General features: G+C 47.3%; 6 protein-coding genes across 6 annotated transcripts; 3 read left to right on the forward strand and 3 right to left on the reverse strand.

The window, feature by feature from the left end:
* The first annotated feature begins 4,475 nt into the window (after positions 1-4,475).
* LOC109771607 (uncharacterized) lies at positions 4,476-5,643 on the forward strand. The gene has a single exon (XM_020330305.4). The coding sequence runs from the start codon at positions 5,108-5,110 to the stop codon at positions 5,393-5,395; it is 288 nt and encodes a 95-aa protein (XP_020185894.1). The 5' UTR covers positions 4,476-5,107; the 3' UTR covers positions 5,396-5,643.
* Positions 5,644-8,091: 2,448 nt separating this feature from the next.
* On the forward strand, positions 8,092-8,656 carry LOC109771608 (uncharacterized). The gene has a single exon (XM_020330306.4). The coding sequence runs from the start codon at positions 8,248-8,250 to the stop codon at positions 8,518-8,520; it is 273 nt and encodes a 90-aa protein (XP_020185895.1). The 5' UTR covers positions 8,092-8,247; the 3' UTR covers positions 8,521-8,656.
* A 2,606-nt stretch (positions 8,657-11,262) lies between these two features.
* On the forward strand, positions 11,263-11,835 carry LOC109771609 (uncharacterized). Its single transcript, XM_020330307.2, has one exon. It carries the CDS (start codon positions 11,331-11,333, stop codon positions 11,604-11,606), a length of 276 nt encoding a protein of 91 aa, XP_020185896.1. The 5' UTR covers positions 11,263-11,330; the 3' UTR covers positions 11,607-11,835.
* Positions 11,836-14,283: 2,448 nt separating this feature from the next.
* LOC109771589 (G-type lectin S-receptor-like serine/threonine-protein kinase At4g27290) lies at positions 14,284-18,972 on the reverse strand. Its single transcript, XM_020330285.4, has 7 exons — positions 17,584-18,972; positions 16,920-17,030; positions 16,689-16,813; positions 16,340-16,556; positions 15,150-15,387; positions 14,935-15,067; positions 14,284-14,787 (listed from the first exon to the last, which is right to left on the reverse strand). The coding sequence occupies exons 1-7, from the start codon at positions 18,926-18,928 to the stop codon at positions 14,428-14,430; spliced, it is 2,529 nt and encodes an 842-aa protein (XP_020185874.1). The 5' UTR covers positions 18,929-18,972; the 3' UTR covers positions 14,284-14,427.
* Positions 18,973-23,224: 4,252 nt separating this feature from the next.
* LOC109771612 (uncharacterized) lies at positions 23,225-23,813 on the reverse strand. The gene has a single exon (XM_020330309.4). The coding sequence runs from the start codon at positions 23,809-23,811 to the stop codon at positions 23,434-23,436; it is 378 nt and encodes a 125-aa protein (XP_020185898.2). The 5' UTR covers positions 23,812-23,813; the 3' UTR covers positions 23,225-23,433.
* A 1,148-nt stretch (positions 23,814-24,961) lies between these two features.
* On the reverse strand, positions 24,962-30,190 carry LOC109771590 (diacylglycerol kinase 1). The gene is made up of 13 exons (XM_020330286.3): positions 29,813-30,190; positions 28,337-28,571; positions 28,086-28,208; positions 27,868-27,996; positions 27,444-27,529; positions 27,123-27,246; positions 26,927-26,975; positions 26,628-26,710; positions 26,421-26,488; positions 26,126-26,203; positions 25,783-25,870; positions 25,569-25,685; positions 24,962-25,468 (listed from the first exon to the last, which is right to left on the reverse strand). The coding sequence occupies exons 2-13, from the start codon at positions 28,568-28,570 to the stop codon at positions 25,139-25,141; spliced, it is 1,509 nt and encodes a 502-aa protein (XP_020185875.1). The 5' UTR covers position 28,571; positions 29,813-30,190; the 3' UTR covers positions 24,962-25,138.
* Positions 30,191-71,271: the final 41,081 nt, after the last annotated feature.

Genomic DNA, 71,271 nt, shown 5'->3' on the forward strand with positions numbered 1-71,271 from the left:
CAAATACTGGAACAACCAGTTGGTTAGTGAAAAATCATAACAATTGATGAAAACCTTGTGTGCATATGCAAGTTGATCTTTTTTTTGCGGGAAATATGCAAGGTAGATCTACTGGATACAAAATATGCACTTGTTCATTTAGATAAAAAAGACAAGTTGATCTACTAGGTACCAAATATCCACTTGTTCATTTAGATGAAAAGACAAGTTGATCTACTGGATACAAAATATTCGGTTGTTCATTTCGATGAAAGACAAAGTGCATCTAGTCGGTAAAAAGTATCCCCATGTTCAATTAGATGAAAACATACTATGTAGTTATTTGAGTACTCCATAGCCTAAGAAACATTATCCCGGGGCTTGAAATATACTGGCCATGCTTGATCCAGAAGACATAAACTCAACAAACTGGAGCTAAAAGATGCTTATTTTGATTTCTCATGGGCATAATCATAATTACAATCATAGGAAAGTTCTTTTTCCTTTTGATAACGTTGGGATGTGTTTTTAACTCACTCAAGAACATGTATCCAAAAAGAACTATCCTTAAAAGACCAAAGATAGTACACACTGGGCACTCACAAAAAGCAGCTCAACAAAAGCACTACTAAAGGATGGCAAACCAAATGCAAACGTATAATAGCTCCATCAACCCAGAATTTTGATTCACAGAAATTCATTTCGCTACAGCAAGCAAACAAGTCAGGTGCATCTAGTGAGCTAAAACCTGAACTGGAATGCAAGATACTGTTTTTCTCTAAAAGGAAATGCATTATACATGTGGCTTCACCGAAATAAAATCGGCTTTGTGCCCTTCTCTTCACCAGAAGCATTAGTAAGCGCCAACCAAGGGACATTGCTTACCCAACAAATCTGGGTGAGGAAATAAACATCTTCAAGTTCACCACTAAAATTTTGCAAGCCACGATAGACATTAATTTATCGACCCAACATTGGCTGCAAGTACAAATTGCTATACCAATGTCAGACGGGTTAGTAAACCCCAACCATTGGATGAGACAGGCAAACAACAAAGACGCCAGGATGACCCAGGAAAAACTGCAGCAAAGATATATGCAAAAAACATGAAAATGCATTCTATGCCATCACACATGTTCTTATTTTGCCTTTGCTGGCATTTCCATGGGTTCTCCGAATCTTAATGAAATTGGACTAACGACGAAAGGACAATTGAGGCCCCTAATTCCCTATTCTATTATTTTAAGCATCACACAAGGAACATAATAGAGACCAACTAATAGAAAAGAGTACTCTCTAAACTCTACAAACAAGATAAATTTGTCCTCGTGACGGATGCAGTCAAACATAGATAATAACAAACATAGTTTAGTAAGTTTATCTTGGTAGCTTCATCAAATAATCATCATAAATATTAATTGTTATCTACTAAAATTTTGTCTTTGCACAAGTGAAACTGGAACTACAAGAGCAACACTATAGAGCTGCCATTGTAGGTGTTACAAAGCTTCGGTTTCAAAGTAGAGAAGATATGCCAAGGATAACAGAACTAGAAAGTAGCCACTTACAGTATTATCCCGAAAACACTCTAGTAGGAATATCATCATTTTCCTGTAAATGTATACATTATAACGGAGCACATATAAATCATGCAATTTCATATCAAACTGGAATCTCTCTTAAAACTACATTAGTCCAAAGAAGATACATTTAAAACTATAGCGAAAGGGCCCGTGCATTGCAACGGGAGAAGCAAAATCATAACCTTCAAAGGCCATAAAAGCATAATGTTGTATCACCGATAACATTTTGGTCAATTTCATTAACAGTTTTAATACACGAACTTTTTAGAAAAATGACGAACATTTTTTTATTTTTAAAAAATTTGTTTTCAAAATTGTGAAGATTTTTTGAATATGCGAACATTTTTAGAAAAATTAAGAACATTTTTTGAATACACATACATTTTATGATTTATTAATTTTTTATTTAAAGTTCTCTTTTTTTAGTTTTTGGAACTTTTTGAAGTACCTAATTATTTAAATCCAGTCACACGTTTTTTAGTTACTGCAACTACTAATGCATTCGTAAGATATGATAGGCATGAACATTAAACCATGGTCGTACAAACAAATAGCAGCCAAGTAATAGTACTCGGTCCATATAAAAAAGGTAATTGTACTCGATGCTAGCACGTAGAGGGCCACAACATGTAAGCTCGATAAAAAAGCAGCAGCCATCTAGCCCAACGAGCAGTGCGTGTGCCATCTTGTCCATGAGTGGCTAATTGTCTCTCCTTGGACATTTGAATTCTGAATGTGAATATTAAAATGCATGTTACAAAATTTAATCTTTTCAACTCACGCTGCACTGTACATACAAATTTATTATTGTTGGTTCTTTTGTTTCTTGCACATTTTACAAGTGTTTTTTTTTTTTTTTGCCTGGGATAGTTTCAGTGCCGAATTGTTGGTTCTGTTGTTTTTGGCACGTTCTGGTAATAGTCCATTTTTGCCTGTGAGACAGTGTCTCTACTGAACATTATGTAGTTTCTTTCTTGCACATTCTGTTGTTTCTTTCTTGCACACAGAGTTTGATATACTGAACTGTTCGTTCTGTTGTTCCTTGCAGGATTTGGCCTGACATGCTAATATTTTGGAGAAGAACAAGGCGTGTCATGGTGAAAAGTCCATTTTGACCTGCCGGTGAACATCTTGGGTCAGTGGTTATGTTCGCGAGAAGAAAAGAACCTATCGTGGTCAGTGGTTATCACTTGTCAAACTGAATCGTTATCGTCAAGTGGATGTTTTGGTTGGTGTTATCATCCTTGTCTTGTTGATTCTTTATGATTTGTGCTGCTTTGTTGAAGCTTGATGTGTTATGTTCATCTGGTTGCTCTTCTTCTCAAGATTGGAGCACTTGCAGATTTCTGTTGCTATATTAAGTTTACTATGTCGGTCATTGTTTGGTTATATATTTCTGTCAATTAGTTTTGTGCCTGAGAGCAAATCAGTTGTTTTGGACCTGGTCAAACCTCAGCTATTACTTGAGCAAGATCTGGGATGGTGACCCCTTGTACTGCAGCATCAACATTACTACTGTAACCATCTTGGCACTGACGATGATGGCTCGCACCTGTTGGATCATATCAATATGAGCCTCCTGATCTTATGCACAACCCTTCACGACACAGGACCGGCTTTGCTGTTCCGATCCTTGTTGCGTGCGTGCGCCCCATGGAAACCAACACCTGACAGCAATAGCAGTGGATTTTTCTTCTTCTTTGTGACTAGAGTTGTTTTGACAGTAACTTGGATTATGAGGTAATGAATGGTTTCACAGCATTATATATCTTGCGGATACTTTGATCGCCTCAAAGTATCGGTTTGTCGATATATTACTGTTAGGCATGCAAATGTACCAGATTAAGTAAGGGAAAGGAAGGCAACTTACCTCAAAATTATGTTGAAAAATCTGTGTTGGTCCCAAGCAAAACGTTGTACAAAAATGCAGTAGCAGTTGCGGGCATGTCAAACAAGTGATTTGATTTGGTTTGCAGCAAAAGGCTGAAAATCATTGTTCCTTGATAACTTGGAATAAGTGATGGTAACTGAGAATTATATCACGCTAAAAAAACTAAAAATTGTATCAGTAACTGTAACTGTCCTGGGATGATAAGCAGTTGCACTGTCGCCTCAGCTACTATTTCTGTTTCCGTGGAGCATCGACCATATTGTTATGCAGCAGAGACTGTCTTCTCAGTTTCTTGTTGGAGTCTGCTATTTTTCCATGTTCCTACTCCATGCTGGCAAGAATTGGATCGGTTGCCCCTTATTTTCTGGATTTTTCCCAATTACACGAGTTTCTTGTTGGTAATTCAATAAAACAATCTGTTATTATGTGACCTGATTTCATAGAGGGAATGAAGATCGCTTTATTTGTTAACAAATAGTAACAAGTACAGTGAGTTTTTGTGTGTTTTCCAGGCACAGGCATCATTGGGCCAGCAGTCTGAAGGTAAGAGGAAAACACAGGGAGAGTGACAGCAAAGCAAGCAGAGAGGCATACAGAGAAAACAGACCCTACTCTGCAGAAAGGATAGAACAGGGGGCAACAGAAAAGGAGTTGAATCTCAGCGATACACCCGGCTGCCCTCCAAGGTCTGATTCACATCTTCTCTGATAAATTCGAACACCTCCAATCTCTGCAAGCGGTGTCCGTTAGAGATTCCGGCGTTGCGTTCCTCCCAACCAAATTCTTCTTTTCTGATTATTTTTCGATGAAGTCTGACCTGCTGGATCTGGATGTGCTTTCTGTGACTCGAGTCGGCCGGCTGTGCATTCGATGAGATCGTTGGTGGCGAACCTGTTCTGAATTTCCTTGATCTGCACTCTGCTGAACGGACGGCACGACACCAAGTTGAACTAAAAGCTTGATCAGAGTGATGTCGTTTACTAAGACAACGTTAATAAGTTAAGTAAGCATGTTTTTTTTTCTGATCAGAGTGATGACACAGCGCAGGCCCGTTTGCAGCCGTGGGTGCTCCTCGTGGAACGCTGCTGACACGAAGAAGCAGATCGTCATGGCCGGCTGGTATCTTTATCTGTGGGACGCTGCGTGCCTGAGCTGAATGAACAACTCTATATTGGCACATCTGCATGATGCAGAGAGTATCTTTATCTCGCTGTGTGTTACCACCAAGCATATTATATTAGAGCAAGTGCTACACTGCTACTACTCCCACTCCCAGCAAGTGGATAACACACTGACTTGAGCACAGTGACATTCTGACAGCAACACACAACTTGTGGCACGCCGGAATTCCCAGCCTCGGCTGGCGTCCGACAGCAACCTGAGGCGCCAAGCTAGCTAGGCACCCGGTTTCCGCCCACGACTAGTCCACAAACCACGCGCGCGCCCGTACGTACTACGAGGCAGCTTGCTAGCGACGGCCGGCATGTACGGTTACCCATGCCAACATCAGCATCTCCACTCTATAAAACCCACCATGAGGAGCACCGCCAATTTGCAGGCAGCTGAAAACCGCCACTTGCACACAGCACCGAAGGAAGCACGCACTCGAGCACCGTGATACCTACGTAGTACTACAACCGAACAATTTACTCGGATGGCGAGTGGTGGCGGCAAGGCGACGGCCTCGTCGTGGGCGGCGGCGATGAGCGTGGGCGCGGGCACGGTTGAGGCGCTCAAGGACCGGCATGCCGGGCTGTGCCGCTGGAACCAACACGCACCCCCGTTCGTGTTCCAGCAGCGCGCCGGCACCTCGGCCGCCTGCGGCAAGGGCAAGGCGGCGACCACTGCCGGTGGGGCGGCGATGAGGAGGAAGGCGAGGCAGGAGCAGGAAGAGGAGCTTCGGACGGTGATGTACCTCAGCAACTGGGGACCCAACAACTAACTGTAGCGGATTAGTCATTACTTACATACTAGAGTCCTCTAGATCTTCTTGGATGGCTAGCTGCACCATTTCCTCTGGCTGGATGATGTGAGCTCAGCATGCACATTCAGTCTCGAGCTAGTGTAAGACACCTTATATACTTCCATGACCCGGAAGGTTTCAGAAACAGAGATTGACATCGCTTCCGGGCGGCCTCCTCAATGCTTAGCGGCAATCTGCAAACTGTCGCTCTGAATTTACAGCGTTGAGCATACAGATCTCCATGACCCCAGAAGGATTTCAGAAACAGAGACTGGGGGTAACTTCCCGCGCCTCTTCCCGGCTTGGCTGCAATTTGCAAGCGGTTGCTCAGAAATCAGAATTCGCAGCAGGAGAGGGCCTTCATACAATCCATCATCGTTACTCGTTAGGCAGGCAGTCATATGACGAAGGGAAGACAGTCCATTCAGTTGTCAAAAACGGCATATCCCGAAATGCTGCATGAATTACTTGCAGACAGAGCGGCCTGGTTCCTGAAGTCCTTGCTCGGTTGCTCCCATATAAACATTACCTGCAGCAGCAGCAGCAGCAGCGTGAGTATGTTCAGAAGTGGCAATCCATTTCCTTGATATTTTTCCAAGCGACGAGCCTCAGGCACGCGAGCAGGGTGTTAACATAACTTGCTCAAGACAGGAATCGAGCTCACCTTTGGTGCATCAGTTTCACATATCAAACCATAATGAAGATATTCTGAGCAACTGACTCTTTCGGCCCACTGCACATGGCATGATAAGATGCATCTATTATGACTCAATCATACACAAATTTACAGTGGTAACTGTTTCCCCCAACCAATGAAGATATTCTTCGGACAGTTGTGAATTTTTTCAGTGTGAAGTCAGACATGTGATAGATGTGATGATCCTGTAAATAGGCGCACAATATGTTACAATCAGATCAAGCCAACAAATCACCAAATACAGGAAACTTGAGTTCAAGCTTACAAACATAAGATACATTTGGCATGGTTTACTAGGAACAATATCATACACACAGTTTGCATTGGTAATCGTTTGGGCCAACCATTGAAGATCCTCTGCGGCCAGTTCTTAATATCTTCTGTGTGAAGTCGGACATATAACACATGTGATAGTTCTATAAAAACGCACACAATATAAGTACTATTACAATAAGGTCAAGTCACCCAATGACTAATACAGAGAACTTGTATTCAAACTTACAAATATAAGCGTTCTTGGGAAACAAAACTTACAAATATAGGATTTTCACAAACTAAACAAACATAGGGTTCGTCACACAACACAAAAGGTATGCTACTGGGCATTATATGCCACTTTTATTAGGAAAATAACAGAAGACTGTCACATAAGAACAAACGGTACACATACCCGCACCATGAAGAATAAAAGGGTGGTGCAGTGTTACACGCTTCCAACTTGATGATCCTCCTGCCTCTCAAGGATGACTGCATGACTGAGCAAAGCCCACAGGTGCGTGATGAACTCCCCACCATTCGCGAGCTCCTCAATGTGCTCCTTTACATTATCTGATGGCGCAAGGTAGAGCAACATCTCTGCCCAGAAATCAGCCAGCACCTTCCAACGCTGTGTCACATCTTGAATGTCCTCGAGCTGCTTCCCCAGCTTGGCGCCACCCTCGAAGATGGTCTCCTCTGATCCTGCTAAATTCCTCATCACTTCGTACTTGTCCCTCGAATTTTTCAGGAATACAGTTGCTTCCACTGCAACTGCATCAAGCACACACAGTGTATCGTATGGGCGGCCAGGAAGAAGCTTTCGTGCAGAGACCAGCAAGTATGCACAATATTTCGATAGTTTTGTGGCAACGTCAAGATGTGGCCTGAGTTTGTTTTCCTCATCTGAGGAAACATTTTTCATTGTTGTCATCTCACAGTAAAATGTTCATGGGTCTTCAAATATTGCTTTGTAGTTCACAAACAAATTTCGTATATTCAAGTTTTTTTTCGCTAGTGAAAAAAAGATATATCCCTTAAAGTTGATGTAGTGAATTGTCACGAGGATTGAACAAATGATGAACATTTATCGGACATCTTTTAAGAGAGAAAATTGTTCGAATATTGTCTACTAACTACTTGATTTATATCAAATAAAAGATCACTAGCACAAATAGGCACTCATAGTTTATAAGAACTTCACGGTACCTTGGAACCGGCATGAGGGCATTGCAGAGATTTAGACATGCACATAATACACCAAAAAGATTATATAAATATGCCAGCCTCTTGTTAGATATTCTACATAATTTGAAAGTAATAAGAGTATTATTAGAAATTTTGTTGGTCTTTTTTCCTTGAGTAAGTAATACTTACATAGAAATTACGGTCTTGCACACAATTTTGAACTGTCAACACATGTTATATTTGACAACAGAGGGTGTATTACTAGTTTTACTCGGTAAAGCTGGACACCTTCGTCGTCCACTGCTGGTATCTCAACTCTGTCCGGTCCGAGTGGACAAAACCAGCCGCTCGGCGGTAAGAAAACAAAGACGGCACGAGGTAGGCAGCCACCTGCAACGGGACATCGACAGCGAGAGGTACGGCGCAAGCAAGCAAAGGTGTGTCCAAAAGCACCCGGTATCCTGGAAAACCAGCACCGGCGGCCGGCTGTTTTGCTCCGGCTCTCCCGTATATAATCCCGGGCCACTCTCGCTCTTCCTCCCATCAACACAAACAGGCATCAGTTGAGGCAGTCGAGCAAGAAAAACAAGCATCAGCACACTTTCTTCACCACCGCAGCTCCGCAAGTTCAGTAGCTCTATAGACACGGAGATCACAATTCAGTATCTTCTCTCCAGCAACTTAGGAGGAGATGGCTGCTCCGGCGAAGGCTTCGTGGATGGTGGCGATGAGCGTCGGCGCCGTGGAGGCGCTCAAGGACCAGGCGGGGCTCTGCCGCTGGAACTATGCGCTCAGCTCCATCCATCGGGCCGCCAAGGCAAAGGCCAACGTCCGCGGCGGCGTCTCGCAAGGCAAGAAGCAGCTTCCGGCCTTTGCGGCGGCCGTGGCGGAGAGGCGGCGAGCAGAGAAGGCCGAGGAGGGGCTGAGGACGGTCATGTACCTCAGCTGCTGGGGCCCAAACTAGGAGTACTAGTAGCTAGAGGTGTTGTGTTCGTCGGAGCAAAGTAAGCAACCATGGCTGATTGCCCTTTCCCCACGATTGTAAGATACCATAATGATTATGATGATGATGAAAATTTTGGCCTCAGTTTATGACTCTACATCACCCTACCTTGCCCTTGTGCTTCTGTGACTACTTTCCGAAAGGCCGAAGGCCAATCTTTATCAAAAGAGGCAGAAAAATGTTGAGAGTTGCACAGGCAGAGCAACTCCGCAAAGCTGAGAAGCATGCCGAAAGGATGGAACAGGGGGAGACAGAAAGGGAGTTGAATTTCAGCGATACACCCGGCTGCCCTCCAACCAAGTTCTTCTTCTCTGATTATATATTTTGATGATGACTGACCTGCTAGATGTGCTTTGTGTGGCTCGAGCCGGCCGCCTGTGCATGCGAGGCGAACCTGTTCTGAATTTATTTGCTCTGCAATCTGCTCAACGGACAAAATAACAAGTTAAACTAAAAGCATGACCAGAGTGATGTTGTTGATACGACAACGTTAATAAGTTAAGTAAACGAGTTAACTGGTAATCAGAGTGATGACCGAGTGAGAACTACCAAATTCGTTGATCAGAAAGAGGTATTACAAAAACACCCTCAAAGGAGGAATGCACCGCATAAAGACGAGTGCTAAAAAAGAAAAAAAGAAAAATAGGACTGCTCGGTTTATTGAGGAAAACCGGGCAAAAACCAAGCAACACCTAGTTATACTAGGTCTAAAGCATCACAACACATACAAAAGCGCCGGAAAGCCAAAACCCCACAACACACCCGGGCGGGCACTCGAGCGCCTTCGCCGCTACCAAAGTGCACACCGACAACCGTCATCTTGTACCGGGCTGCCACGAGGATATCTGCAAACATCGAGGACACCAAAGAGGAACGATATGTATGCCGCTCCGATCCCACGAGGCAAGTAGACATAGCTCGCCTGGCGCAACTTGCATGTGAAGGTTGCTCTTAATGCTCTCACCGTCGACCGAACGACCAGCCGCAAACGGATGCACCACCAAAAGCTCCAAGCTCACCGAAACGCTGCCCGCTCCAGATCCACCACACCACCACTGACCAAGTGCTCCTCACACCAGAATTTGAATCCAAGGCAATGCTTCCAACAAAGTAATGACACCACTGGCGCCACCATTACACACGGTTTTCACCGGGAGACAAGAACATAGAGCAAGGAGAGGTGTCGGATCCCCTCGATGGCGCCTCCAACAAGGAAAATCACACCCAAAGGCATCATTCGCCATCAGCACAAACCGTAGTCGAGCATGACTTTCGTCAGGGAACCGGGCACCTATGCTGGGACGACGTCTCCAACACACCACCACCAGACCGGAGCAGCAGATGCTACTTGCTGCACCGCACAAAACTAGCCAGAGCACCGCCGGCAGCGCAAGCCCAGAGCATCCCGAAGGCACTGCCCAGACCACGCTACCCCAGACCACCATCCCGACAAGGAGCCACCACGCAATCCGCTTGCAAACAGTCGCCGGCCGAGCCACCTCCGGGCCTCCGGCCGCCATAGCGCCAGATCCGGCCGCTCCCAGCCAAAGGCCGCCAGCCGAGGGAGCCCGCGTCCCCCAGCGGCAACCCACAACGGCGACGTGCGTGCTCGCGCCGCTCCTGGGCCTCCACGTTGCGGTGACCGCGCCCAACGGCTCCCACACGCAACCAAGCGCGCGTGCTCACTAGCTGCTGGACGGGCGCGCGGCCAGGCACCTCCACTGCGTCGTCATGGATGTGCATCGCGCGGATCCGGCGCGCGGACCGCAGATCCAGAGCTCGTGGATCTCCTCTACACGTCCTCCAGCGGCTCCTCTCGACGCGCCACACCAACAAGGGGAAGTGCCCTGCCGCCGCCTTCCTCGAGGCCGGCCAGGCTTCGCCGGCGGGCACCCTCTGGCGGCAGCAAGACGGGTGGGGGAAGGGGAGAACACTGGCGGCGCTAGGGTTTGTGCCCCCCGTGTCGCCAGAGCGAGGCGACGCGGGGGCCGGGGAGGGTTCTACTTTTTGCGCCGCGTAGAATTAGAATACACCCGCGATGCTACTGCGTGAGCAGACGCTGACACGAAGCAGAGAGCAGCGGCAATGCTACATCAACGGACTCTTACGGGCGTTTTACAGGGAGAATTTGAGTTGGCGGGGTGTGATTGGACAAAGGGAGAGGGCGGGGCCGGCAGTGTCCGGCCGATATCGTGGAAACCATGGCCACCGGCCTCCGGTTTCCCCTGCGTGTCCGCGTCTCCCCAAGAGCATGTGGCAAAAATGGTACTTAACCGGCCTCCGGTAGTCTAATCACTTTCCGATCCCAAAAGGGGGAGAAGATTTGCCGGACGCTGCGTGCCTCGAATCAACACTACGTTGGCAGATTTGCATGATGGACAGATCTTTATCTCCCCGGCCATGTGCTAAAAGCAACAAAATTCATGGGCCATCATGAAGCCTCATCTGATGTGAGTAGCACAGTGTGAGCAGCACACAACTTGTGGCACAAGCGGGGCGCCGCATCGCCCGACCTCGGCGTCGGACAACAACCTGAAGCGACAAGGCCGCCGGCACTGCACCCGGTTTCCGCCCACGAGTCCACAAACCATGCGCGCGCCCTTACGTACTACGAGGCAGCGACGGCGGGCACGTACGGTTCACATGCCGACAGCGGCACCTCCTATAAAAAGCACCGCCATTTCGCAGGCAGCTGAGCACACTTGCACGCACAGCATCGAACGAAGCACTCAGTTGAGCACCTCGATATCTGCAATCCTAAAGTTGGTCAGATGGCGAGCGGCGGCGGGAAGGTGACGGCCTCGTCGTGGGCGGCGGCGATGAGCGTGGGCGCGGGCACGGTGGAGGCGCTCAAGGAGCGGCACGCCGGGCTGTGCCGCTGGAACTACCACGCGCTCCCGTGCGTCCTGCAGCACGCCGGGAACGGCAAGACCATGGCGGCGCCCGCTGCCGGCGGGGCGGCGGCGAGGAGGAGGAAGGCGAGGCAGGAGCAGGAGGAGGAGCTCCGGACTGTCATGTACCTCAGTAACTGGGGACCAAACAACTAGCTAGCTGATTTGTCATCAGTCCTCTCTTCTTCCTAGATAGCTAAAACGGTGCACTGGCTGCACCAGTTCGTTTGGCTGGATCTGGATGTGAATTGTGAACACAGCATTATGCTCCTTGTCGAGCTTGCGTAAAACACGGTGCGCTGCAGTACATGCCTCCATCCGGGAGAAATTCAGTACATATACGGTCGTCCGAATTTACAGGTGCCTTCGTATGGCCCATCCTTTTGTTGTTGTTGAAATGTTCGTCCGGTTCATCCTTGTTACTATTTCGTTCTGCGGTCCAAAGGGAAAACGAAAACTGTCCGTTCTGCTATCGATCGAAAACGACAGTCCGAATTTTGCAAACCATACGAATGTCCACATCTATGCCGCACACTAGATTCCCGTTACCTGTGTGCTCCACAAGCGAAACAAAAACCGATGATGCCCCATGGACGGCCAATACCGCACGCCGGAAGAGAAAAACACCGGCATGCCGACGATGCGACGAAGAACCAATCGGTTCATCAGGCTCAGTAATCTGATGGTTTTGGAGCCCAACCGTACTACACGGCACTAGTCACCACGGTCCACGGCATGTGCCGCCCTCTGCTCCCATATAAACCCCAACCTGCAGTAGCCGACCACCATCACCACCGTGGTTCAGAAGCGGCAATCCATTTCCTCTGACGTTTTCCTCAAACAACCGATGAGCCTGAGGCACGCGAGCAGGGTGCTGCTGAGGGCGGCGCAGGCCGTCGTGAGGGCGAGGCTGCAGCCGCCGGCGGCGGCCAAGCCGGCTGCTGCTGGCGCTCTGAAGCCGCCGGTGTCGGGAGCCGCTCACCCGCCGCAGCAGCAGGCCAGGCGGCTCTCCGGCGGCCTGGCCGACGCGTCGACGCAGAGGGCCAAGACGATCAGGAGGAGGGCCGAGAAGTCCGAGAACGTGATGCACCTCGTGTGCTGGGGACCCAGCTAGCCCCTGCTGGCTGTTCGTTCGTTCTCGAGTATCCAAGGCACGGTGATCGGAGCATACGAGTGGGTGGCTGGATGTGCTCTCCGTCTCCCCGTGTATGCATGTAAAACGTAGAGGAGATGTAAAATTAGGACGGTAATGCATCACTGATGCACACTTGTTCTCTTTCCCTTTCGGTAAATTAATCTTGCCCGTGATTCGCTTATGGTCAAACATGCTAATTGTAATGGTTGACTGTTCGGGTGAAGGAGAAGAAACAGAGGATTCTGAATACTTTGTGTCAGTGAAACGAGCCAAACTGAAATGATAGGAGAAAACATTCATGAGACCTGACAACTTTGTGAACATAAGAGGGGTAACGAAGCAACCAAAACGACAAGCTACATCTTCACATGCATTCAGCAAACGCTTTATGTGCACTTATACAGCACGAACCATATCATGAAATCCACAAACACCAATCTATTCGACATTCACAATAATAGTATACTTGCAAGAACAACTCACGACAATATTAATTCCACCACATAATCATCAATATACGAAATAACTCATGTGTCATGCTTTCAACAAAACCACACAAAACTTGAGCAAGATAGGCCAATAGAAGGCAATCACAGGAGCAACAACCAATATGATAAGAAAAACACCAAATCAAGGGGATACACAAGGATTTACATGAAACCCCCTTGCAGCGAAAAACCACGGGCAAGAGCAAACAGTCTTTAACTACATAGATGAATAAAGCGCAAGGTTTTCCTTTTTTGAAAATGAGGAATGCCCTCGGCCTCTGCATCAATAGATGAATAAAGTGCAAGGTGGAAGCCAACAATTAAGGGAGGCTCCAAATCCCAAATTTTAATACTCTGATTTGGGTGAATTTGTATATCAAATAGTCTCACTCTTCTGCTTACCCTAAAAATCTTAATAGAACAAAAGAGCTCAACTCTCTTTCCGTTCTTGAGCTTGGGAAGATGCCTATGTAAATAGCTTTGCAGGAAGACCCCTCAGCTTGCTAACTATGTCAAACAACCCTTATTTCAGTCTACAACATCCGTAAGCATTGTTTTGCATGTCAGGGTGCCCAAAATGACTTCCGAATGGTGAAATAAGATATGTATGCTATCACATCCGCCGTCCACAAGACTATTAATTGTGGTTTGCCACAATGTTATTTCTAATTAAATCTTTCCACACAACCTCCCCGTTAAGTAGCTTAAAAGCCAATTGATCAAGAGACAATGGTCTTTTATAGTTAAAATCTTGAACACTCAATCTCCCGTTCTCTCTTGGGTTGCAGAGAATGCCCAATTTGACTACTTGTACTTCGGTTTCAAACTATCATTTTGTAAGATATATTTTGATTCCGAATAAATACCCAGAGAAAGGGGAATGGTGGGCCTACAAAAAGGAGGAGGGAGTGATGGGCAACCTTAGTCTATATATTGCTCTGAGCTGCCAAGTACCAGTCTCGCAACAATACTATCGTTAAAGGATCGGTTTTCCTAAGAGCATGGATCGTTCACGAGCCGAATTCGCTCTCTTGCAATGCGTTTGAATCACGAACTAGAGTCGGACTCATTCACTGCTGATTTTTTTAGGATTGTTCTAACCTCTTACAAACTTCCACCGCCACTTCAAAGAATGACAACAAAAACATAGGCATTTTGGTGAGCACCATCCACCCAGACGAGGATAGATGTTTACCTTCCAACAACTCAGTTTCTTCTCAAGTCTTACCTCCATATATGTTGAATCGCTATTCCGCATCTTTCTACAATGAATCAAGGTACCAATATATGCAAAAGGAAAAGGTACCAACATCACAACCAAAAGGCTGTGTGTAAATGATTCCTATGTACGAACTTAATTAGATTGGTTGCTAGCTAGACAACAATAGCTGGATCGACTTGATGGCGATCTCATTTCAATTGTAGTGGGGTTCAAGTGATCAGTCTCAAGTTCAAGGGACGGATTCAAAGGCATGGCTATTCCGCTATCTAGTACCGATCTTCTGGGCCAATCAATTTGAGATGTTGCGCTCGTAAACATGGCCACAACTTCAGACATGGCTGGCCTATCATCTGGCATTTCCTGGACGCAGAGGAGCCCGATCTGGATACAACGTTTTAGCCCGGGCAGTATCTCAGGCTCGGACTTGGGGAGCGGCACAATTGTCGTGTCGAGAAGTTCAATGATCCTATTCTGCTCCCACAGTTCCCAGGCCTACCAAAAAGAATTGTCAAGTTCCATCAGAGTATGTACATCTCAATCAAGAAATAAAACAAATGTAGAGCTTTGCAACACCAATGTCAATATGAACTGTGCATGCACATGCAAAGAAACATGAATTTATAATTTATTTGGACTTACTTGGGAAAGAAGCCTTTGCAAGCTACCATTCCTTTGCCCGCTAAGAGTCTCTAGAAGAATAACTCCAAAGCTATAAACGTCGCATTTCAGCGTCATCTCCCCTCCCCGCACATACTCCGGAGCTGCGTATCCCCTTCATGGAACGCAGCAGTGTTAGGTATGTCGGATCCGGAACATTTTTGTGTGGTGAATATACATATGTCTTTAATACTTACGGCGAAATGACAATTGTTTGATCAGGCCCAGTCTGATTATCGGCAAACAGTTTGGCGGTGCCAAAGTCAGCGATTTTTGGCTTCCACTCGTCATCAAGAAGAATGTTCCCGGGTTTAAGGTCACGGTGGATCACACTCTCGCCTGATCCTGCGTGGAGGTATGCAACACCATGCGCGATCTCGCGTAGTAATTCTAACCTTCTTGCCCAGTCCAGTGAAGCACGAAGATTAGGTGTGCCTGTCCAGTCAAATATAGATCAATTAGATACCTAAATCTACTATATAGAAATTATGGTTCGAAAACAAAATGCCTATGTTACTTCAAAATTTAACATCCAAATTATTAGCGGACTCTCTAAAAGCTGCTTATAAACACTATCAAGTCTCAAACAAAATATGCTCTAAGAGGTTTCTAGAATGAAAACTTCACTCTTGATTCAAAAAAAAAGGAACTTGAAAGAAGGAAAAACATGCAGATTGTATGTGAGGTACACCCTTTGGTCCTTTTTATTTCGCGTATTAGACTTGTGCCAAGTCAAGCTTTACAAAGTTTGACCAAATACATACTGAAAATACCAATATATACAATACCAAATATATATTCCATGAAACTTCATTTGGTAATGAATCTAAAAATATTCATTTGGCATTGTGAATGTTGATACATTTTTTTATATAATTTGGTCAAAGTAGAGATGCTTTAACTTTGGTCAAAATTTATGCAGACTAAAAATGACGGGAGGGAGTATATACAGCGTTTTCTTACAAAACATATGATGATGTATGACTAATAATAACCTATTTATAATATAATATAATATATAATAAAAATATATAATATAATATATATAATATGTGCTCATACTGCTAATAATAATAATTCTTTTGTTACCAAAGTTGCACATATAAACCACGCAAATCTATATGTATGATTTTTTAGATTTGAAAAACCTTCTACACACGATTTTGTCCTGCACAGAAAATGTTAAGGTTGCCAAGCTAATGATTAGGGCGAAAAGCTGGAATTTTTTGGGGAACTTGGACTTAGGAGATCATGCATGTGCGTGAGAAATTAGCGAAACACGAGGACCTAGCACGCAATATATATATGTATGATCTTGTTTGGAACACAAGGATTCGACATTTAACTTTTCGCAAGAACTTCAGAAATTCCAATAAGAAGGGAGTACCAAATATGTAGATGTTCAAACTCTTGTTCTGCATGTATTCGTATACGAGTATCCGCTCCTTGCCTTCATCACAGTAAGCGAGAAGACGAACAAGACTGCCATGCCGGAGCCCAACCATCACTTCCACTTCTCTCGCGAAATCATTCTTGCCTTTTGTTGTCAGTGCCGTTTGTTTAAGCCTCTTGACAGCAATAGTTCTTCCTTCAGGAAGCTGCCCCTGGTGATTTTAGAATTTGATATGTCAGAAATTAGATTTGCCAATGGCTGCTTTTCTATATGCCAATGCCTTAAACAATGAGATGTTTTCCCATGAAGGATAACACGCACACACACACACACATTGACGAACCTTGTAAACAACGCTAAATCCACCCTGCCCGATGATGTTACTTTTAGAGAAATTCCCAGTGACATCCTTTATAATTGCTAGACTAACTGAAGGAACCGCCATGGTAGGATTTTGAGGAATAGCACCTGCAAAACGAGCTTGCGTACTTTACAACATTGCATTTACCATGCATTTCCATTTTTTTCATTCATGCAAATAACAACAAGATTGAGCTATAAGAGCATAATTTACCTATTATTCGGTTTTTCCTTCTCCACCAAATCATAAAGACGAGCAGAAGAATAGTAACAGCAGAAGGTAGAGTTGTGGCAACAAGTAGTGTAGGAAACCTTTTACGGCCACCTGTTTTTGGAGAAAAAAGATCAAAAATAAATTGAACATACATACTTAGAATCATTTAAATTTTATTTTTGCAGGTATCATTTTTTTAGTGTATTATCACAATTTATGTCATCTAATCATTGTTCCCCATCCAGAAACCTTGAAGTCTTGTACCCACACATGTCTTCACTTGCAAAATGTTGTAAAACAATATGAACTCTCTTAAATTTTGGAGAGAACAAAAAATCACATCTCATCGATTTTAACTCCAAATAAATGTGACCGGCTGGTTTCAAAATTTTGTAGAACTAAGATCAAATTTATACTAAGTTTTATGCTTTAAATTGCTTGAATTCATACTTTCTATTTTAATTTCAATTTATGATAATTTTGAAATCCTTAACAAATTCAGCTTTTCCACTGAATAATTTACTCTCCATAAAGCGGACCATAAGAATTAGTGTAACTTATAATTTGAAATTCTGAAATTGTATCTACAATACAAGGATTAGGACTGAAGTTAAACATTTGGGGCGAAAATGTAGTGTCCACCCATAATCTGTACTGTACATACCCATTTCTGATTTTGACAGCCTCAGGTAGAGATTCTGCCCTCTGTCGACGAGACGTAGATCAACAATGGCATCGGCCCACCTGACGCACCCGGTGCCATCGCCGCCTCCTCGAATATCGGCGGCGGCGTAGGCCAAGCACGAGCAGTCGGCGAGGCACCTCGCCCTGCACTCCTCCAGCGTGACGCCCATGTCCACCGACGCATTCTGCGTGTCGGGAAGCTTCATCCCTGGCACCACCTTGAACCCGTCCGTCGTCGTCCCGCCGGCACAGTCCAGCGCCACGTCTCGTCGGCACCCATCGGAGTTATCCTTCACCACCAGAGCCGACGTGTTCGCGGCGCTGAACCCGTCGACACAGCCGCAGAACCCCGACGACGCCGCCTCGGGGTCGCAGAGGCCGAACGGGCCGCACTTCCCGTACTCGTCGCACGGGTCCCTCGGCCCCTGGAATATGCGGTTCCACTCCCGGCTGCTCGCGTCCCACTCCAGCCGCTCCGCCTTGCCGGTGTAGTTCACCACGACGCGGGTCAGCGGCGCGCCGGGCGCGGCGGTGTACCCGTAGGTGATCTCCCACGGGCTCGTCGTCACCAGGAGCGGGTACTTGCCCGCGTACGCACGCGCCTCCGGGACGCCGTTGAAGTAGATCCCGTTCCATGGGCCAGTGCGGTACGTCTTGACGTCGCGGTACCACAGGATGATCTCCGGTAACCCGGTGGTTTGCAGCGTGCGGCGGTAGTCTCCTGGCGACGGGTCGTCGGCGGAGCGCCACGACGTGAGCTGCCACTCGCCTCCGGTCCAGAGGTTCTTGCCCAGCTTCATGCCGGGCAGCAAGGTGTCCGACGGCTGATCGAACGACTGCCACAGGGAGGTGCTGCTGCTGCCGTTGCGCACGACCAGGTTGCCGGAGTCGAGAAGCTGAACCGCCGCGGCGGAGGCGGGCAGGAAGTTCGAAGACCACGCCGTCCGTGTCTGGCGTGAGCCGTCAAGCAGGACGAGGCTGCCGACGTCGTTGAGCAGCAGCGTGCCGGACTTGTCAAGGAGCGGCTGGTCGCGGTTGGCGACCCAGCAGACGGTGGCGTTGGACACGGAGAACCATATGCCGAGGTACCTCTTGGTGGACGCCCCGGGAGAGAAGAACCCGAGGGTGAAGGAGCCGCCGGATGAGACGAGCGTGTCGCCATCGGTGAGCTTCTGGCCCCTCTCGAGCTTGTCAGTGACGCCGGCGGCGATCGAAAGGAGGAAGAAGCCGATCAAGAGCAGCCGCAGTAGGAGACGTGCCGGCTGTTGGCTGGTAGCTCTCATGGCGGATGGATGCAGGATGCCTCTTTCCACAGCACAGCTCATGCATGGACCGTGGGATTGGGATGTATACGGCCGAATTCTGCGACCTTTTCAAAGCTAGATTAGACTGGTCATGTAATTAAGTTGTTACCTCTCTTGGACCGATATCAAAACATTTAAGTACTTGTTAATTTGGTTAGTAGTGTGCTACGTACTTGATAGAGATGGGACTAAAAATGTTCTGTTTTCGTTTTCGAGATTGAAATTCAAACATTTCGGTTTCGCCGTTCAGGAGCAGCCAATTTTTCAAGGAAGTTGCAATCATCAGTTGATTTTTTTCAGTGGCAGATGTGACGCGTGTGGAGGGGATAACAGAGCAATCACAGTCATTGCAGAGCTCTTGCTCGTCGGAATAGTACAAGCTATAGTGTGGTTCTAGATGAATTCATTAGACTGGATCAAATTGCCACCCGTAGCCGCCATCTGATATGCCTACTGCTCTAGTAAGCAGAATAAATGCAGAGCATGGCATCGATCGCTACGTGCACGTGCTCCGTCCCTTCGAAAATACAAGGTGTACTGAACTTTTGACAAGTCAAACTTCTCTTTATTTGATCAAGTTTATACAGAAAAATATTGATATCTACAATACCAAATCGGTATTATTATATTCATTAGGAAAATATTTTCATACTTTATTTAGTTGGTAATGTAGATGTTGCTATTTTTCTATAAATTTGGCCAAACATAGAAGTATTTGACTTCAGAAAAATAGTAATGTGCCTTATATCTTCGAATGGAGGGGGTAACTCAAAGTCTTAAACGACCCTCGATCAAATCTTCGAAGAGATCATGTTACCGCGGTGTCATAGACTAATTCATTTTGGAAGTGTCCTTGTCGGTCTACACACACAAAACATGTTAACGAAAATCATGGTTGAAGAGATCAGATGTCTGCTCTGCTTAGTAGCCTTGGAAATTGAAGGTTCTCCCGCGTCAAAGAAGTCACATGATATCCGTCATCGATTTTACCTTGAAAAAGATCAGAGTGACTTGTGTTGCTCCACATTTACTTGGTTAGAATTCTTAAACATTATTATGTTTGTCTTTTAGTGTATATTTCTCATAATAGCTTTAAGATGTTGGTGAATATTAGCAGAGAGCTACTATTGAGATTCACGTGGTACAAGTGTGAGCAAAGGGTTAATCTTATCCCGTTATCTCATGTAACGGGGGTAACATTGGTCGTAGATGTTAACCAAGAGTCGTGTTTATAGTCAATCAAAGACAATGGTGTCATGACGGGTTTTGTCTCGTGGTTAAACTTGATTATCCCCCTCATGGTAGCTACGGCTAAGTTTATATAATCTCATGCAGTGTTGGCACAACATGTCCAAACCATCACGTAGCTTCATGTAATACAAGGCCTCAGATAGTTGACTATATTATTGAGTGCACGATTTATTTGCGGCGTAGAATTATTAGTATTCCCGACTTACACACCGAGGTGCGTTAAAATAAATATTATTTGTACTAAACTTTGTTACTTCCTTATATTTAATACTTTTACTTAATTAAAATGTTAGTTAATATATTTTACTATATAGATAACCAAGTTAATCACATAAAAACATGTATGCATATACATAATCATGTTCTTTATATAGTTTGTAATGTTTGTTATTAAAATATATATGCTTGCAGTGTGCTAAATTTAAATTATATTTCTAACAAAAATTACATGCATTTTCTTCTTTTCTCACAATGTCCTTTGAAGGATCTTCAAGTTAAATCCCTTGAATACGGGGAGGTGGAACATAAGAGAATACTCTCTCCATCCCATAATATAAGAACATTTTTCAAGCCAACTTAGCTTCAAAAACATTTTTATATTATGGAACGGATGGAGTATAATGCTTCCACTGATTACTATCTGTAACATATGCAAGCTTTTTGTGTGTGTGTGCGCGCGCGCACACATATGTATAAATAATTAAATATTCTTTGATATCTTAACATAGATCTCTAAAGTGTATGTCCTAGTGAATATCTTGAAAGCAGTTTCTAGCGTATGGTTGTATCATCGAATAGGACCATTCAAAACTGGCAGAGGCATTAGGTGAGAAACATTTTCGCGACCATGCACCTATAATTTTGAACCCCACTTGATACTTGTGAGGAGAGAGAATGAAATAATTAGCTCTATCTCTCCTAATCCCCATTGACCTCTTGTTCAATGTGGCTACAAAGGCGAGGAGGAGCGGAGGCATGAAAAGGAATTGTGAATATGATGTCTTGCAAGTGCATATGACTAGTTATAGCCAGTTTACAAAGTAAGATTACTTAATCCACTACGAGCTGGAGAATTGGTCATTTGTCTATTGTATGTTGAGGTCAAATAGCATGGTGTTTACACTCCTTTATCCGTGAGCACCTTGGGAGGATATTAACATGGATTTTCTGCTTGGGTTGCCAAGAACTAAGACGAAAAGGAGTCTATGTATGTGGTTGGTGATAGATTTTCTAGGATGGCACATTGCATTCCTTTTCATAAGAGCAATATTGATTCACAAATGTGCTATTTAGGAATATTGTGAGACTCCTTGAAGTAACTAAGACCATCATCATCTCTGACGGTGGCGTCAAGTTCATAAGCTAATTTTACTATACATTTTTGGTCAACTTGGGAATGAAGCTTCTCTTCTCCACAATTTGCTACCCATAAAGTGGTGGTGAAATGGAGCTCGTGAACTGAACTTTGTCAACTATACTTTGAGAGCATTGATAAAAAAGAACTTGAATATGTGGGAAGATTGTCTACCTCATGTTCAATTCGCCTACAATCATGCAATTCATTCAATGGAAAGCAAGAGGCCATTTGAGATGAAGTATGGCTTAAATCCCCCACACTCGACTTGATCTTCTACCACAACCGCACCAATAACGAACCAACATGGATGTCAGCAACAGAAGTTTTGTCTCTCCTTATTTTGCATCGATCGTGAGTTGGTGACAGAGTAGGCCTACTACCCATCACACATCAGAAGCTCAGACGGGAGAAGTAGCGACGAGGCCCTGGCTTCGTGTCAAGTTCAGCTAAAAACAGAGCACGGCCCTCTCGAAAAAAAAGGTTTGAGCGTGGCTACATGACAAATCCAGTTCCTCTAAGCCATCAGGTAAGATGTGTACACGCATGAGAAAATCGGGACGAGTAGATCAACACAGAAAGAACTAGTAACAGTTGTAGTGTACGCATGTGCCATTCACATACGCATATTTCTTTTTTAAATCGACGTCTTTTTACGGTATGCCATTCACATATGCTACTTTGCTTTCGCCCTGTACACACAGATATGCACAGATTTCATACTTAACCACGCAGGTAACCACCTCACACGAGTTAGAGCATCTCAAAATCTGTGTTTTTATTTCCGCGGTGCCAAAATAAGTCCGGTAAAAGTGGTCAAACCCATAAACTTTTTTCAGGCCCCTAAGAATTCATTCCCATGACCTTTTTATTTGCAGATTTGAAGGCAAAACATAAGGAGGACTGAAAACCGGTCAACACTATGCAACAAGGAAATTACCGGATAGTTCCACGGTTTAAGAGAAGCTCTTAAGATAGACACACCGCCGCGCGGGGGGGGGGGGGGGGGGGGGGGGGGGTGTTAAATCAGGAAGGGGGAGATTAATTGGTTGGAAAGATCCGTAAAATTATGTAAACGTCTGTTGTCTGTTTGTGTAGGTTTACAACCTCCGTGATCTTGTACCATACTCTCATTTTTCCTCCTAAAGATCGCATATAAAATGTTCATATACTTCACTCTTTGTCCATGTACACACAGATCACGGAGGATGAGAGCAATGGCATTGTGTTGTGTGGACGCGGTGGGGAAGTGTACACACAGATCACTAGAGTCCACGGCTTCGCCATAAAAAAGGATGCTGCCAGGGCGGCTGGGGTGGCTGACCAGCGGGCCTGCCCAGTCGTGTGAATTAAATGGGATCGGTAGGAGGTATTTGGACGGTCGACACGCGGGCCTAAGACGGAAGACGAGAGGACACGTGCGCGTCTGTTCGGTGCCCGTCTGACTGCAAAGCCGGATCAAATTTGCACTGAAATGGATAAAGCCGGAAAACATACATATTTACGGATAAGGTGACGCATTGGACCGTGTCTTGTGTTTGTTTGGGCCAAAACAGACACACGACTCGGGGTGGTTGGAGTTGGCGTAACACGCATGACACACACAGCAAAAACAGAGCCTTGCTGCTACTACATGACAGGTTCAGTCAGTAGCCTGCAGGTGAAGATGTATGTACACGCAAGAACAAATCAGTAGATCAACACGGCAAGAATCAGTGTAACCCTATGCCATTTTATAGTATTTCTTCTTCGAGATCGATTTTTTTTACAGTACACTTTACATTACGCACAGATTTGCAGAAACTTACAAGGGTTACTTGGCCACACGGCACGTGAACCATGAGCACGCACACTGCTAATTATATATTTTTTGGCGAGTCGCTGCTAATTACTATAATCAGTAGTACTAATCCATGCGGTGCTAGGCGTTGGGGCCCCACATGGAGAGGAACATGACGGTGCGGAGCGACTCCTCCTGGGCCGCCGCCCGCCTCCGCTGCTCCTCGGCCGCCTTCCTGGCCAGCGGCGCCTTCGCCCGCGCCGACTCCGCCGGCGCCCTGCCGGCCCTGGCCATGGACTGCTGCTGCGCCTGCGCCCTGTCGGCCTTGCCGGCGGACCTGCCGACGGCGTCCCGCACGGCCTGCGCCGCCCTCGCGCCCACCCGGCTCATCATGTACCTCACGCTCATCCACCGATCGCTTTCTCCTCTTGCTTTGGCTTGGTTTGGTTGTGGTTTCGACGTGGATGGAAATGGGGCGCGCCGGCGTTTATATAACGCGGTTAGCGTGTTGGCGTGCATAACGCGGGCTCGGTTCCTGCGGGCACGGCGCACGGTTTTGGTGGTGTTCTCTGGGAAACGGGGGGCGTGCCGCTGACGGAGGGGGGTCTGGAAGATGCCTTTGCCTTGTCACCGCTCACCAAGTCCTTATCCTAGCACCACTGCTGCTACACGATTTCGACGTCATCCATTGCGCGTTTTTGTCAGTCGAGGCTTCAACGAGATGGCGCAATGGTCGCTTCCAATCTCAGACGAGTGGTAGGAAGACGATGATGGGAGCCGGAAGCTTGGTGGACAATGCACAGGGTAGGACCCGGGAAGTGATTCTTAGGTGGATAGATTAGTTGTGTTCTAGATGCTTCACTTCGTACAGATCGAGGTTGCGTTGTGGATGGGCTGCTAGCCCAGTGGCGTCTCACAGCCGGACGCGTTTTGAGTGTCGGCTGGAACTTTGTTGTCTCATATTTTCCTTTTTAACTAAAAAAAGCAATGCGAACTAATATGTGGTTGGATGGTTAGAGGGACAGTGGTATCCCCGGCCCACCAACGTTCAAGTCCTAGTGCTCGCATTATTTCTAGATTTATTTCAGGATTTCCGGCAATGCGCTTTCGGTGGGAGATGTTCCCGTCGACGACGAGGCGCCTACGGTGACTTCGTAAATCTCAAGATGATATGTCGTCTCAGTATTTCGAAGGTCTCATAGAGGTGAGTGTATGCGCGTGTATGAGCGCTTGTGTCTGTATTAATGTTAAAAAAAAAGACTAAAAAAAGCAATAAGGGCATCTCCCCTCTATTTTAACCAGTTTTTCTTTTAAAGGTTGCGTTTTGGAACTGCGGTGAATTGTGGGCCTCTTTGACAAGAGTCTCAAAACGCCGCAAACAAATTTTGTTCCGTTGCTTCAGCAACAAAGAATTAATTCTTGCAAGAGATTTGAGCCGACAGATTTTTTTTAATTAAATATACAAAAAGAACTCTTTGCAGAAAAATTATAGAGTGCTAAAAAATTTCTTGCGGATTTACAACTACAGACTGCCCCGCAAAAGAAAAGAAAAAACATTAAAACAACTGCAGACTGAACCTGACTGCCTAAGCAGTGTAATCTGAATTGCCGCACCTCGTCACAGTGCAGCTGAATAGACGATTCAGACTTGAGAGGTACCACTATACGCTTCCAACAAAAGAACACTTGCCATTTTTGCGGTTAGTCAATATTGCCGGTATACACAAGGCTACTATTTAAGCTCCGAAATTAACACCATAACAAAGGGGAATAATCACTGCCAGCAGTAGCGAGCATTCTGAAATCTCAACCATATCAACAAGTCGCGGGAACCTCGACTAATCACTCAGCTAAGATGCGCAATGTCGACCTCATCAGGTAACTTGAAGGTGTCCGCAGCGCCAAACTTCTTCCTTCCCTCCTTCCACTCGTCTTCATCCTCCAGGCTGTCGCTGTCGTCGTTCTCATGCCCGTGGCTTGACGGGGTCAGGGGTTCCTCGACGCTCTTCGACTTGCAGTGGCCGTTGGCGAGCATGGTGACCTGACGGAGATGGGAGATCTCGACGACGACAGTCTCGTCGTTGCTGGGGAGTGGCTGCTTCCATGGCTCACCGTCGACCCTCATGAACGTGTGGTCTGCTGCTCCTTTGTGGAACTCGAACCGGATCCTATGAGCCTGGACAGTGAAATTGCCATTGATGTCAGACAGTCAGTCAGTCAGTCAGCGACCATGAATCTGCAGTGTACCGAGTGGTGAAAGAACCGAGGTATTTCACCTGCGCTAGACGAGTTCCGTGTCCATTAGGGGCCAGCAAAACGAGACCATGCCAGGCATCACGGAAGCCGACAACCTCAATGAGTCCATCATCAACATAAGGTGCAGTCAGGTCCCTCTGCATATATTGCCAGGTAAGCTTGTTAATTTCTGCAGAAGCAAGTCATTAAATATGACAACGAACAAGGCGACTCTGTGCAAGAAGGGGATCTTACGTCTTGTTTCTTCCTCGTCCCAGGGGTTCCCCAGGGATTGAATCCTCCCGAGAAACTTGGCAAATTGAGGCAGATAATCGATCGAATACTGAAACAAGAGAAAGTTTGTTGATATTATTTTTTGTCACTGGCTGTAATCCAATTCTTACAAATAATGATAACCAGAATTTCAAGTATTGCCACCTCAACAAGAAGAAATTAGCAGGTGGCAAATTGATTGCAAGCGCAGACATTTAAGATGTACAAAATGAAAATTGCCTGACTCTACACAAATACTGCTGAAATTGCCTGACTGTGCACAAATACTGCTGATACTGCCAAAAGGCAATAAGAATTTATTTACCTGCTGGGGATTTTAAGCTCTTCCCATTTGCCACCAGGTCTTTTCATGATCTTCACCTTTGCAAGTTGCGAAATGTTCCTGAAAATGCGAGCTCGAGATGTCATATACATGTCTGAGGTCAAGGTATATAAGAACTCTTAGCTGATGGCGAGGTTATTAGGGTTCTACCTACAGATCTAAATTGATAGATACTGTACTTTGATGGCTTAATAACACATCAAAATGCTAATAATTGGAAAACAAAGATAATATAAGCAAGATCAGAAGCACAATGGCTGCATTAGTGATAAATTACCTTGAAGAGGAATGGGTTAGAGAAGGAGCAAACCATCCTTGTTTAAGTCCAAGCTTAGCATATGTACCCTGCATACACAAATGCATTGCAAGATTCATCATACATCCATACATCACGCAGGCGGGCTAGCAATTCTGATGTCTGAATTACCAACCAAAGGAAAGGATAAAAGAAAATTGTTTCCCGCACAAACACACCAAAAAATACCTGATTCGATAGCTGGTTTTTGAACTTCTCTGGATTTTTCTTCCTTTCAGAGTGGAACCCATACGACACTTGAGCATCCATTCCTGTAGTGTATAAAGTCATGGTCATGTTCATAATTTCTTGCATGGTTCAAAATCAGGACACATGTACATATTTAATAGAAAATGTATCCCATAATTGGACACTGAGACATGTACTATGGTAGTTACAAATATAGTTGTGAAAAATGTTTATCATCTGAAATGGTACGCAGCCTTTGTCTGAAATATAAGCTAAGCAGTAAGCAGAGCAACTCTTACCCATACTAAAGTAATTCCAAAATCCTCCACGGAATGTGTGGTAACCCTCCTGAACAAAGACATAATTGGTTAATAAACTCATGACATTTCGACTTTTCAGTGTATAAATGGCATTTATAAGTGATAGTCCATTGGTACAATTATATTAGTAATCGAAGGATTAACAATAAATGGTAGCAGCAGAAATATGTCCTACCACATTGAGCTCATCAGAGCCAGTTACACGGTGGAACGCGTGCAGTGAATGAGGCAGCTCTAAGGGAGCAATAGGATCACATGGACCTTCCTGTGGAACTCGCATCCTCATGATGATATGCCAACTGAAACAGTAAAGTGCATCTAGATTGAGTTTTTCTGTCATAAGCAGAACAGAGAACATGTTTCTCATGCATTAAACTGACTGGGACAACAACTGGAATAGAGAAATAGTATGTGAAATAACCGTTGGTGCCAAGATGTGCACGGTAATCAGAATGATAGTTTCTTTCCAGAAGCACAATTATAGGTGAGACAATACCTATCAATGCTCATTTCTCTTGCTTCTTTCACTAGCCCAAGGAAGGATTTCACTGCCTCTTGGTCAGTAGCTGGGTTCTTCTTTCCCTGCAGTTCAAGTTAAAATGAATATCAAAAACTTAATTCCTTGGTGAACTGAGGAAGCAAGGTAGAGAAAATTCAGGCCTTGCACTGTACACAGACCAGGTAAAAATAACATGTCAAAGGAAACTGACAACCGTGTTACGTTAAAACGAAAAGTTGCATTCCTCATGGAACAGCCAAACAAGAAAATTAACTTGTGGTACTGGTATGTTCTTTTGTTTGTCGGGAACACATGAATGTTCCAGTAACAGCAAACATGAAGTGCATAAAGAGACGTATTCATCACACATTAAGAGAGTATGTGCTTGTAAGTCATAACAAAAATTAGGCACTAGCATTACCCATCCAAATGAAAAAGGAAGGTTGTTTCCGGTTCCCAGAGGCACAGTAGCGACAGGGGGTGAGTGTGTAAGCTTAAGATCACTAACTACTCCAAGCAGCCAACTTGCCGTGCCATCACCACCAGCAACCTGTTTGAAAGTTCCTTGGTTAAAAAAAAGAAACAGAAAGGCAAAAGGACATTCTTTTGCACTTAAGATTATAAAGGTAGGACGCTCACAATTAGTCTCAGGCTCTTCTCTATTTGAATAGCAAGAAGGTCACCGTTGGACTTGAGCCTTTGGAAGTTGGCATACAACCTGTGCAGCACCTTGTCAGGGGACTCTTCAGAGAGATCAAAAACCTGTGAAAAGGTGAATGATGTAAATCACCCCAGCAATCAAACAAGATTTAAATAGCTACTGTGGACCAATAGATCAATGGAATGCACTGTTTCAGCATCACAGCTTGTGCAACTGCTAGGCCGGGTACCTGTGCTTCATTGAGAACTTCCCGGTATGATTTGATCAAACCACTTCCAAGTTGGCCACCGCTTCTAGAGTTGATGAAGACTACCACGGGACAAGATGGTGCATTATCAACGATGACCCGTTCAGAGTCCGGCTTTAGTATGTAGTCTGGAATGCGGTAGTCCGACAGCGGCCCGCATGACTTGCTGCCAGAACCGTTAGAACCAATTGCACATCCGTCCATCCTGCAGTCCATCCTGCACATCATGGTAGACAATTTTAGTTTACACACCTTACCAAGACTCTTGGACCAGCAGTCTACCACTCGTTCTACAAGTGTGAGTGGGGGAAGTTGAAAATTTAAAGTGGTGGTTTAAAAGTATCTTTTAGAACCAAGTACCATAGCCATCCCCATTATTGAACTACAACACCTAAGTCATTCTCCAATAAAAGCATGCTGGAAGCAGTTCATTGAGATTCTTGATGCAAAGTCAATAAGTATAATTGCCTGAAAAGAAATATTTCTATCTAGACTGGAAATGAACGAAACAGAGTTCATATCGCATTACCAACCACAAATTGTGGGCACATTTGACAGAAAAAATCATCTCAATACCATGTTGAAACTGGAAAATCATTCAAAGCGAGGATGACATGGGGGCCTGGTGCCACATGAAAATGACACCTTGCATGGTATTTTTCCGACTAGGTGATTTTTACAATAATAGCAAGCAATATTGGCGAAAGAACTTCATATGCATATCCCATGACTGCACAAAATTCCCGTTACCATTGCTTACAGTTCACCAATTCACCATCTTTTCTGAAATTAACACTGTGCAGCACTATGCCAGCACAGTGCAGCAGTACACCAAGTAACAAGAAACATGAAGCATGATAAAGTATGGCAGATACGGCGCGCACGCACAAGAAGCGAGTGCAGAACTTGGAAACAACTAAACAAGGGGCCCTGCTTTCCCCCAACGATATTATACTGCTCCCGAAAAGAAAAATGATATTCTTATAGCAGTACTACATAAGAAGAATCGGAAGTGAATTGCGCTGCGACGATGCTACCAGTTCATCTTCTTTGGGAAAACAATGCCACCGCAGGCACACAGCCGTCCCCAGTTTCTTCGACGAACCATCGACGCTAACCGCAGAAAGAACCAGGCACGCCATGTACCGTGTAGGAAAGAAAAGGCCCGGCGACTGAAACCCCTGCGCCAGAGGAAGAACCAGATCCCCAACCCTCGGCAACACGGCAACACCCATCGGGAATCAGGTCACCACACATGTAGTAACAGCCGCGCGTGGATCTAGAGGGGGAGAGACAGATGCGGCCAGCACCGACAGTAGAGAACGTGGATCGAATTCCGGTAACCGGAATGCGGGGGAAAACAAACGACCCAAGAAAAGAAAAGAAAAGAAAATATCTTCAGCCGAAAGATCCCCTCGCAAGATTCAGACCGGTGGGTGGCCGGCCGTGGATCTTTACCTGGACTGCCCGGCGGGTTCGGAGAGGTCGGGGGAGGCTCAGCGCGTCCGGCGGATTCGGTGGATGGACTGGCCGGAGACCGGGGAGGGAGGAGTTGGGGGAGATTCTTGGTGGGAGCGGGGTACTAATAGGGGAGGGGGGCTAGTGGATTCGGGGCTGGGCTTTCCTTCCCCGGATGGTGGTGGTGGCGGGCGCCGAGAGGGCGAGGACGCCGAGGAAAGAGCAGACGAAAGCGACCCCCGGCCCTGGCCTGCGGTTCATTCATGGAGCGGGGAGGCGGGCGTCAGCAGTTTGTCCAAGTCCGCAACGTCCCACTGGCGCCCGCGGTGGCAGCGGCGTGACCCCCTGCGCTTCCGACTTTTCCTTTTGTTTTGTTTTGTTTTCTTTCATTTCCTTACTTATATTTATTAGGCTGAGTAAACCATATGAAAGTAATTATTACTAGAAGGAAAAGAACATAAAAGGTATATATAGCCATAGGAAATAGTACTAGTAAGGGTAGTTTTTTTTCTTTTTGATTGAGTCACATTAAATGTCGTTCTCTGTTTTGGTAATACTTTTTGACCCTGATGAGTGTCACACATGCGGCACGAATACATAGCAACTCGAAAGTTTTTTCATGGCAAGTTTAGTGACGCGAGGATGGCAAGTTTCGTTGTCAAACATGGCAACTTTATTTTCGGATGATAGGTTTCAGCGTGCCTTTTCTTTTCGGATGGCAACTTTAGTTGTGAAAAACGTCAAGGCGGGACTGCTTCCTGCAACACGTGTGGCACCTTTCACTTGGTACTTTTTTTGGCAAATGTATAAAAGTCATGTCTCTCTGTGTGTGTCATTTTCTAGGGTGTTCTTTGGAATGATAGTCAACTTGACACACTTGGGTCAGCTGCGGATATGACCCGCCGCCGATCACGTACTCACAAATACGATCCAAATGTGCATTTTCGGAATTCCATGACCCACTTAGCAATCCTTGGCTAGTTTCTTAAAACTGAATTAAACCTCAAACACTTTTTTTTGCGGGAAAAAAAAACCCTCAAACACTTTTAGAACCTACTACTATATTGCATTTCACTCGATCTTTTTTGCAAATGCGAGGCGTGGGTTTGTTGCGCTCGTGCGGATGGTCTGCTGGCCTTCCCCTGCTTTTCGAGTTTATTTTTGAAAATGCGAGGCGTTTTTTGTACGAAATGGAAACCTACCGTGTGTAATCTTATGTTCCATACAAACGGGGCTACGACGGCAGTAGCGGCACGTCCAACTTCAACTCCACACGGGTCCAGCGTCAAAGATAGAGGTGCTCCTACCAGGCTACGTAACCACCCATCGTATCTAGAACCGAGGACGAGTAGCAGGAAACTCGTGCGCGCAGACGCAGCGACCGACGACAAACGCAGCCGTTTAGGCGCACCGCACCAGCTGCTAGGGTTGATTCTGGCCAGAAACAACGCACCACCGTGCCGCCGCCGGGCTGATTAGTAGCCGCGGGACGACCACCGGACCACCACCACCAGCGAGCAGTGGCAAGTGTTGGTGGGGCGACGGTTCAAACGCCCCCAGGACGCGCGGGCGCGGTGAGAAACCAGACGGGTTCGTGCGCGTGGAATCTCTCCCCGCTCGCAGCGACCCGGGCGGGGCCGCCGCGCCATGTGCGTTCTGCCGTCCCGCGTACGCACGTAGCGCGTCCGTTGGCTGCCCCGGCGTTCCGGTCAGGTACCTCCACATCCACAGGTACGCTGACGCGGGCGCGTGCAATTACAGCAGCGCGACTGCGACTGCGGCTGCGTGCGTAGGCGGGCAGCGATCGGCGACTAGAAATGGACGGAAACGGTGGAGTGGATAGGTACGTATTTCGGGGTAGCGACGGCTCTACGATGCTTAGCCGCGTTAATAAGCTCTGAGCAAACGAGACCACATCCAGGAACCCTCCGACCGCCCCCGAAAAGTAGGATCGCACGAGGCGATCAAGGGAGGCGCCGCCGGTTCCCTCTCTCTCCATCGGCCGCTCCGGCGACGGGAGGGTGGGGGAACCTTGGGTCTGTTCGCTAGGTGGGTGTGTGGTAGGGTTAGGGTTGAGGGAGACGCTGCCGGGGCCTTTGCGGTGGTGTCGCGTTGGAATAAGTTTCTCCGGGCTCCGTTCGTGGTCAGGCGAGGCTTTTGTCTTCGTCTAGGAGCCAGCGGGGTTGGGGATCCCCGGATCTCCTCAAGGTCGCGGGCTATGGTGGCTGGAGGTCCATCGACACTGACCGTTGGGTCCTCAGATGGGCGATGGATGCAGGGAGACGAAGACCCTTCTTCTTCCTTGTTTGTATGATTTGCTGCTGCTGTTTTTTTTTCGATCGAAGGGGCCACACGGCCCCCCATTTCATTATGAAAATGGAGTTGTTTACAAGGCATCAAACCAACATTACATCACTGATCTAGAAGCCATACCAGGATGCTCCAGCCTAATCATCACACCACTGATATATATCACCACATCAGGAGGCTTCAATCTGTCCAAAACTAGCCATGAAAGGGCCTACTGCTACGCTAGCTACAAAGGTATCAACAGACTAAAGGACGATAACCAAATTGACATAAATGCTTTGAAGCCAGCAAGCATTTCCAGCGGCTAGCTTCACAAAATCCTTCTCACATGCGGCGCCAAACCATGCCCTCCTCTGAAGATATCACGAGTCACCCTCACGATACGCCTAGACACCTGATGAAGTATGCTTTGCACCCCTCTTTTCTGCAGATTTTTCCAAAAGTCAAGTAGGGAACAAACAAGAAAGATAATGTCAGTAGGATATCTAGGCATAACACTTTGAAAACAGGATTTGTTCCTTATTTTCCATATAGACCACAAGAGGGCAGCAGTACCCAATAAAACAACTACTCTATCTTTGCCAGTATAGCTAGACAACCAGTTCTGACATAGGTTGAAAAAAGACATTGGAGCTCTCTGGTTCCCTAGAGCACATCCCACAATATTCCACAGGAACTTAGCTAAGGAACAAGAGAAAAATAAATGATTCACACTCTCTTCACAGTCATAAAATTCACAAAACTTAGCACCTTTCCAGCCTTTTTTACTTAGATTATCCTTGGTCAGAATCCTATTTTTGATTACTAACCAAGAGAATGCCTTAACTTTAAGAGGCATCTTCATCCTCCATAGTTTTTTAAAAGGGAAAGCAACTTGTCTAGCTATAAGATAGTGATACAGAGATTTAACGGAAAAGCTACCGTAGTTTGTGAGTAACTATTTAACTTTCTCAGGCTTATCCGACAAAATCACCTGACCACACATATCAAGTAACTTATTCCACATATCAAGAGTCTCCCCATGTAAACATCTTCTGAACCTAATACAATTAAACTCCAAGGTAAATACCTTCGCAACAGTAACATGTTTGCAAAAAGTTAGATTATAAAGACGAGGAAAAATCAAACAAAGAGGTGTGGCGTGATGTTCTTCTCCTTCCTCTGCACTGATGCTGGTGGGAGATTCTGCTTTGTCCGGGCGGATGGCCCGACCGCGGTGCTGGACCGGTCGGATGACTCGAGTTCTCTTCCTTCCGGAATGGACACTTTTCGCGGTACTCAAAGCCAAAGATGGCGACGGCTGTTGCAGGTGTGTTTGATTGATGTCCATGCCCTCTCAGCGCTGGTGTCAAGAAAGGAGGAAGCAGCGTCTCTCAAGATTCAGGGATGATGACACAGGGCTCCGGAGATCTTCTTGTGTTATGGTTGTCTTAGGGTACTCTAGGTGTTTGTGGTCCTTTGTGTTTGCGTTTTAGTGTGCTTGTAAGGGTCAACTTCTTTGTACTGATTCGTGATATGAATGCAAAAATTCTCAAAAAAAAAGCTCTGAGTAAGCCTACGGTCCATACTCTACAGTACAATGTGAGGTCTATTTCTGGAACATGGGGTCCGTCCAAACGGAAACGGATGCGAAACACGACACGGTTCTGCGTGCTCGCGTCACACCCTTCGTTGCGCGGCTGCGCCTTGACCTCGGGTCGTAGTGGTCGGATGCGAATTGGTAAGCCGAGAAACCTACCGTCACACCCGGACGAGTAAATTGCTCAAAACCACCACGTTTATGGCTAGGGTACCTCAAAACTATATTTTTTTTTGCCAAAAATCACGAAAGACCGCCGCTTCTATGGCAAGTGAATAACAAAATGCACTAAACGAGCTGTGAGCCGTGACTAAGTGAAAATCTGACATTTCGGGCCCACCTGTCGGAACCACATGGCCATGGCAAACGGCTGAGGCCAGACGGCCGTTACCACAGCTTGTTAAGTCTTCGTCGCATGCAGGAGGGCATTCATCCAACCGCTCCCTCCTCTACCCGTTCCACTCTCGCCCCGCAGCTGCCGCCGCCGCCACCAGCTTTGTGCCGCCGATGGGAGGGCAAAATGGGTTCTTGGGATGATGATTCTGACTCGTCGTCTGACGTTGATTTTGTGACAGGCCAGGTTAGCATCTGCTCCTTTCAACAACATCTAGGGTTAGGGTTCGAGGGACAAAGGGGAATTTCTGTTCCCGATAGAAATTGAAGCCATTTTCCTTATGTTTAGCCACCTGCGACCATGGAGTGCACATAATGGAGCGGCCTGGGTCTGAATCATGTTGCACGTTGTGAGCATCGAGCCCCCTGTGAAAATTCGGTGGCATGTGAATCCACTGATAGCGCAGGAGGTTTCTAGGCTGTGCAAAAAAGGTAAGTGAGCACTGCAATTGGGTGTTAAAGTGTACGAATTATATTGCTTTGTTGTTTTAGTGATTTTGTGAAATATATGAATTGATTACTTCTTAGTTGACAGATAGAATTAGTCGGAAATTAGGATGTTAAAAGTATAATGCTCTGGCCATAATTGGATCATTTGTTGATGAGTGTGATCTTGTTGTTGGCCCTACTCTCTTTACAATCTTCAGCACAAGCTGCTGCAATGCTCCCTCTTCACTGAAATGTTGTTGTTCATCTTTATTTGCAGCTTGTTCAGTGTGGTCTTCCTCTTCCCGCTTCTCAGGAACATCATAAATGTCCTCTGGTCAGTGTCACCCTCACAGTGCACTGCAGCCTTCTTCTTCATATCTGCTATAGTTGACTGCGGATCAGCACTATCTTCACAAGAGTTATCATTTGTAATTTATGTACCAGGTACATACTCTCCCCTATCTGCACTTTTTGGATCTAGTTCCATGTCTGAATAATTGCCACTGTCTTCTTTTCTGGAAGTTTTGGTACTCATCAAAAGCTTCTGGCTGGGGAGGTGGCCTTGTTTAGATGGGCTCATAATTTACACTTTGTTGTGTGCCCAAGAGTAAGCAAGCATCTATGCCTGCCAAACTAGATCCAACATACTCACCAAATCCCTTGTGGGCCAAACCTTCTTCATTGACTGCAAATACTACAGGAGGAACAATGGTGTGTCTTCATCAGATATCTCTATTGGTGCTGCCTTTCTCTTGCCATTCTTTGATGGAGAGACTACAATTGCCTGCTACCTCTTGCCCTCGGTAGCTGCCAATCTGATCCTCTTGCTATCCTGGTATTGCCTCAACATTTCATCCACCTTGCCCAATAGTTTAAAACCATCCAATCCTATCCCATCACTATTCATGTAATACATACAGTCTGAAAAAATGTAGCCCTTCTCAAGCAGCGCAGACATAAGATTGAAATATCTTATGTCTTTCCAAAACATCTTAGTCCTGATGAATTCCCTCCCTTAAAATTCAATGTGAATGTCCCACTGCTCATACTTCAACCTACAATACCAATTAAAAGTACATGTAAGTATAACCTAAATTTATGAGAGGGGTAAAAACAAAGGAAGTAAGTTCCATCTTGTATAGAACTAAAACAACTCAATGAGCAGAGACTAAATGAACTGCATTCTACAATTCAGAGGCAAAATGACCTGAAACACAAACAAGAACTACTCAGACAATAAATACATTGTAGGTTGTCATCTGTAATTTAACAGTAATCCTAAGTGAGAACTACATTCATAGGCTAAATGACCCCTAATCTGTAGGTTGTCATCTGTAGACAAACTCTAATCATAACTATATTCAGAGGCTAAATGAAACCCTAAATTAACCTAAATGAGAACTAGATTCAGAGCCTAAATCAAACCATAAAATGCAGGAAATAAATCAAAGAGATAACCACAGAGAGGCCGTATGTTGGGGCCTCGTTGCCGACGTTAGTAGGGAGGACTGGTGCAGCCACTTGTGCCCGCACCGCCACCTCCGTACACGCCTTGTGCACGCGACACGGAGATGGCGGCTCATCCCCGTCGGATTAGCCTTCCTTGCCTTCATCGTCCATGGATCTGGAGCCACCTGTTGTAGCGGCGCTGCTGCCGCCGCCTCTACACACGCCCTGTGCACGTGGCATGGCGAGGGCGGGCCATCCTCATCTGACGAAGATGACCCGAAGTCGATGCCAAGAAGGTTCCGCCCGTGATCCCGGCCGGATCTGGAACCGTCGTCGCCACCACCCTCAACATCACCGGAGTTTGGAGCGGTCGCCATGGTTTCACGCGCAAGGGAGGAAACAGAGGGGAATGAGAGCGAGGGAAGGTGAAGAGTGTGAGGCGGTGAGCTTAACGAGTGGTGGTAACGGCCGTCTGACCTCGGCCATTTGCCATGGCCACGTGGATCCGACAGGTGGGCCCTAAATGTTAGATTTTCACTTAGTCGCGGCTCACAGCTCGTTTAGTGCGTTTCTTTATTCACTCGCCACAAAAGTGGTGGTCTTTCGTGATTTTTGACAAAATAGGTAGTTTTGCAGTACCCTAGCCACAAATGTGGTGGTTTTGAGCAATTTACTCCACCAGGCCGGTTAAGTGCTACGGTTCACGACCGTATAAAAACTGGTTTAGAAAAAGTTTTTTTTCAAGAGTATGTCTAGGCGTACTATAGCTTTATAGAAAGCAGAATTGAAATTATAAGAAACTACCACTCGTTGCGAACAACGAGCGTAGCACACACCACACCACTCTCGATCAAGTGCATAGAAGGATAACACTGCAAAGCAAACTACAACACAAAAGAGCCTATCCTCAGCTGACACACATCGCGTCTCGACTGACGCTGGACACCTCCGAAGACCACCATCTTTCGTAGAACATCGCTTGACGACGCACCATCCACTCTAAGTGCCTAAGAGGAAGTGGCAGGCCGACGACAGAACTTGCTCCGATCTAAGGGAGACACCATCTTGGAGACACCGGAGACGAGCGTACATAGTGTCACAACGTACCAAAAGAGGACAACCGCGAACGCCGGAGGAGGGTAATAAGGACCTGAAGGAAATATGCCCTAGAGTCAATAATAAAGTTGTTATTTATATTTCCTTATATCATGATAAGTGTTTATTATTCATGCTAGAATTGTATTAACCGGAAACTTGATACATGTGTGAATACATAGACAAGACAAAGTGTCCCTAATATGCCTCTACTAGACTAGCTCGTTAATCAAAGATGGTTAAGTTTCCTGACCATTGACATGTGTTGTCATTTGATGAACGGGATCACATCATTAGGAGAATGATGTGATGGACAAGACCCATCCATTGGCTTAGCATAATGATCATTAAGTTTTATTGCTATTGCTTTCTTCATGACTTATACATATTCCTTTGACTATGAGATTATGCAACTCCCGAATACCGGAGGAACACCTTGTGTGCTATCAAACGTCACAACGTAACTGGGTGATTATAAAGATGCTCTACAGGTATCTCCGAAGGTGTTTGTTGGGTTGGCATAGATCGAGATTAGGATTTGTCACATCGAGTATCGGAGAGGTATCTCTGGGCCCTCTCGGTAATGCACATCATAATAAGCCTTGCAAGCAATGTGACTAATGAGTTAGCTGCAGGATGATGCATTACGGAACGAGTAAAGAGACTTGTTGAAAGATCGTGGATGTCGCCTAGAGGGGGGTGAATAGGCGCCTTAAAATAATTACGGTTTAGGCTTGAACAAATGCGGAATAAACCTAGCGGTTAATTTGTCAAGCACAAAACCTACAACAACTAGGCTTACCTATGTGCACCAACAACTTATGCTAAACAAGATAAACTACTAGGTGATAGCATGATATATGACAAGAAACAATATGGCTATCACAGAGTAAAGTGCATAAGTAAAGGGCTCGGGTAAGAGATAACCGAGGCACGCGGAGGCGACGATGTATCCCGAAGTTCACACCCTTGCGGATGCTAATCTCCGTTTGGAGCGGTGTGGAGGCACAATGCTCCCCAAGAAGCCACTAGGGCCACCGTAATCTCCTCACGCCCTCGCACAATGCAAGATGCCGTGATTCCACTAAGGGACCCTTGAGGGCGGTCACCGAACCTGTACAAATACCAACCCTTGGGGGCGGTCACCGAACCCGTACACTTTGGCAACCCTTGGGGGCGGTCATCGGAACCCGTCAAATTGCTCGGGGCGATCTCCACAACCTAATTGGAGACCCGGACGCTTGCCCGGAGCTTTACACCACAATGATTGAGCTTCAAACACCACCAACCGTCTAGGGCGCCCAAGCACCCAAGAGGAACAAGCTCAAGGGTACCAAGCACCCAAGAGTAATAAGCTTCTCAACTTGTAACTTCCATGTATCACGTGGAGAACTCAAACCGATGCACCAAATGCAATGGCAAGGGCACACGGAGTGCCCAAGTCCTTCTCTCTCAAATCCCACCGAAACAACTAATGCTAGGGAGGAAAATAAGAGGAAGAACAAGAAGGAGAACACCAAGAACTCCAAGATCTAGATCCAAGGGGTTCCCCTCACATAGAGGAGAAAGTGATTGGTGGAAATGTGGATCTAGATCTCCTCTCTCTTTTCCCTCAAAAACTAGCAAGAATCCATGAAGGGATTGAGAGTTAGCAAGCTTGAAGAAGGTCAACAATGGGGGAAGAACACGAGCTCAAAGGATAAGGTTCATTGGGGAAGAAGCCCCCCTTTTATAGGTGGGGGGAAATCCAACCGTTATGCTCACACCCCGCACCGAGCGGTACTACCGCTAGGGCGGCAGTAGCCCTTTGAAAAACAACAACGAGGAGGCAAAAGGCCAGAAAAACCGTCAGAGCGGTACTACCGCTTGTCCTCACGGTACTACCGCTAGGTGTAGCGGTACTACCGCTAGGGGTAGTGGTACTACTGCTTGCGAGCGGTACTAAAAAAATACATCCGTGCCTACTTCCGATGGACTTGGGACGAGTTTTTGGTCCGGAGCGGTACTACCGCTGTAGTAGCCGCGGTAGTACCGCTCTGGAGCGGTAGTAAAAAATTACATCCGCTCCTGTCCGCGGTAGTACCGCTGCAGCCTTTTCAGAACACCAAAACTGCCACAACTTCTGCAAACGGACTCCGAATTCAACGAAACCAAGTATGTTGGAAAGCTAGCGACAAGGGCTAACACAATCTTGATAGAAATAACAATAATAAGCAAATTAGAAAAGTCCCAAAAGAAAATGGTGAGAACCCTTCCTCAAAAAAGACCGGTAAAACCTCCAACACCGAAAACGCAATAGAAGAAGCATGTGAACTCCGTTTTCGATGAACTTGAGCTTGTCAAGAAGATGACCATAAGCTCTAAGACACACAAAGAGAACCAAACAAGAACCAAGAAAGATGATGCAAGGATGCAATGGTTTGAGCTCTCTACGAACGATACGATCAAGCTACTCATCAAGAGCCCCCCTTGATAGTACGACAATCGATCCTATAACCCGGTCTCCAAACTACCACCATGAGACCGGTAAAATAGAGAACCTATCAAGGGCAAACCTTTGCCTTGCACAAAGTCCACTTGAGCTAGATGTAGACGATCTTGACTTCCTGAAGTTGGACCACCTTTCTTGATTTCGTTGGCTCGGTGAAGACTAGTAGATTGCTCCCCCATACTCCACTATGGGTGAGCCACTCTTTGGCACATCTTCACAAGTCCATTGTCACCACAATGGACGGCAAGCTTCAAGCACTTGATCTCTTCGTGATGCATCACTTGAACTTGCACACCACAACCTTGATTTGATGTCATCCTCCATGGGTTGTATGTGATCTTCCTCTTGACGCAAGCCCATGGAAGATAACCTAACCCCACATAGAGCTCTCACAAAGACCATGGGTTAGTACACAAAGCGTAATTGACAATGCTTACCATACCATTGGATCGCTTGATCCCTCTCGGTACATCTTCTACGCTTTATGTGTTGATCAACTTGAAACACTCTCTGTACTTAGTCTTGATCAACCTTGAATCTTTCCAACTCTATTCATTTGGATGATGTAAGACCAATCTTTGGATAATTCCTTAATAGCACCTTGGTCATCACAAACTCTCCTTGAAACCAACAAATGGACTCCAAGAAAAGCCTATGGACAAACCCTTCAAATATAACTCAGGGCAACCATTAGTCCATAGAGATTGTCATCAATTACCAAAACCAAACATGGGGGCACCGCATGTTCTTTCACTTGCCGGTAACGAGATTGAACTAGGTATGAAGATACCGACGATCGAATCTCGGGCAAGTAACATACCGATGACAAAGGGAATAACGTATGTTGTCATTACGGTACGACCTATAAAGATCTTCGTAGAATATGTGGGAACCAATATGAGCATCTAGGTTCCGTTGTTGGTTATTGATCGGAGAGGTGTCTCGGTCATGTCTACATAGTTCTCGAACCCGTAGGGTCTGCACGCTTAACGTTCGATGATGATTTTGTATTATATGAGTTATGTAACTTGGTGACCGAATGTTGTTCAGAGTCCCGGATGAGATCACGGACATGACGAGGAGTCTCGAAATGGTCGAGAGGTAAAGATTCATATATAGGACGATAGTATTCGGACACCAGAAGTGTTCCGGGGGTATCGGGTCACCGGAAGGGGTTCCGGGCACCCCCCCCCCCCCCCCCCGGCAAAGATATGGGAGTTGGAAATATGCCCTAGAGGCAATAATGAATGGTTATTATTATATTTCTTTGTTCATGGTAATTGTCTATTGTTCATGCTATAATTGTATTGTCCGGAAATCGTAATACATGTGTGAATACATAGACCACAACGTGTCCCTAGTAAGCCTCTAGTTGACTAGCTCGTCGATCAACAGATAGTCATGGCTTCCTGACTATGGACATTGGATGTCATTGATAACGGGATCACATCATTAGGAGAATGATGTGATGGACAAGACCCAATCCTAAGCATAGCATAAAAGATCGTGTAGTTTCGTTTGCTAGAGCTTTTCCAATGTCAAGTATCTTTTCCTTAGACCATGAGATCGTGCAACTCCCGGATACCGTAGGAGTGCTTTGGGTGTGCCAAACGTCACAACGTAACTGGGTGACTATAAAGGTGCACTACGGGTATCTCCGAAAGTGTCTGTTGGGTTGGCACGGATCGAGACTGGGATTTGTCACTCCGTGTGACGGAGAGGTATCTCTGGGCCCACTCGGTAATGCATCATCATAATGAGCTCAATGTGACTAAGGCGTTAGTCACGGGATCATGCATTGCGGTACGAGTAAAGAGACTTGCCGGTAACGAGATTGAACAAGGTATTGGGATACCGACGATCGAATCTCGGGCAAGTAACATACCGATTGACAAAGGGAATTGCATACGGGATTGATTGAATCCTCGACACCGTGGTTCATCCGATGAGATCATCGTGGAACATGTGGGAGCCAACATGGGTATCCAGATCCCGCTGTTGGTTATTGACCGGAGAGGCGTCTCGGTCATGTCTGCATGTCTCCCGAACCCGTAGGGTCTACACACTTAAGGTTCGGTGACGCTAGGGTTGTAGAGATATGTGTATGCAGAAACCCGAAAGTTGTTCGGAGTCCCGGATGAGATCCCGGACGTCACGAGGAGTTCCGGAGGTGAAGAATTATATATAGGAAGTCAAGTTTCGGCCACCGGGAAAGTTTCGGGGGTTACCGGTATTGTACCGGGACCACCGGAAGGGTCCCGGGGGTCCACCGGGTGGGGCCACCTATCCCGGAGGGCCCCATGGGCTGAAGTGGGAGGGTAACCAGCCCCTAGTGGGCTGGGGCGCCCCCCATGGGCCTTCCCCCTGCGCCTAGGGTTGGAAACCCTAGGGTGGGGGGGCGCCCCACTTGCCTTGGGGGGCAAATTCCCCCCTTGGCCGCCGCCCCTTGCCCTAGATGGGTTGTGGCCGGCGCCCCCCTCCCAGGGGGCCTATATAAAGGGGGGGAGGGAGGGCAGTATCATCACAGCCTTGGGCGCCTCCCTCCTCCCCTGCTACACCTCTCCCTCTCGCAGAAGGTCGGCGAAGCCCTGCCGAGACCTGCTACATCCACCACCACGCCGTCGTGCTGCTGGATCTCCATCAACCTCTCCTTCCCCTTGCCGGATCAAGAAGGAGGAGACGTCGCTGCACCGTACGTGTGTTGAACGCGGAGGTGCCGTCCGTTCGGCACTCGGTCATCGGTGATTTGGATCACGGCGAGTACGACTCCGTCATCCACGTTCATTGGAACGCTTCCGCTCGTGATCTACAAGGGTATGTAGATGCACTCCTTTCCCCTCGTTGCTAGTATACTCCATAGATGCATCTTGGTGAGCGTAGGAAAATTTTAAAATTATGCTATGATTCCCAACAGTGGCATCATGAGCCAGGCCTATGCGTAGTTACTATGCACGAGTAGAACACAAAGCAGTTGTGGGCGTTGAGTTTGCCAATTCTTTTTGCCGCTACTAGTCTTTTCTTGTTTCGGCGGCATTGTAGGATGAAGCGGCCCGGACCGACCTTACACGTACGCTTACGTGAGACAGGTTCCACCGATTGACATGCACTAGTTGCATAAGGTGGCTAGCGGGTGTCTGTCTCTCCTACTTTAGTCGGAACGGATTCGATGAAAAGGGTCCTTATGAAGGGTAAATAGAAATTGGCAAATCACGTTGTGGTCATACGTAGGTAAGAAAACGTTCTTGCTAGAAACCTACAAACCACGTAAAAACTTGCAACAACAATTAGAGGACGTCTAACTTGTTTTTGCAGCAAGTGCTATGTGATGTGATATGGCCAGAAGATGTGATGAATGATATATGTGATGTATGAGATTGATCATATTCTTGTAATAGGAATCACGACTTGCATGTCGATGAGTATGACAACCGGCAGGAGCCATAGGAGTTGTCTTTATTATTTTGTATGACCTGCGTGTCATTGAATAACGCCATGTAATTTACTTTACTTTGTTGCTAAACGCGTTAGCCATAGAAGTAGAAGTAATCGTTGGCGTGACGACTTCATGAAGACACAATGATGGAGATCATGATGATGGAGATCATGGTGTCATGCCGGTGACGAAGATGATCATGGTGCCCCGAAGATGGAGATCAAAGGAGCATAATGATATTGGCCATATCATGTCACTATTTGATTGCATGTGATGTTTATCATGTTTTTGCATCTTATTTGCTTAGAACGACGGTAGTAAGTAAGATGATCCCTTATGATAATTTCAAGAAAAGTGTTCCCCCTAACTGTGCACCGTTGCGAAGGTTCGTTGTTTCGAAGCACCACGTGATGATCGGGTGTGACAGATTCTAACGTTCGAATACAACGGGTGTTGACGAGCCTAGCATGTACAGACATGGCCTCGGAACACACGCAATACACTTAGGTTGACTTGACGAGCCTAGCATGTACAGACATGGCCTCGGAACACGGAGGACCGAAAGGTCGAGCATGAGTCGTATAGAAGATACGATCAACATGGAGATGTTCACCGATCTTGACTAGTCCGTCTCACGTGATGATCGGACACGGCCTAGTTAAACTCGGATCATGTTTCACTTAGATGACTAGAGGGATGTCTATCTAAGTGGGAGTTCATTAAATAATTCGATTATATGAACTTAATTATCATGAACTTAGTCTAAAATCTTTACACTATGTCTTGTAGATCAAATGGCCAACGTTGTCCTCAATTTCAACGCATTCTTAGAGAAAACCAAGCTGAAAGATGATGGCAGCAACTATTCAGACTGGGTCCGGAACCTGAGGATCATCCTCATAGTAGCCAAGAAAGATTATGTCTTAGAAGCACCGCTAGGTGAAGCACCAATCCCAGAAAACCAAGACGTTATGAACGCTTGGCAGCAGCGTGCTGATGATTACTCCCTCGTTCAGTGCGGCATGCTTTACAGCTTAGAACCGGGTCTCCAAAAGCGTTTTGAGAAACATGGAGCATATGAGATGTTCGAGGAGCTGAAATTGGTTTTCCAAGCTCATGCCCGGGTCGAGAGATATGATGTCTCCGACAAGTTCTTCAGCTGTAAAATGGAGGAGAATAGTTCTGTTAGTGAGCACATACTCAGAATGTCTGGGTTGCATAACCGCTTGTCTCAGCTGGGAGTCAATCTCCCGGATGACGCGGTCATTGACAGAATCCTCCAGTCGCTTCCACCAAGCTACAAGAGCTTTGTGATGAACTTCAATATGCAGGGGATGGAAAAGACCATTCCTGAGGTATATTCAATGCTGAAATCAGCTGAGGTAGAGATCAGAAAAGAACATCAAGTGTTGATGGTGAATAAAACCACTAAGTTCAAGAAGGGCAAGGGTAAGAAGAACTTCAAGAAGGACGGCAAGGGAGTTGCCGCGCCCGGTAAACCAGTTACTGGGAAGAAGTCAAAGAATGGACCCAAGCCTGAGACTGAGTGCTTTTATTGCAAGGGAAGTGGTCACTGGAAGCGGAACTGCCCCAAATACTTAGCGGACAAGAAGAAGGCCGGCAACACCAAAGGTATATGTGATATACATGTAATTGATGTGTACCTTACCAGTACTCGTAGTAGCTCCTGGGTATTTGATACCGGTGCGGTTGCTCATATTTGTAACTCAAAACAGGAACTACGGAATAAACGGAGACTGGCGAAGGACGAGGTGACGATGCGCGTCGGGAATGGTTCCAAGGTCGATGTGATCGCCGTCGGCACGCTACCTCTGCATCTACCCACGGGATTAGTTTTAAACCTCAATAATTGTTATTTAGTGCCAGCTTTGAGCATGAACATTGTATCTAGATCTTGTTTAATTCGAGATGGCTACTCATTTAAATCCGAGAATAATGGTTGTTCTATTTATTTGAGAGATATGTTTTATGGTCATGCCCCGCTGGTCAATGGTTTATTTTTGATGAATCTCGAACGTGATGTTACACATGTTCATAGTGTGAATACCAAAAGATGTAAAGTTGATAACGATAGTCCCACATACTTGTGGCACTGCCGCCTTGGTCACATTGGTGTCAAGCGCATGAAGAAGCTCCATGCAGATGGACTTTTGGAGTCTCTTGATTACGAATCATTTGACACGTGCGAACCATGCCTCATGGGTAAGATGACCAAGACTCCGTTCTCCGGAACAATGGAGCGAGCAACCAACTTATTGGAAATCATACATACCGATGTGTGTGGTCCAATGAGTATTGAGGCTCGCGGAGGATATCGTTATGTTCTCACTCTCACTGATGATTTAAGTAGATATGGGTATGTCTACCTAATGAAACACAAGTCTTAAACCTTTGAAAAGTTCAAGGAATTTCAGAGTGAAGTTGAGAATCAACGTGACAGGAAACTAAAATTCTTACGATCAGATCGTGGTGGAGAATATTTAAGTCACGAATTTGGTACACACTTAAGGAAATGTAGAATAGTTTCACAACTCACGCCGCCTAGAACACCTCATAGAAATGGTGTGTCCGAACGTCGTAATCGCACTCTATTGGATATGGTGCGATCTATGATGTCTCTTACCGATTTACCGCTCTCATTTTGGGGCTATGCTTTAGAGACTGCCGCATTCACTTTAAATAGGGCTCCGTCGAAATCCGTTGAGACGACACCGTATGAATTATGGTTTGGGAAGAAACCTAAGCTGTCGTTTCTAAAAGTTTGGGGATGCGATGCTTATGTCAAGAAACTTCAACCTGAAAAGCTCGAACCCAAGTCGGAAAAATGCGTCTTCATAGGATACCCTAAGGAAACTATTGGGTATACCTTCTACCTCAGATCCGAAGGCAAGATCTTCGTTGCCAAGAACGGGTCCTTTTTGGAGAAGGAGTTTCTCTCGAAAGAATTGAGTGGGAGGAAAGTGGAACTTGATGAGGTGATAGTCACCCCTTCCGAACCGGAAAGTAGCGCAGCGCGGGAAAATGTTCCCGTGGTGCCTACACCGACTGGGGAGGAAGTTAATGATGATGATCATGAAGCTTCGGATCAAGTTACTACTGAACTTCGTAGGTCCACAAGGACACGTTCCGCACCAGAGTGGTACGGCAACCCTGTCCTGGAAATCATGTTGTTAGACAATGGTGAACCTTCGAACTATGAAGAAGCGATGGCGGGCCCGGATTCCGACAAATGGCTAGAAGCCATGAAATCCGAGATAGGATCCATGTATGAAAACGAAGTATGGACTTTGACTGACTTGCCCGATGATCGTCGAGCCATAGAAAACAAATGGATCTTTAAGAAGAAGACGGACGTGGATGGTAATGTGACCATCTACAAAGCTCGACTTGTCGCTAAGGGTTATCGACAAGTTCAAGGGGTTGACTACGATGAGACTTTCTCACCCATAGCGAAGCTGAAGTCCGTCCGAATCATGTTAGCAATTGTCGCATACTATGATTATGAGATATGGCAGATGGACGTCAAAAAGGCATTCCTTAACGGCTTCCTTAAGGAAGAGTTGTATATGATGCAGCCGGAAGGTTTTGTCGATCCTAAGAATGCTAACAAAGTGTGCAAGCTCCAGCGCTCAATCTATGGGCTGGTGCAAGCATCTCGGAGTTGGAACATTCGCTTTGATGAGATGATCAAAGCGTTTGGGTTTACACAGACTTATGGAGAAGCCTGTGTTTACAAGAAAGTGAGTGGGAGCTCTGTAGCATTTCTCATATTATATGTGGATGACGTACTGTTGATGGGAAATGATATAGAATTCTTGGAGAGTATAAAGGCCTATTTGAATAAGTGTTTTTCAATGAAGGACCTTGGAGAAGCTGCTTATATATTAGGCATCAAGATCTATAGAGATAGATCAAGACGCCTCATTGGTCTTTCACAGAGTACATACCTTGACAAGATATTGAAGAAGTTCAATATGGATTAGTCCAAGAAGGGTTCTTGCCTGTATTGCAAGGTGTGCAATTGAGCACGGCTCAATGCCCGACCACGGCAGAAGATAGAGAAAAGATGAGTGTCATCCCCTATGCCTCGGCCATAGGGTCTATTATGTATGCCATGCTGTGTACCAAACCTGATGTAAACCTTGCCGTAAGTTTGGTAGGAAGGTACCAAAGTAATCCCGGCATGGAACACTGGACAGCGGTCAAGAATATCCTGAAGTACCTGAAGAGGACTAAGGATATGTTTCTCGTTTATGGAGGTGACGAAGAGCTCATCGTAAAGGGTTACGTCGACGCTAGCTTCGACACAGATCTGGATGACTCGAAGTCACAGACCGGATACGTGTATATTTTGAATGGAGGAGCAGTAAGCTGGTGCAGTTGCAAGCAAAGCGTCGTGGCGGGATCTACATGTGAAGCGGAGTACATGGCAGCCTCGGAGGCAGCACAGGAAGCAGTCTGGATGAAGGAGTTCATTACCGACCTAGGGGTGATTCCCAATGCGTCGGGCCCGATGACTCTCTTCTGTGACAACACTAGAGCTATTTCCCTTGCGAAGGAGCCCAGGTTTCACAGGAAGACCAGGCATATCAAGCGTCGCTTCAACTCCATTCGTGAAAGTGTTCAAAATGGAGACATAGATATTTGTAAAGTACATACGGACCTGAATGTAGCAGATCCGTTGACTAAACCTCTCCCTAGAGCAAAACATGATCAACACCAGGACGCAATGGGTGTTCGATTCATCACAATGTAACTAGATTATTGACTCTAGTGCAAGTGGGAGACTGTTGGAAATATGCCCTAGAGGCAATAATAAATGGTTATTATTATATTTCTTTGTTCATGGTAATTGTCTATTGTTCATGCTATAATTGTATTGTCCGGAAATCGTAATACATGTGTGAATACATAGACCACAACGTGTCCCTAGTAAGCCTCTAGTTGACTAGCTCGTTGATCAACAGATAGTCATGGTTTCCTGACTATGGACATTGGATGTCATTGATAACGGGATCACATCATTAGGAGAATGATGTGATGGACAAGACCCAATCCTAAGCATAGCATAAAAGATCGTGTAGTTTCGTTTGCTAGAGCTTTTCCAATGTCAAGTATCTTTTCCTTAGACCATGAGATCGTGCAACTCCCGGATACCGTAGGAGTGCTTTGGGTGTGCCAAACGTCACAACGTAACTGGGTGACTATAAAGGTGCACTACGGGTATCTCCGAAAGTGTCTGTTGGGTTGGCACGGATCGAGACTGGGATTTGTCACTCCGTGTGACGGAGAGGTATCTCTGGGCCCACTCGGTAATGCATCATCATAATGAGCTCAATGTGACTAAGGCGTTAGTCACGGGATCATGCATTGCGGTACGAGTAAAGAGACTTGCCGGTAACGAGATTGAACAAGGTATTGGGATACCGACGATCGAATCTCGGGCAAGTAACATACCGATTGACAAAGGGAATTGCATACGGGATTGATTGAATCCTCGACACCATGGTTCATCCGATGAGATCATCGTGGAACATGTGGGAGCCAACATGGGTATCCAGATCCCGCTGTTGGTTATTGACCGGAGAGGCGTCTCGGTCATGTCTGCATGTCTCCCGAACCCGTAGGGTCTACACACTTAAGGTTCGGTGACGCTAGGGTTGTAGAGATATGTGTATGCGGAAACCCGAAAGTTGTTCGGAGTCCCGGATGAGATCCCGGACGTCACGAGGAGTTCCGGAATGGTCCGGAGGTGAAGAATTATATATAGGAAGTCAAGTTTCGGCCACCGGGAAAGTTTCGGGGGTTACCGGTATTGTACCGGGACCACCGGGTGGGGCCACCTATCCCGGAGGGCCCCATGGGCTGAAGTGGGAGGGTAACCAGCCCCTGGTGGGCTGGGGCGCCCCCCATGGGCCTTCCCCCTGCGCCTAGGGTTGGAAACCCTAGGGTGGGGGGCGCCCCACTTGCCTTGGGGGGCAAGTTCCCCCCTTGGCCGCCGCCCCTTGCCCTAGATGGGTTGTGGCCGGCGCCCCCCCTCCCAGGGGGCCTATATAAAGGGGGGGGAGGGAGGGCAGTATCATCACAGCCTTGGGCGCCTCCCTCCTCCCCTGCTACACCTCTCCCTCTCGTAGAAGCTCGACGAAGCCCTGCCGAGACCCGCTACATCCACCACCACGCCGTCGTGCTGCTGGATCTCCATCAACCTCTCCTTCCCCTTGCTGGATCAAGAAGGAGGAGACGTTGCCGCACCGTACGTGTGTTGAACGCGGAGGTGCCGTCCGTTCGGCACTCGGTCATCGGTGATTTGGATCACGGCGAGTATGACTCCGTCATCCACGTTCATTGGAACGCTTCCGCTCGCGATCTACAAGGGTATGTAGATGCACTCCTTTCCCCTCGTTGCTAGTATACTCCATAGATGCATCTTGGTGAGCGTAGGAAAATTTTAAAATTATGCTACGATTCCCAACAATGGGCCTTATTGGGCCTAGGGCGGGACAGACCAGCCCCTTGTGGGTTGGTGCACCCTCATATGGGCCGATCTAAGTGGAGAAAGGAAAAGGGGAGGAGGAAAGGAAAAGGGGAGGAGGAAAGGAAATAGAGGGAATAGGATTCCCCTTCCTTTCCCCTCTCCCCTCTTTCCTTCCCCCTCCGGAGATAAGGAAAGGGGAGGCCGAATTGGAGGAGGCCCCCAAGTAGGATTCCTCCTACTTGGGCGCCCCAAGGCTGCTCCCCTCCCTCTCCCACCTATATATACATGGGGAGGGGGCGCCTAGAACACAGACCAACAATTGTTAGCCGTGTGCGGCGCCCCCTCCACAGTTTACGCCTCCGGCCATATTCACGTAGTGCTTAGGCGAAGCCCTGCGCGGATTACTTCACCATCACCATCACCACGCCTTTGTGCTGACGGAACTCTCCCTCGACACTTTGTTGGATCAAGAGTTCGAGGGACGTCATCGAGCTGAACGTGTGCAGAACTCGGAGGTGCTGTATGTTCGGTGCTTGATCGGTTGGAACGAGAAGAAGTTCGACTACATCAACCGCGTTGTCAAACGCTTCCGCTTTCGGTCTATGAGGGTACGTGGACACACTCTCCCCCTCTCATTGCTATGCATCTCCTAGATAGATCTTGCGTGAGCATAGGATTTTTTAAAATTGCATGCTACGTTCCCCAACAGGACCAAACCGTGTCTCCACACACAAAGTCCCAACAGAGATACGACGTTGAGGACGCCGCCAATGTGCCGATCCAACCGAATCGAGGCTTTCGCCCGGATACAACCACCAAATCCAAGATGCGAGGGGCATGGCGAACACGCCTCGGCTGTCGGCGTTCTGGGAACGGGGGTCCCCAAACTTGCCTGCCTGCGGCCCACAGCGTGGCTAAGCAGCAGGCCGTACGGCCCATCTTCGTCAACAAGGCACCAAAGACCCTCGCGAGGGTCCAAGCCTCGCGAGGAGGACGACGCAAGGCCTCCTCTAGAGTGTCCTAGCCAGGCAGGCTCACGAGGAGCGGAGATATCAAGGCGAGGCAAACCTCACGAGGCTCTCATGACGCGAGCCATGACGAACGGCACCAGGCGGGTTCCAGGCGGGCGCCAGTGCGTGCAGCGTCTCTATTTCCTCTTTGGTGCTAAGCCGGCCAGCGCAGGCGAAGAGTACCGAGGCATCAGGCAAAGGATTGCCATATTGGTGCAACGAGACCAAGACCGGAGGACGGCAAGGCAGATCTCATCGTGGAGCCCAAGACGGCGTCACCCCAGAGCTTTTCACAGGCGAAGACCGCTTTTGTCAGGATAGCTTGTACTAGTTGTCCCCCCTCAAATTTGCCCGCCGTTGTTGGCTCCCTTCCCGCTCGATATTTGGGAAGAGGACCAGGGCCTATATAAGTAGAGCTGGCCACCACAATAGAGGCACGGAATCCTCACGCCACAAGTTCACAAGCACAAGAACACCTCAACCTTAGGAGGTTGTTCTTCCCTTGTACTGTTCATCAGCCCAAGAGGCAATCCACCACCACCACACTGGAGTAGGGTATTACACCACAACGGTGGCCCGAACCAGTATAAACCCCGTGTCTTTCTGTGTTGCAATTTCGTCGAGTTCATCCGCGAGATCTTAGCGAGCTAGAGCGTAGATCGGTAGGAGGGAGAGACTTCGCGCGCACCCCAGTGTTCAAACCTTAAGGGTTTGCCGGAACCCCACATCCGACATTTGGCGCGCCAGGTAGGGGTGCGCCGGAGCTCCTCTCCACCAACCTGCGCCCCGTGCCGCCGCGCTTCGCTCCCATGGCAGGAGCGCCGCCACCCGCCTCTGCGACCGACACCAGCAGCAGGGAGTCTGGGTACCGGGCCCTGGCCCCCGCCCTACGGCAGGTGCAGTGGCCAACCAAGTTCAAGCCGGAGATGCCGCCGCGTTACGACGGCGCGGCAGGTCCGGCGCCGTTCCTGCTGGCATACGAGGAGGCCATCCTTGAAGCCGGAGGCGACAACAAGATCATGGCCAACTGGTTCCCCATGGCCCTCGCCGGCGAGCCGCGCGCCTGGTTGCTCAACCTTCCGGGGTCCACGATGGCGTCCTGGGAGGAACTCCGCAACCTCTTCACCGCGCGCTACGCGGTGCCGGTGCACCACGCAGTCGCGGCGCTGCTAGGTGGCTCTCAAGCGCCGCCTTCAGATCGCCACATCAAGCCTTTCTTTCGTCAGATTGGGGCAGCCTTCAAGCACTCGGGGGCTCCGCCGGGTTGGGCTGCGCCGGAGGCCGACCTCACCTTCGACTCGGAAGACCACCCCGGCTCCACCGCCGGCTCTGGCATACTCCCAATGCTCTGCATGCCTACCATCTGCAACGTGGCCGTCACCAAGACCCTCATCGACGGCGGTGCCGGCCTCAACTTGCTCTCCGTAGAAGCCTTCAGCCTCCTCCATGTGCCACCCGAGCGGCTCAGCCTCAGCAAGCCTTTTTCGGGAGTGGGTGATGGAGCTGCCCACTCTCTGGGGCAGATCTGCCTCCCTGTCACCTTCAGCACACGCGACAACTACCGCACTGAGCTGGTGGACTTCGACATCGCCCGCATCGGTCTCCCATACAATGCCATACTCGGGTACCCGGCTCTTGCTCAGTTCATGGCAGCGACTCACCCGGCCTACAACCTCATGAAGATGCCAGGGAGCAAGGGCGTCCTCACCATCGAGGGGGACACTAATGAGGTAGTGACGGCGCTCAGGCTCGCCTTCAAGACCGCGGCAGCAGCGCAGCCAGCCGGCGCCGGTACGCCCGAGGCCAAGGAGACCGCGCCCGCCAAGAAAAAGCAGTTGTTCACCCAAGACAAGGCGGAGACCAAGCAGGTGCCGGTTGACGAGGACGGGTCTTCAGGAGCCACCTTTACCATAGGAATCGGCCTTGACCCGGGACAAGAAGAAGCTTTGGTGAGGTTTTTGCGCGCAAACAAGGAGATATTCGCGTGGGAGCCCAATCAGCTGGTAGGGGTCCCGAGAGAGCTGATCCAGCATCATCTAAGGGTGTGCCCCAACATGCGCCCCATGAAGCAGCGGGCAAGACGGCAGTCCACTGAGAAGCAGGCCTTCATCGTCCAAGAGACGCGCAAGCTGGAGGCAGCAGGTACCATCCGAGAGGTTCGATACCCCAAATGGCTGGCGAACCCTGTCGTGGTACCGAAGAAAGGTGGGAAGGAACGGATGTGCGTCGACTTCACCAACCTTAACAAATCTTGCCCCCAAGATCCGTTCCCCCTTCCGCGCATCGATCAAATCGTCGACTCCACCGCCGAGTGCGACTTGCTATGTTTCCTGGATGCGTTCTCTGGATACCATCAAATCAAGATGGCGGTGGAGGATGTGGAGAAGACGGCCTTCCTGACACCGTGTGGGGTGTACTGCTACACCTGCATGCCCTTTGGCCTACGCAACGCGGGCGCAACCTTTCAGCGACTGATGCACATCGCCTTGGGGTGGCAGCTCGGCAGGAACACAGAGGCCTACGTTGGTGACATAGTTGTCAAATCTCGCAAGGCGAGGACGTTGATTCAAGACTTGGAGGAGACCTTTGAGAGCTTGCGCCGGGTGAACTTGAGGCTTAACCCGGAGAAGTGCGTGTTTGGCGTCCCCTCGGGCAAGCTGCTAGGGTTCCTCGTATCCCATAGAGGGATCGAGGCGAACCCGGAGAAGATCAAGGCCATCGAAGACATGAGCCCACCACAGACCCTCAAGGAGATGCAAAAGCTAGCAGGGCGGGTGACCGCGTTAGGGCGTTTTATCTCCAATCTAGGCGAGCGCACCTTGCCCTTCTTTAAGCTCATGAAGAAGAAGGGCCCCTTCGAGTGGACCCCGGAGGCCGACCGAGCCTTCCAAGACCTCAAGAAATACCTCACCAGCCTCCCGATGATGGTGGCACCACGGCCTCTCGAGCCTCTGGTACTTTACCTTGCCGCCACCCTATACTCCGCCAGCGCGGCGCTAGTGGCAGTTCGGGTGGAGCGCCAAGACAAGGGTGCGCCGCGCCAAGCCAGAGCTGATGCAGCGCAGGGTCAGGAAGGCGCGGCAGAGCCGTCAGCGGCGGAAGACCAAGCTCAGCAGGGCAACATCACAGAAGCTCCTGAGGATGGTCAGGACTCAGGAAACCCTCCACCTCAGGATATGCCACAGTCTCCGCAGGACCCGAGCCTCAACAGTGTGCCAGCCCTCATCGAGCACCCGATGTACTTCGTCAGCAGCGTACTGCGGGACGCAAGGGCACGCTACCCCATGCCGCAAAAGCTCCTGCTCGCACTCTTGGTGGCCTCGCGCAAGCTACGACACTACTTCCAGGGCCACCCCATCAAGGTCATCTCATCTTACCCATTGGAGAGGGTACTCAGGAGCCCGAACTCGGCCGGAAGGGTCGCTGAATGGAACATCGAGCTACAAGCATTCCAGTTGGAGTTCAGCACTACCGGGGTCATCAAGGGAGCCGCGCTCACCGATTTTGTGGCAGAATGGACCGATGCCCCAGCTCTTGAGGAAGGAGAAGACCGGTCCACCTCCCCAGGAAGTGAGGCACCAGACGGCTGGGTCATGTATTTCGATGGCGCCTTCGCGCACCAGGGCTGGAGCAGTGCTCATCTCGCCCACTCAGGACAAGCTTTACTACGCCGTGCAACTCTGCTTCCAGCACGGCGAGAAGGTCTCCAACAATATCGCAGAATACGAAGGCCTCATAGCTGGCCTGAAAGCTGCGGCGGCTCTAGGGGTGAGGCGCCTTACCGTCAAGGGCGACTCGCAGCTCCTCGTCAACTTCTCCAACAAAGTGTACGAGCCAAAGGACGAGCACATGGAGGCCTACCTTGCGGAGGTGCGCAAGATGGAAAAGCAGTTCTCGGGACTGGAGCTGCAGCACGTGCCCCGGGGCACCAACAAGGAAGCCGACGACATCGCCAAGAGAGCATCCAAGCGGCAACCGCAAGAGCCCGGCGTCTTCGAAGAGCAGCTCTTCAAGCCATTGGCTACGCCACCTCTTTAAAGCATGACTCAGCCTCGGGAGGAGCTCCCACAGCCCCCGGCCATGGGAGCCCCAGCCTGCGGCCCAACCACAGGAGCTCGGCTGCTTCTGGCGCTCGAGCCCCAGGAGGAGTGTTGGACCAAGGAATTCAAGGAGTACTTGATGCATGGGACGCTGCCGGAGAAGGAAGAAGACGCGGAGTGCATGGCCCGACAGGCCACGGCATACTGCATTCAAGACGACGAGTTGTACAGGAAGCGACCGAACGATGTCACGCTGCGCTGCATCTCCAGCGATCAAGGAAGGGAGTTGCTGGTTGACATACACGGCGGTGATTGCGGACACCACTCGTCATCACGGACCCTTGTTGGCAAGATGTTCCGCAGTGGGTTCTATTGGCCTACAGCACTCAACGATGCGGCCGAGCTGGTGAAGTTTTGTGAAGCTTGCCAATTCCACGCGAAGCAGATCCATCAGCCTGCACAGGGCCTCCAAACCATTCCGCTCACGTGGCCGTTCGCGGTCTGGGGGCTGGACATCTTAGGTCCGTTCCCACGAGCGCCAGGGGGCTACCGCTATCTCTACGTCGCCATCGACAAGTTCACCAAGTGGGCGGAAATGGAAGCCGTCCGTACCATTCCAGCCGGCTCTGCTGCCAAGTTCATCAAGGGCCTCGTGAGCCGCTTCGGGGTCCCCAACCGCATCATCACACATAACGGCTCACAGTTTACTGGTAACCTCTTCAAAACCTACTGTGCTAACCTTGGAACGCAGATCTGCTACGCTTCGGTGGCCCACCCCAGGAACAATGGTCAGGCCGAACGCGCCAACGCTGAGGTCCTGAGGGGTCTCAAGACCAGGACCTTCAAGAAGAAGCTGGAGGCCTGCGGCAGGGGCTGGCACAACGACCTCCAGTCCGTGCTGTGGTCCATCCGTACCACTGCCAGCAAGCCAACGGGCAAGACTCCATTCTTCCTCATCTATGGAGCTGAGGCAGTCCTTCCTCATGAGGTCAAGCATCACTCCGCGCGGGATGCAACGCAGCAGGACGCCACGCGGGGGATGGATCTCGTGCTGGGGGAGGAGCGCCGTCGCGAAGCCGCATTGTGGGCGGCAAGGTACCAACAAGCTCTGCGGCGGTACCACTGCCGCAACATCCGCTCCAGGACGCTCGAGGTAGGCGACCTCGTCCTGAGGCGGGTCCTCTCCAGGGAAGGGCTGCACAAGCTTTCGCCCATGTGGGAGGGCCCGTTCAGGGTCGTTCATGTCTCCAGGCCTGGTGCAGCGCGCCTGGAGACGCAGGATGGGACACCCATCCAGAATGCCTGGAACATCCAGCACCTCCGGAAGTTCTATCCATGAAGCGAGGCCCAGAGCCTGAGAAGCAAGGCCGAGAGCCTGAGAAGAAAGGCCCAGAGCCTGTGAAGAAGACCCGGTGCCTGTGAAGAATCGCCGCTGTTGGAGAACGTAGTAATTTCAAAAAAAATTCCTACGCACACGCAAGATCATGGTGATGCATAGCAACGAGAGGGGAGAGTGTTGTCCACGTACCCTCGTAGACCGAAAGCGGAAGCGTTAACACAACGCGGTTGATGTAGTCGTACGTCTTCACGATCCGACCGATCAAGTACCGAACGTACGGTACCTCCGAGTTCAGCACACGTCCAGCTCGATGACGTCCCTCGAACTCCGATCCAGCCAAGTGTTGAGGGAGATTTTCGTCAGCACGACGGCGTGGTGACAATGATGATGTTCTACCGACAGGGCTTCGCCTAAGCACCGCTACGATATTATCGAGGTGTAATATGGTGGAGGGGGGCACCGCACACGGCTAAGAGATCGTTGATCAATTGTGTGTCTATGGGGTGCCCCCCTGCCCCCGTATATAAAGGAGCAAGGGGGGAGGCGGCCGGCCTAGGAGGAGGGCGCGCCAAGGGGGGAGTCCTACTCCCACCGGGAGTAGGACTCCTCCTTTCCTTGTTGGAGTAGGAAAAGGGAAGGGAGAAGGAGAAAGAAGGAAGGGGGCGCCCCCCCTCCCTAGTCCAATTCGGACTAGTCCATGGGGAGGGGTGCGGCCACCCTTTGGGGCCTTTCTCTCCTTTCCCGTATGGCCCATTAAGGCCCAATACGAATTCCCGTAACTCTCCGGTACTCCGAAGAATACCCGAATCACTCGGAACCTTTCCGATGTCCGAATATAGTCGTCCAATATATCAATCTTTACATCTCGACCATTTCGAGACTCCTCGTCAACTCCCTGATCTCATCCGGGACTCCGAACTCCTTCGGTACATCAAAACATATAAACTCATAATATAACTGTCATCGTAACGTTAAGCGTGCGGACCCTACGGGTTCGAGAACTATGTAGACATGACCGAGACACCTCTCCGGTCAATAACCAATAGCGGAACCTGGATGCTCATATTGGCTCCCACATATTCTACGAAGATCTTTATCGGTCAGACCGCATAACAACATACGTTGTTCCCTTTGTCATCGGTATGTTACTTGTCCGAGATTCGATCGTCGGTATCTTAATACCTAGTTCAATCTCGTTACCGGCAAGTCTCTTTACTCGTTCCGTAATACATCATCCCGCAACTAACTCATTAGTTACAATGCTTGCAAGGCTTATAGTGATGTGCATTACTGAGTGAGCCCAGAGATACCTGTCCGACAATCGGAGTGACAAATCCTAATCTCGAAATACGCCAACCCAACAAGTACCTTTGGAAGCACCTGTAGAGCACCTTTATAATCACCCAGTTATGTTGTGACGTTTGGTAGCACACAAAGTGTTCCTCCGGTAAACGGGAGTTGCATAATCTCATAGTCATAGGAACATGTATAAGTCATGAAGAAAGCAATAGCAACATACTAAACGATCGAGTGCTAAGCTAACGGAATGGGTCAAGTCAATCACATCATTCTCCTAATGATGTGATCCCGTTAATCAAATGACAACTCATGTCTATGGCTAGGAAACATAACCATCTTTGATCAACGAGCTAGTCAAGTAGAGGCATACTAGTGACACTCTGTTTGTCTATGTATTCACACATGTATCAAGTTTCCAGTTAATACAATTCTAGCATGAATAATAAACATTTATCATGATATAAGGAAATAAATAATAACTTTATTATTGCCTCTAGGGCATATTTCCTTCAGTCTCCCACTTGCACTAGAGTCAATAATCTAGTTCACATCGCCATGTGATTTAACATCAATAGTTCACATCACCATGTGATTAACACCCATAGTTCACATCGTCATGTGACCAACACCCAAAGGGTTTACTAGAGTCAGTAATCTAGTTCACATCGCTTATGTGATTAACACCCAAAGAGTACTAAGGTGTGATCATGTTTTCCTTGTGAGATAATTTTAGTCAACGGGTCTGTCACATTCAGATCCGTAAGTATTTTGCAAATTTCTATGTCTACAATGCTCTGCACGGAGCTACTATAGCTAATTACTCCCTCTTTCAATATGTATCTAGACCGAGACTTAGAGTCATCTAGATTAGTGTCAAAACTTGCATCAACGTAACCCTTTACGACGAACCTTTTGTCACTTCCATAATCGAGAAACATATCCTTATTCCAGTAAGGATAATTTTGACCGCTGTCCAGTGATCTACTCCTAGATCACTATTGTACTCCCTTGCCAAAATCAGTGTAGGGTATACAATAGATCTGGTACACAGCATGGCATACTTTATAGAACCTATGGCCGAGGCATAGGGAATGACTTTCATTCTTTTTCTATCTTCTGCCGTGGTCGGGCTTTGAGTCTTACTCAATTTCACACCTTGTAACACAGGCATGAAACTCTTTCTTTGACTGTTCCATTTTGAACTACTTCAAAATCTTGTTAAGGTATGTACTCATTGAAAAAACTTATCAAGCGTCTTGATCTATCTCTACAGATCTTGATGCTCAATATGTAAGCAGCTTCACCGAGGTCTTTCTTTGAAAAACTCCTTTCAAACACTCCTTTATGCTTTGCAGAATAATTCTACATTATTTCCGATCAACAATATGTCATTCACATGTACTTATCAGAAATGTTGTAGTGCTCCCACTCACTTTCTTGTAAATACAGGCTTCACCGCAAGTCTGTATAAAACTATATGCTTTGATCAACTTATCAAAGCGTATATTCCAACTCCGAGATGCTTGCACCAGTCCATAGATGGATCGCTGGAGTTTGCATATTTTGTTAGCACCTTTAGGATTGACAAAACCTTCTGGTTGCATCATATACAACTCTTCTTTAATGAATCCATTAAGGAATGCAATTTTGTTTATCCATTTGCCAGATTTCATAAAATGCGGCAATTGCTAACATGATTCGGACGGACTTAAGCATCGCTGCGAGTGAGAAAATCTCATCGTATTCAACACTTTGAACTTTGTCAAAAACCTTTTTCCGACAAGTCTAGCTTTGTAGATAGTAACACTACTATCAGCGTCCGTCTTCCTCTTGAAGATCCATTTATTTTTTATGGCTCGCCGATCATTGGCCAAGTCAATCAAAGTCCATACTTTGTTCTCATACATGGATCCCATCTCAGATTTCATGGCCTCAAGCCATTTTGCGGAATCTGGGCTCACCATCGCTTCTTCATAGTTCGTAGGTTCGTCATGGTCTAGTAACATAACCTCCAGAACAGGATTACCGTACCACTCTGGTGCGGATCTTACTCTGGTTGACCTACGAGGTTCAGTAACAACTTGATCTGAAGTTTCATGATCATCATCATTAACTTCCTCACTAATTGGTGTAGGTGTCACAGGAACTGGTTTCTGTGATGATCTACTTTCCAATAAGGGAGCAGGTACAGTTACCTCATCAAGTTCTACTTTCCTCCCACTCACTTCTTTCGAGAGAAACTCCTTCTCTAGAAAGAATCCATTCTTAGAAACGAATGTCTTGCCTTCGGATCTGTGATAGAAGGTGTACCCAACAGTCTCCTTTGGGTATCCTATGAAGACACATTTCTCCGATTTAGGTTCGAGCTTATCAGGTTGAAGTTTTTTCACATAAGCATTGCAACCCAAAACTTTAAGAAACGACAACTTTGGTTTCTTGCCAAACCAAAGTTCATAAGATGTCGTCTCAACGGATTTAGATGGTACCCTATTTAACGTGAATGTAGCTGTCTCTAATGCATAACCCCAAAACGATAGTGGTAGATCAGTAAGAGACATCATATATTGCACCATATCTAATAAAGTACGGTTACGATGTTCGGACACACCATTACACCGTGGTGTTCTAGGTGGCGTGAGTAGTGAAACTATTTCACATTGTTTTAACTGAAGGCCAAACTCGTAACTCAAACACTCTTCTCCACAATCAGATCGTAGAAACTTTATTTTCTTGTTACGATGATTTTCCGCTTCACTCTGAAATTATATGAACTTTTCAAATGTTTCAGACTTCTGTTTCATTAAGTAGATATACCCATATCTGCTCAAATCATCTGTGAAGGTCAGAAAATAATGATACCTGCTACGAGCCTCAATATTCATCGGACCACATACATCTGTATGTATGATTTCCAACAAATCTGTTGCTCTCTCCATAGTTCCGGAGAACGGCGTTTTAGTCATCTTGCCCATGAGGCACGGTTCGCAAGAATCAAGTGATTCATAATCAAGTGATTCCAAAATCCCATCAGTATGGAGTTTCTTCATGCGCTTTACACCAATATGACCTAAACGGCAGTGCCACAATTAAGTTGCACTATCATTATTAACTTTGCATCTTTTGGCTTCATTATTATGAATATGTGTATCACTACGATCGAGATCCAACAAACCATTTTATTGGGTATATGACCATAGAAGGTTTTATTCATGTAAACAGAACAACAATTATTCTCTAATTTAAATGAATAATCATATTGCAACAAACATGATCAAATCATATTTATGCTCAACGCAAACACCAAATAACACTTATTTAGTTTCAACACTAATCCCGAAAGTATAGGGAGTGTGCGATGATGATCATATCAATCTTGGAACTACTTCCAACACACATCGTCACCTCGCCTTTTACTAGTCTCTGTTTATTCTGCAACTCACGTTTCGAGTTACTACTCTTAGCAACTGAACCAGTATCAAATACCGAGGGGTTGCTATAAACACTAGTAAAGTACACATCAATAACATGTATATCCAATATACCTTTGTTCACTTTGCCATCCTTCTTATCCGCCAAATACTTGGGGCAGTTCCGCTTCCAGTGACCAGTCTGCTTGCAGTAGAAGCACTCAGTCTCAGGCTTAGGTCCAGATTTGGGTTTCTTCTCCTGAACAACAACTTGCTTGCCGTTCTTCTTGAAGTTCCCCTTCTATCCCTTTGCCCTTTTCTTGAAACTAGTGGTCTTGTTAACCATCAACACTTGATGCTCTTTCTTTGATTTCTACCTTCATCGATTTCAGCATCGCGAAGAGCTCGGGAATTACTTTCGTCATCCCTTGCATACTATAGTTCATCACGAAGTTCTACTAACTTGGTGATGGTGACTAGAGAATTCTGTCAATCACTATTTTATCTGGAAGATTAACTCCCACTTGATTCAAGCGATTGTAGTACCCAGACAATCTGAGCACATGCTCACTGCTTGAGCTATTCTCCTCCATCTTTTAGCTATAGAACTTGTTGGAGACTTCATATCTCTCAACTCGGGTATTTGCTAGAAATATTAACTTCAACTCCTGGAACATCTCATATGGTCCATGACGTTAAAAACGTCTTTGAAGTCCCGATTCTAAGCCGTTAAGCATGGTACACTAAACTATCAAGTAGTCATCATATTGAGCTAGCCAAACGTTCATAACGTCTGCATCTGCTCCTGCAATAGGTCTGTCACCTAGCGGTGCATCAAGGACATAATTCTTCTGTGCAGCAATGAGGATAATCCTCAGATCACAGATCCAATCCGCATCTTTGCTACTAACATCTTTCAACATAATTTTTCTCTAGGAACATATCAAAAATAAACACAGGGAAGCAACAACGCGAGCTATTGATCTACAACATAATTTGCAAATTACTATCAGGACTAAGTTCATGATAAATTTAAGTTCAATTAATCATACTACTTAAGAACTCCCACTTAGATAGACATCCCTCTAATCCTCTAAGTGATCACGTGATCCATATCAACTAATCCATAACCGATCATCACGTGAAATGGAGTAGCTTTCAATGGTGAACATCACTATGTTGATCATATCTACTATATGATTCACGCTGGATCTTTCGGTCTCAGTGTTCCGCAGCCATATCTGCATATGCTAGGCTCGTCAAGTTTAACCTGAGTATTCTGCGTGTGCAAAACTGGCTTGCACCCGTTGTAGATGGACGTAGAGCTTATCACACCCGATCATCACGTGGTGTCTGGGCACGACGAACTTTGGCAACGGTGCATACTCACGGAGAACACTTTTATCTAGAAATTTAGTGAGAGATCATCTTATAATGCTACCGTCAATCAAAGCAAGATAAGATGCATAAAAGATAAACATCACATGCAATCAATATAAGTGATATGATATGGCCATCATCATCTTGTGCTTGTGATCTCCATCTCCGAAGCACCGTCATGATCACCATCATCACCGGCGCGACACCTTGATCTCCATCGTAGCATCGTTGTCGTCTCGCCAACTATTGCTTTTACGACTATCGCTACCGCTTAGTGATAAAGTAAAACAATTACATGGCGATTGCATTGCATACAATAAAGCGACAACCATATGGCTCCTGCCAGTTGCCGATAACTCGGTTACAAAACATGATCATCTCATACAATAAAATATAGCATCATGTCTTGACCATATCACATCACAACATCCCTGCAAAAACAAGTTAGACGTCCTCTACTTTGTTGTTGCAAGTTTTACGTGGCTGCTACGGGCTTAGCAAGAACCGTTCTTACCTACGCATCAAAACCACAACGATAGTTTGTCAAGTTGGTGCTGTTTTAACCTTCGCAAGGACCGGGCGTAGCCACACTCGGTTCAACTAAAGTGAGAGAGACAGACACCCGCCAGTCACCTTTAAGCAACGAGTGCTCGCAACGGTGAAACCAGTCTCGCGTAAGCGTACGCGTAATGTCGGTCCGAGCCACTTCATCTCACAATACCGCCGAACCAAAGTATGACATGCTGGTAAGCAGTATGACTTATATCGCCCACAACTCACTTGTGTTCTACTCGTGCATATAACATCAACGCATAAAACCAGGCTCGGATGCCACTGTTGGAGAACGTAGTAATTTCAAAAAAAAATCCTACGCACACGCAAGATCATGGTGATGCATATCAACGAGAGGGGTGAGTGTTGTCCACGTACCCTCGTAGACCGAAAGCGGAAGCATTAACACAACGCGGTTGATGTAGTCGTACGTCTTCACGATCCGACCGATCAAGTACCGAACGTACGGTACCTCCGAGTTCAGCACACGTTCAGCTCGATGACGTCCCTCGAACTCCGATCCAGCCGAGTGTTGAGGGAGAGTTTCATCAGCAGGGCTTCACCTAAGCACCGCTACGATATTTTCGAGGTGTAATATGGTGGAGGGGGGCACCGCACACGGCTAAGAGATCGTTGATCAATTGTGTGTCTATGGGGTGCCCCCCCTGCCCCCGTATATAAAGGAGCAAGGGGGGAGGCGGCCGGCCTAGGAGGAGGGCGCGCCAAGGGGGGAGTCCTACTCCCACCGGGAGTAGGACTCCTCCTTTCCTTGTTGGAGTAGGAAAAGGGAAGGGAGAAGGAGAAAGAAGGAAGGGGGTGCCCCCCCTCCCTAGTCCAATTCGGACTAGTCCATGGGGAGGGGTGCGGCCACCCTTTGGGGCCTTTCTCTCCTTTCCCGTATGGCCCATTAAGGCCCAATACGAATTCCCGTAACTCTCCGGTACTCCGAAAAATACCCGAATCACTCGGAACCTTTCCGATGTCCGAATATAGTCGTCCAATATATCGATCTTTACGTCTCGACCATTTCGAGACTCCTCATCAAGTCCCTGATCTCATCCGGGACTCCGAACTCCTTTGGTACATCAAAACATATAAACTCATAATATAACTGTCATCGTAACGTTAAGCGTGCGGACCCTACGGGTTCGAGAACTATGTAGACATGACCGAGACACCTCTCCGGTCAATAACCAATAGCGGAACCTGGATGCTCATATTGGCTCCCACATATTCTACGAAGATCTTTATCGGTCAGACCGCATAACAACATACGTTGTTCCCTTTTTCATCGGTATGTTACTTGTCCGAGATTTGATCGTCGGTATCTTAATACCTAGTTCAATCTCGTTACCGGTAAGTCTCTTTACTCATTCCGTAATACATCATCCCGCAACTAACTCATTAGTTACAATGCTTGCAAGGCTTATAGTGATGTGCATTACTGAGTGGGCCCAGAGATACCTCTCCGACAATCGGAGTGACAAATCCTAATCTCGAAATACGCCAACCCAACAAGTACCTTTGGAAGCACCTGTAGAGCACCTTTATAATCACCCAGTTATGTTGTGACGTTTGGTAGCACACAAAGTGTTCCTCCGGTAAACGGGAGTTGCATAATCTCATAGTCATAGGAACATGTATAAGTCATGAAGAAAGCAATAGCAACATACTAAACGATCGAGTGCTAAGCTAACAGAATGGGTCAAGTCAATCACATCATTCTCCTAATGATGTGATCCCGTTAATCAAATGACAACTCATGTCTATGGCTAGGAAACATAACCATCTTTGATCAACGAGCTAGTCAAGTAGAGGCATACTAGTGACACTCTGTTTGTCTATGTATTCACACATGTATCAAGTTTCCAGTTAATACAATTCTAGCATGAATAATAAACATTTACCATGATATAAGGAAATAAATAATAACTTTATTATTGCCTCTAGGGCATATTTCCTTCAGCCGCCCGTGACACTCTCACGTAATAATGAGTTGGGGCTGTACACGCCCCGGAGTCTCAGGAGCGCCGGCCTCAGGTCCTGGGGCTCCCTCCCACGCCTAGTGGACAGCACTTAGCTCCGCGCTGGTGAGAAGACTTGAAGACTAGATTAGGTGCCGGACGCGGCTTTTCATTTGCTTTCCGTAGTTGGCTCGCTTTTCCTTAATCAGAGGTGCTCTTGGTGTTTGTTGCTGATTTGGTTCCCCAGCCTTTTACCGCTTTTTTCGGCTCTAGTTTGCTCATGTTCTCTCTCTTGCATACCTCGCGAGGGGGCTAGGCAGGTGCCCTTGCGAGCATTTCTCTTCTCTTTGCCTTCTCACGAGCCACCCTCGTTCGAGCCTGGAAGCTGGCACATCTCTCCTAAATCCATGCCCCTCGGGTACCGCGATACAAGGCGCCAAGTCAAGGCTTGGGTGGATGGCAAATCCTTTGGTGCACCCCCTAACGAATTTTTTGCAGTTTCCGAGCAACGCGGACACCACGTGAGCGAAAGGGCTTCCCAAACACACCAGGTTAAGTTATCTTTGCGCAAAATAACAACATGGCATGGGAACGACTCGCACAATGCATTAACCAAAGAACCACAGTTCGATACACGCCCCTCTGGGCCCATACTGGTTCCGTTTTCCGATGCAGGAAAGAAAGAAAAAGCTAAGCAAGCAGCGTTGCAGCAATCCGCAGAGGCAGGCCCTTGGCGACACCCCGAGCCTAGCCAGACCCCTCCTCGCGCTTCACGGAGGCGCGACGACGAGATGACCCACTGCCTCCTTCGAAGCGGGCACGGCGACGCAGCGGCTGGTCGTAGCCACCGCTGCTGGAGCTGTCACCGGAGGAAGAGCCGCCGTAGCTGGAGGAGACGCGGTCGCCGCCGAGGGCAGGCTCGCCCTCGTCCACATCGCGACCATCACCAAGGCCGAGCACCTCCTCACCGTCGTTCATCTCGGGGCAGCACCCGGCGCGGCGACCATCTTCCCCGAACACCCTCACATAGAGGGTCGATTCACCATCGTACCTGAAGTGGAGGGTGCACCGCCTGCCCAGGCTGCGCGCGCGGGCGAACGTCTGCCAGCCACGGGCCAGGGCTATGTTGCCCGCGGCGGAAGTCTTGACCGCAACCCAAGAGGCCTTGCTGCAGCAGCCGTCCGCCTGCAGCCAGAGCCCGCCCGGACCAAAGGCCGGCAGTTCGCCGGCGAAGAAGCACGGAAGTTGGAGCCAGTTGCCGGCCGGGCTCTCCGACCAGACAACGAACTCCGGCGACACCTCAGCCGAATGGAAGCGCATGCAGGGAGGCCGCGCCACCATTGCGCGCCTCCCCTCATCGGCTGAACCACCATGGATGGGACGATCCCCACCGCGTACCGTGGCGCCACCTCGACGGTGGGCCACGGCGGGGGTCGCGGCGTGCTTGCGCGGACGGCCGTGGCCGCGCTTAGGCGCCGGGGAGCCGGGGCCCTCGCGAGAGGCCTTTCCTTTCTCGGCGGCAGAGAACTTCTTTCGTGGCGCCATCGATGGCACTGCGAGCAATGGAGCAGAGAAGCAAGCAAGCAAGGAAGAGATGGGCAACGGGGGCTCCGCCCCCCCCCATTTATAGCAAGAGAAGGCCAACCGGCGTCTCCCACGATCGCAGGTAATGATGATTTTCCTTGCATGTCGCAGGGACTTGTCAAGTCATGCAGTTGCCGAGGCAGCGTGGGGAAGCGGAGACGCCCACGTCCAATCAACCGCCACGCGTCGACCAAGGCCGTAGGCTTTTGGGGCCCGCGGTGCTCCGAACTTGACCCTTGGCTTCGCCGCGAAGCCAAGCCCGAGCGCACCTTGGGCCTGGGGGCTACTGTCGGCGTTCTGGGAACGGGGGTCCCCAAACTTGCCTGCCTGCGGCCCACAGCGTGGCTAAGCAGCAGGCCATACGGCCCATCTTCGTCAACAAGGCACCAAAGACCCTCGCGAGGGTCCAAGCCTCATGAGGAGGACGACACAAGGCCTCCTCTGGAGTGGCCTAGCCAGGCAGGCTCACGAGGAGCAGAGATATCAAGGCGAGGCAAACCTCACAAGGCTCTCGTGACGTGAGCCATGACGAACGGCACCAGGCGGGTGCCAGGCGGGCGCCAGTGCGCGCAGCATCTCTATTTCCTCTTTGGTGCTAAGGCGGCCAGCGCAGGCGAAGAGTACCGAGGCACCAGGAAAAGGATTGCCATATTGGTGCAACGAGACCAAGACCGGAGGACAGCAAGGCGGAGGTCATCGTGGAGCCCAAGACGGCGTCACCCCAGAGCTTTTCGCAGGCGAAGACCGCTTTTGTCAGGATAGCTTGTACTAGTTGTCCCCCTTCAAATTTGCCCGCCGTTGTTGGCTCCCTTCCCGCTCGATATTTGGGAAGAGGACCAGGGCCTATATAAGTAGAGCTAGCCACCACAATAGAGGCACAGAATCCTCACGCCACAAGTTCACAAGCACAAGAACACCTCAACCTCAGGAGGCTGTTCTTCCCTTGTACTGTTCATCAGCCCAAGAGGCAATCCACCACCACCACACTGGAGTAGGGTATTACACCACAACGGTGGCCCGAACCAGTATAAACCCCGTGTCTTTTTGTGTTGCAAGTTCGTCGAGTTCATCCGCGAGATCTTAGCGAGCTAGAGCGTAGATCGGTAGGAGGGAGAGACTTTGCGCGCACCCCAGTGTTTGAACCTTAAGGGTTTGTCGGAACCCCACATCCGACATCGGCAAAGCCGCCAAGAAGGGGATGACACCCACAGGTGCCATCACTGCCGGCCCGACAGGAGCTGAAGCAAGATTTTCATCCGCGCATCGCACCATCAACACGTTTCTTGGAATTGGACAACACCGTCCAATTAGTCTCGCACCACTGCCACCACAACTCTAAGCAGAAAGTTCAACGGAATTCGTAAACTCGACTTTTTTAAGAGACTAGGGATAATCAGTCCAACCTCCGCTCTATCTAGAGGAAGAAAGTCTTCCCGTAAATCTTCCCCTAAAACTGTAGTAGGCAACTGTTGAAGTCTCACCCTACATCCACATATGTCTCCACGCCGACTAGTGGACAGCAGCCCCGTCATGCCACCCAACGCCCTACCGCCGCTCCTGACAGCCCCACCGCCATGATGCATCGCTCGAATGCCTTGCCTCGTCGTTGCCTCTCTACATATGGTCGGCCGCCTCTCGCAGCCTCCTCTCCGAGCCGTGCATCCTGCGCTTATCAGACTTTTCCTGACCGGCCATTGCTTCCTTTACATAGGCATGCATGTGCCATTTGTATGCTACTTGTAAGAGGGAAGAAAGACATTTATGGGGAAGATATATAGGGCCCGGGTCTCATAGAACAGCTCACCTCCAAACCTCCCCTAAATTATGTGGCCACCCCGTATAACCACTTTGGGGGGGGGGGGAGGGGGGGGGGGGGGGTCAAGGGCACTTGCTGGAGATGCTCTTACTCTCGACTAAGAGCATATTGGGGCATTCATGCTCAAATCCTCTCTCTGCCCTATGCAACTATTTTAGAAAAGAAAAACGTCGTCCAACCGATCCCCTACTCATATCCTGTAACATGAATCATCTCTCAAATCATAGGTTTTTTCTCTCCCCCTGTCATTTCAACGGTCGGACACGTGAAAGGGATCTGGCATCTTTGGTTCTCACACGTCCTCCGTCGCACGACCACTCTGCATCTGCCTCCGTCATCACTTTTTGGCACCTTCCATGCACTCCTCGTTTCCCATTATGCCCTTGGTTTCTTCCGCCTCGATAGGTCCTGGTCCATGTCCCAAAGCTACACGTGGTGTGACCATAGCTTAGGTGTGGACAAGTCAGGGTCAGTGGACAAAGCTATATCACATTATAGAGACATTAAAATCATGCACTAGTCCATCCTGAGTGCCATCATCATTTTTATTGTCAAATCTGGACTTGTGGGCGTTTCTGACTATTGGATCTTCAGTTAATACTACATGGGCTTTGTTGATGTGAATATCGTGTTGGACGAGCGTGGCCACTACTCTTGTGACAAAATTCGCTATCCTATGTTAATAGTTCTATTGGGCCTTTTGTCCATGGTATGTGATCGATCCATCCCCACAAAGAAACACTACACGACCTCTCCATACCTCCGCTCGCTCGGGCCCCTTTTGTCGTGCTCTAGTTCAACACTAATGACGGACACCTTCCCTGCCATAGAAAGTGGTGGACGATAGAGGCACATCAACGATGGTAAACACTAATTGTGAAGGACGACAAGAACAACAATAGCCATAGAGGTAGCAAAAAGTTAAAGGAAAGTAAAATAAACGGGAGGACGTGGATGACATCGATAAAACATAGCGTATCTATACCTACTAATAAAGCAAGGTGTGTTTCGCCAATTTTTTCATCCGTTCACCGCTGAAAATATTTTTTTTACTAAATTTATATATGTTTGTCTGCTAGAAAAAAATTCGTACGTGGGCTGCACGCTATGGCCCAGCAAAGCCAGCCCATTTATTTTTCTGCCCACGCACTTGGGAGATTTCTTTTTTCCGCACAGGGCAAGAAATAGGTGAGTTTCCCACAGGATAACCAATATTGGGCTGGCCAATTTTTTCTTTTTTCTGTGTTTTACTTCTATTTTTATTCTTATCTTCGTATCTCTTTTTTCCCTTCCAAGTTTATTTTTCTTTTAGAATTTATTTATTAAATTTAAAATCCTCAAAAAACTGTCAGAATTATTTTTTTGAAAAAGTTCAAAATTCCAAAATTTTGTTACTATTTCAAAAAATATTCCGAACTTTCAAAGAGTTTCCCATTTTTCAAAAAATATTGTTTTTCAAAATTGTTTGAGATGTCTAAAAATCAAATAGAATTTAAAAAATGGTCCAAATTCGAAAATTAGTCTTGTTTTTGTGAAATTTTCATAATAAAAAATAATGTTCGTTTAAAAAAGATACACATTTTCTATTTTTCTTGAATTTTCAACACATGTTCCTGTTTTTAAAAAATGTTCATAAATTTAAATAATTTTCATGTTTTTAGTTGGAGTTTCGCACAGGACAACCAATAATGGGCTGGCCCAATTTTCTTTATTTCTGTGTTTTACTTCTATTTTTATTCTCTTTCCTATCTCTTTTTTCCCTTCCAAGTTTATTTTTCTTTTAGAATTCATTTTGTAAATAAAAAATTCTCAAAAAAAGTTTAGACTTACGATTTTTTTTTTTTTGAAAATATTAAGACTTCCAATTTTTTAAGCTATTTTTAAAAAATATTCAGAGCTTGCGAAAAGGTTCCCATTTTTTCAAAAACAATTATTGTTTCTCAAAATAGTTTGAGATGTCGAAAAAGAAAATAGCATTTAAAAAATGCTCCAAATTCGAAAAATATTCCGTTTTACTGAAATTTTCATAATTAAAAATAATGTTTTGTATAAAATATACACATTTTCTAAAAATATTACGAATTTTGAACATATGTTCCCTTTTTAAAAATGTTCACAAAGTCAAATAATGTTAATGTTTTTATAGAAAAATTGGTGTTTTCAGAAAATATTTGTGAATTGAAAAAGATGTTTCCTTTCATATTTTGTTCGCGTTTTAGAAAGTGTACATTATTTTCAAAAAACTATTCCAGATTTAAAATATTGTTCATGTTTCCTAGAATATTCATAAACTCCATACCTTAAAGTCCCCTCGATTGGAAGGATTGAAGGGAAAAGTATATTGAATAACTCATGGGTCTTCCCCGACGTACGATGACATAACAAAACTCTTAAACACCATTGATCAATGAATGGAAAAATAGAGGATTGATTCCTCCACACGCTGCGAAACCGAGAAGCTAATCGTTTGTTTTTTCGTGTGCACATAGGATTTTGCTTGCACATACAATTCTCATTGACTTTAAATGCATACTATTTTATCTCCCGTTGCAACGCACGGGCATCTGTGCTAGTCAACTATAACTCTATCAATCAACAATTTCTCTTTCTTCAACCTCATCTAAGAGACTAAGGCCTTGTACAATGCAAGGTGCTTAGAGAAATAAACTAGACTTTCCTCAAACACCGGTGCTTATTTGTACAGGATAGACGCTTAATTACACGTCTCTCATTTACAAATAGGCACTGGTGCTTCAGAAAAACCCGGTTTATTTTTCTAAGCACCTCCCTAAGCACCTAGCATTGTACAAGGCCTAAGATGCACTAATTGTCACTCAATTTATTCATTTTGAGAAAAATCATCACCCCATCTTCCAGAAAACATTTTTTCAGACTTTTTGTTTGAGAAAACTATCACCCATTGCTGCGCATGCTCTTATGCCTTGGGCCACTGTGGTGTCCTGCAGCCCCGGACAAAAGAGCCATACAAGTGCTAATTATACAGCACGTCGACATATTCCCTCGGCTAACAAACAAGCCAATTATAAAGCGCACTGGACCATACATAGGTGTAGCCCAAGATTAGTTAGTCATCCTGCCTCTCGGGTCGGCATGACTCTATATTGCCTATTGCGACGCTATCTTCCGCGTCGCCTAAGGGTTTTCGCATCAGGGTTACTGGGCCGGCCAAATATGGGTTCCTGCAGGAGCGTTTTTTACGTTTAGTTTTATTTTCTGTGTGTTTTCTATGTTTGTTTCCATCTTTTTTCAATTTTCTGTGTTGCTTTACCTACTTTCCCTGGTTTTCTAGTTTTGTTTTTTTAATTTTCTTTTGATTTTCGGTGTTGGTTTTCAACAATATTTTGTGTTAGTTTTCAATGGTTTCTTTTTTGG

Source organism: Aegilops tauschii, chromosome 2 (assembly GCF_002575655.3).
Source record: "Aegilops tauschii subsp. strangulata cultivar AL8/78 chromosome 2, Aet v6.0, whole genome shotgun sequence".
NCBI classification, from domain to species: Eukaryota; Viridiplantae; Streptophyta; class Magnoliopsida; order Poales; family Poaceae; genus Aegilops; species Aegilops tauschii.

Coding starts and splice junctions, on each gene's coding strand:
- LOC109771607 (XM_020330305.4), top strand. CDS start 5,108: ATGGCGAGTGGTGGCGGCAAGGCGACGGCCTCGTCGTGGGCGGCGGCG.
- LOC109771608 (XM_020330306.4), top strand. CDS start 8,248: ATGGCTGCTCCGGCGAAGGCTTCGTGGATGGTGGCGATGAGCGTCGGC.
- LOC109771609 (XM_020330307.2), top strand. CDS start 11,331: ATGGCGAGCGGCGGCGGGAAGGTGACGGCCTCGTCGTGGGCGGCGGCG.
- LOC109771589 (XM_020330285.4), bottom strand. CDS start 18,928: ATGAGCTGTGCTGTGGAAAGAGGCATCCTGCATCCATCCGCCATGAGA. Junction 17,031..17,583: donor GCTGTCAAAATCAGAAATGG/GTATGTACAGTA, acceptor CTCCAAAAACAG/GTGGCCGTAAAAGGTTTCCT. Junction 15,388..16,339: donor TTTGAACATCTACATATTTG/GTACTCCCTTCT, acceptor TTGACTGGACAG/GCACACCTAATCTTCGTGCT.
- LOC109771612 (XM_020330309.4), bottom strand. CDS start 23,811: ATGCACGCCAACACGCTAACCGCGTTATATAAACGCCGGCGCGCCCCA.
- LOC109771590 (XM_020330286.3), bottom strand. CDS start 28,570: ATGGACTGCAGGATGGACGGATGTGCAATTGGTTCTAACGGTTCTGGC. Junction 28,209..28,336: donor AAGTTCTCAATGAAGCACAG/GTACCCGGCCTA, acceptor ACCTTTTCACAG/GTTTTTGATCTCTCTGAAGA. Junction 25,686..25,782: donor GGACGAGGAAGAAACAAGAC/GTAAGATCCCCT, acceptor CAATATATGCAG/AGGGACCTGACTGCACCTTA.